Source organism: Triticum aestivum, chromosome 5D (assembly GCF_018294505.1).
Source record: "Triticum aestivum cultivar Chinese Spring chromosome 5D, IWGSC CS RefSeq v2.1, whole genome shotgun sequence".
In the NCBI taxonomy this organism is placed as follows: domain Eukaryota; kingdom Viridiplantae; phylum Streptophyta; class Magnoliopsida; order Poales; family Poaceae; genus Triticum; species Triticum aestivum.
Window position 1 is genome coordinate 247,191,361 of NC_057808.1, and position 72,089 is coordinate 247,263,449.

General features: G+C 46.5%; 2 protein-coding genes across 3 annotated transcripts; both read right to left on the minus strand.

The window, feature by feature from the left end:
* Nucleotides 1-9,605: 9,605 nt before the first annotated feature.
* Nucleotides 9,606-12,995, minus strand: LOC123120484 (uncharacterized). Of its 2 annotated transcripts, none has more exons than XR_006459469.1 (3): nt 11,925-12,882; nt 10,342-10,420; nt 9,606-9,934 (listed from the first exon to the last, which is right to left on the minus strand). XR_006459469.1 is itself a non-coding variant. In XM_044540486.1 (3 exons), the coding sequence occupies exons 1-2, from the start codon at nt 12,723-12,725 to the stop codon at nt 10,372-10,374; spliced, it is 855 nt and encodes a 284-aa protein (XP_044396421.1). In that variant the 5' UTR covers nt 12,726-12,995; the 3' UTR covers nt 9,606-9,934; nt 10,342-10,371. The 2 variants fall into 2 exon arrangements, 1 of the variants encoding a protein (XP_044396421.1); XM_044540486.1 differs by having other exon boundaries at nt 10,342-10,425; nt 11,925-12,995.
* A 142-nt stretch (nt 12,996-13,137) lies between these two features.
* LOC123120483 (kelch-like protein 2) lies at nt 13,138-20,020 on the minus strand. Its single transcript, XM_044540485.1, has 11 exons — nt 19,813-20,020; nt 18,540-18,705; nt 18,131-18,312; nt 17,039-18,043; nt 16,858-16,914; nt 16,230-16,587; nt 15,939-16,138; nt 14,781-14,857; nt 14,324-14,425; nt 13,896-14,091; nt 13,138-13,596 (listed from the first exon to the last, which is right to left on the minus strand). The coding sequence occupies exons 2-11, from the start codon at nt 18,694-18,696 to the stop codon at nt 13,507-13,509; spliced, it is 2,424 nt and encodes an 807-aa protein (XP_044396420.1). The 5' UTR covers nt 18,697-18,705; nt 19,813-20,020; the 3' UTR covers nt 13,138-13,506.
* Between the last annotated feature and the right edge of the window lie 52,069 nt (nt 20,021-72,089).

Sequence of the window (72,089 nt, forward strand, 5' to 3'; positions counted from 1 at the left end):
CCGGAAGGTTTTGTCGATCCAAAGGGAGCTAACAAAGTGTGCAAGCTCCAGCGATCCATTGATGGACTCGTGCAAGCCTCTCGGGGTTGGAATAAATGCTTTGATAGTGTGATCAAAGCATTTGGTTTTATACAGACTTTTGGAGAAGCCTGTATTTACAAGAAAGTGAGTGGGAGCTCTGTAGCATTTCTAATATTATATATGGATGACATATTGCTGATTGGAAATGATATAGAATTTCTGGATAGCATAAAGGGATACTTGAATAAGAGTTTTTCGATGAAAGACCTCGGTGAAGCTGCTTATATATTGGGCATCAAGATCTATAGAGATAGATCAAAACGCTTAATTGGACTTTCACAAAGCACATACCTTGACAAAGTTTTGAAGAAGTTCAAAATGGATCAAGAAAAGAAAGGGTTCTTGCCTGTGTTACAAGGTGTGAAGTTGAGTAAGACTCAATGCCCGACCACAGCAGAAGATAGAGAGAAGATGAAAGATGTTCCCTATGCTTCAGCCATAGGCTCTATCATGTATGCAATGCTGTGTACCAGATCTGATGTGTGCCTTGCTATAAGTTTAGCAGGGAGGTACCAAAGTAATCCAGGAGCGAATCACTGGACAGCAGTCAAGAACATCCTGAAATACCTGAAAAGGACTAAGGATATGTTTCTCGTTTATGGAGGTGACAAAGAGCTCATCGTAAATGGTTACGTTGATGCAAGCTTTGACACTGATCTGGACGATTCTAAATCGCAAACCGGATACGTGTTTACATTGAACGGTGGAGCTGTCAGTTGGTGCAGTTCTAAACAAAGCGTCGTGGCGGGATCTACGTGTGAAGCGGACTACATAGCTGCTTCGGAAGCAGCAAATGAAGGAGTCTGGATGAAGGAGTTCATATCCGATCTAGGTGCCATACCTAGTGCATCGGGTCCAATGAAAATCTTTTGTGACAATACTGGTGCAATTGCCTTGGCGAAGGAATCCAGATTTCACAAGAGAACCAAGCACATCAAGAGACGCTTCAATTCCATCCGGGATTTAGTCCAGGTGGGAGGCATAGAAATTTGCAAGATACATATGGATATGAATGTTGCAGACCCGTTAACTAAGCCTCTTCCACGAGCAAAACATGATCAGCACCAACCCTCCATGGGTGTTAGAATCATTACAGTGTAATCTAGATTATTGAATCTAGTGCAAGTGGGAGACTGAAGGAAATATGCCCTAGAGGCAATAATAAAGTTATTATTTATTTCCTTATATGATGATAAATGTTTATTATTCATGCTAGAATTGTATTAACCGGAAACATAATACTTGTGTGAATACATAGACAAACAGAGTGTCACTAGTATGCCTCTACTTGACTAGCTCGTTGATCAAAGATGGTTATGTTTCCTAGCCATTGACATGAGTTGTCATTTGATTAACGGGATTACATCATTAAGAGAATGATGTGATTCACTTGACCCATTCCGTTAGCTTAGCACACGATCGTTTAGTATTCTGCTATTGCTTTCTTCATGACTGACATGTTCCTATGACTATGAGATTATGCAACTCCCGTTTACCGGAGGAACACTTTTTGTGCTACCAAACGTCACAACGTAACTGGGTGATTATAAAGGTGCTCTACAGGTGTCTCCGAAGGTACTTGTTGGGTTGGCGTATTTCGAGATTAGGATTTGTCACTCCGATTGTCGGAGAGGTATCTCTGGGCCCACTCGGTAATGCACATCACTTAAGCCTTGCAAGCATTGCAACTAATGAGTTAGTTGCGGGATGATGTATTACAGAACGAGTAAAGAGACTTGCCGGTAACGAGATTGAACTAGGTATTGAGATACCGACGATCGAATCTCGGGCAAGTAACATACCGATGACAAAGGGAACAACGTATGTTGTTATGCGGTCTGACCGATAAAGATCTTCGTAGAATATGTGGAGCCAATATGAGCATCCAAGTTCCGCTATTGGTTATTGACCGGAGACGTGTCTCGGTCATGTCTACATAGTTCTCGAACCCGTAGGGTCCGCACGCTTAAAGTTTCGATGACAGTTATATTATGAGTTTATATGTTTTGATGTACCGAAGGTTTTTCGGAGTCCCGGATGTGATCACGGACATGATGAGGAGTCTCAAAATGGTCGAGACATGAAGATTGATATATTGGACGACTATATTCGGACACCGGAATGGTTCCGGGGGTTATCGGATATATACCGGAGTACTGGGGGGTTACGGAACCCCCCGGAGGTTATTGGGCCTCATGGGCCCAATTGGTGGAAGAGGAGAGGCGGCCAAGGGGCAGCCGCGCGCCCCTCCCCCCAAGTCCGAATTGGACAAGGAGGGGGGGCGGCGCCCCCCTTCCTTCCCCCCTCTCTCCTTCCCTCTTCTCTCCTAATCCAACAAGGAAAAGGGAGGGAGTCCTACTCCCGGTGGGAGTACGACTCCTCCTGACGCGCCTCTCCTGGCCGGCCGCCTCTCCCCCCCTTGCTCCTTTATATACGGGGGCAGGGGCACCCCAAAGACACAACAATTGATATGTTGATCTTTTAGCCGTGTGCGGTGCCCCCTCCACCATAGTCCACCTCGATAATACTGTAGCGGTGCTTAGGCGAAGCCCCGCGTCGGTAGAACATCATCATCGTCACCACGCCGTCGTGCTGACGAAACTCTCCCTCAACACTTGGCTGGATCGGAGTTCGAGGGACGTCATCGGGCTGAACGTGTGCTGAACTCGAAGGTGTCGTGCGTTCGGTACTTGATCGGTCGGATCGTGAAGACGTACGACTACATCAACCGCGTTGTGCTAACGCTTCCGCTTTCGGTCTACGAGGGTACGTGGACAACACTCTCCCCTCTCGTTGCTATGCATCACCATGATCTTGCGTGTGCGTAGGATTTTTTTTGAAATTACTACGTTCCCCAACATGTAGGTCCTTGCTTGCGAGTACTTTGGATGAGTACTCACGGTTGCTTTTCTCCCCCTTTTCCCCTTTTCCTTTTTTCCTGGTTGTCGCAACCAGATGCTGGAGCCCAGGAGCCAGATGCCACCGTCGACGACGACTCCTACTACACCAGAGGTGCCTACTTCTACGTGCAGGCTGCTGACGACGACCAGGAGTAGTTTAGGAGGATCCCAGGCAGGAGGCATGCGCCTCTTTCGATCTGTATCCCAGTTTGTGCTAGCCTTCTTAAGGCAAACTTGTTTAACTTATGTCTGTACTCAGATATTGTTGCTTCCGCTGACTCGTCTATGATCGACCACTTGTATTCGAGCCCCCGAGGCCCCTGGCTTGTATTATGATGCTTGTATGACTTATTTATGTTTTTAGAGTTGTGTTGTGATATCTTCCCGTGAGTCCCTGATCTTGATCGTACATGATTGCGTGCATGATTAGTGTACGATTGAATCGGGGGCGTCACAAGCCAAACCGTATAGTACTCGTTCACCATCCCCGCAATGCTTTCCTGCCCGGTGAACACCTCTCCATGATGATGCATGACCGTGATCATATTCTTGCGTTGTCGGCCGCGCATGCTGATGGAAGAATTCCGTGTTTGCGCCCCCTCCCTCAAGTGGAGGAGGTGAGACCGCTATCTAGCAATCGTCTGCTCCAGAGAGCTCAATCAGCAACTTCGTCTTTAGCAGTTTTTGTAGATCATACTCGTGGTAAGAGAGGGCCCTCGAGTCAGCAGCCTGTGAATAACCTCCATTGTCAGGGCTACTTCCAAGCGCACATTCCCGATCCACTTATCAATCCCAAAGATTAGAATGCAATAAAGATTCACATAGAGCCAGGGCTCCGCCTCCTTCTCCTCCTCCAAGAAAGAAAGTTAGGGCTCGTGCCTTTCGCCAGCGCCGGCGCAGGTCCGCCTCGTCTCCGGTGGCCCTAGGGCCATGGAGGCGCGGTGGATCCTGGCAAGGGCCGGCGGGAGGGCTCCGTTTTTAGTTATTTTTTCAATCTTGTTAGGGTTTGTGTCCTACTCAGGAAGGCGAGACGGCGGCGACTCCCTGAAGATGGAATAAAGGTCTCCCCGCCTAGCCCCCGTTCCGGCGGTGCGGCTAACATCGTTGGTGGGCGTGTGGAGGTGTGTCTCCGGCAGATCTATCTTTGGTGGATTTGCTCGGATCCCGTCGTTGTCCGTCTATGTTTATGTGTCTTCGGTTTGGATCCTTCCGATCTACGTTATTTTTCATCGGCGGCGGTTCCTGTTCTAGGGTGCTGGTCCTATGGGCCTTAGCACGACGACTTCCCGATTGTCTACTACAACAAGTTGTGTCCGGCTCTGACGATGGAGGGGCGATGACGGCGGCGCGCCTTCGGCTCGCTTCGGTGCTTGTAGTCGTCGCTAGGTGGTCTACGGATCTGGATGTAATTTTTATTTCTGGTGTTCGTTGTACTGCCATGATTGAAGATGAATAGATTGGAAGTTTTTCCGCAAAATAAAAAAAAATAAAGATTCACACGAAAGAAAAACCTCAGAACTTAAAAGAGCTCAATGCGTCCTATTTTTTTTATTTTTTATTTTTGCGGCAAACAATGCGTCCTATTTGGCCTATCTAGTCATACAACTCAAGGTTCAATTAGATCCCCTAAAAAAAGGTTCAATTAGATAGAATTCAAGTCCAAGTGGGATGTTCTGGGTGACAGCTTTTCGTTGACATTTGGGCGATGATCATGCCGTACGTACGTACGAACGTGCTATGCCGTAAGTTGACCTATCGACTCCGTACTTACATAGCCCTAACCCTATAGTCAGTTATATCAGTTATTATCTAATTCATCGCAAAAAAAAAATCAGTTATCTAATACTCCGTACTGCTTTGCCTAACCGACGATACAACAAGAGTACGTGCTCAACTTTGGCACTCCAATTATTTTTTGCTGATTGTTTTGTGAAATAGCTCACCGGAATGGCCACTTGGTTGGCCTTCTGATTAATTAATCAAAGATTGTACGGTATACACATAAGCAGGACGTCAGCTGGAACCAAGCGTACAATCTTGTTAGTAAGTGGTCATCACAATTTCTTTTTCATCTTAATTTTCTATAACAATGATGACACCGCAAACTGTCAAGATACACTCTGTATCTAGTCACCATTATTATTATTTTTCTAGAGGAAGGATCAATATTATTCCATATCACTTTTCAAGGTTATACAAAGATGATCCGGCACAGAGAGTACGCCTCCGTTGTAGCTGGCATATGGGCTTCCCCGTTACATTCTAGCCGTCCGAAGTTGAAGATGCACTTTTAAAACATCGATGCGTCTTTAAACTCCTTCAGAATCATACAATATTCATCTTGAAAAATGAAAAGAATCATATAGTATTCTCTCCGTTCCATAATTCTTATTGTGGTTTTAGTCCTTGCAAACCCTGCACCCCCCTCCCGTGACCTGCACACGTCAACTTGCTTTCTCGCCTTCGTTCAGGATGTCGGAGCTCGATGCCGCTAACGGCGTCGTCCTTGTCTCCGGCCAGGCCGAGGCCCTGCCTCGATCTCGCCGAAGTAAATTATTGTCACTATCCCCCTAACGTTCCCCCTGCCTTCCACCTCAAGTGCAGATTCGACCTAACACAAAAACCTTTTAGGCATATGAGATTTAGCAAACGCGGAAAGACAAACCATATGTTTCTATACTGTGTACTACCTTCCCACACATTGTATTTTTTTTTACAGGACGTGGTAAAAATTGCGTTCTATTTCGTTTGGTGGCAAGATGATTTGGTTTTTGAGATGATAAATTGATAATAATAAGCTAGCGCCTCCTCGCCTGCATTGACTTTTGCATGATCCATACCGTACGAGCGATCAAGTTGACTTATCAACCCCTTGTTGTGCGATAATACTGCTACCCAATGCTCAGGCATAAACAATACTAGTACTGTAGTGGTATGTGAAGAGTACCGTACTTATGCAGGACGGTCGCTAGATCCCAGAGAGGACCAGACGATAATATATCCTACTCCAAGATTCGGTTATTGTTAATCTAAATCATCGATCGATGTGGTCAAATCAGAGCTCCGGGAGGAGAAGAAGTCTTCTCGTCCTTGCATCATTCTCCTCTTCTTTCTTGGGGAGGTCGCATTTGGCCAGGGTGGCCATTACCATGAGTTCTTCTAGAAAAATAAAGCAGAGGGAGAAAGTGACGAGCAAGCCCGGCATGCTGGACTGCCTTTTGCTGGTGCCAACCAACCAACTTGCCTGAATTAACTACCATTTCTTCTGAATGGCCCGTTTTGAAACTTAAACAACTCTGGTTCTTTGGAGAACTTTTTTTCACGTCTGGCACCCGTGGTATACATGCCAATTTGTTTTGCATTTTACTATACGAACCAATCTGTGATTGGATGGTTAAAAGAGCAGTGGTATTAATCCCTTGACCATCAAAGTTCAAGTCTTAGAGTTGACATTGATGCTCGTATTTTGCTGGATTTATTATAGCCCTTCTAGCGAGGTGTGTTCAGTGGGAGAAGACATTCCTTCAATCTCAAGATGATGTGCTGACTCAGTCTCTCAAAAATGCTTTGGTAGGATACACGTGCGTGCGTTCATATAAGTGTATGAGCGTCTGCGTCTATACTGTATTTTCAGAAGAAAAAAATGCATTTTTGGCTATGTGTCACACCATAGGAATTGACATTTTTATGCAAAGCCACGCCTTGAATTGACTGACTTTGCGGTGGGTGACTTAGGGCATCTTTAACGGCGATTCTCAAACCATCCGAACCGTTTGGACCACGTGGTCCGAACGTGTGTTGTCATTCTAACATGGTTCTGCATCGATCCGTAGACCGGTTTGGACGTGCTTTTTCCTACACACTAGAGACAAAGTGGGAGTGTCTTGCAACTGTGGCCCACCCAAAATCCACCTCCCATGCACGCGTGCATTCCCACCCGTAGCCAGCCGCTCGCATTCGTGCCGCAGTAGAACGGCCGCTCCGGATTGACGCCGGCCCAAAGCGGACGCGACATCTCACTTCTGGCATTGAAGCGGCGCATCGGCCAAGAGAGCGTCGCCCGCTACACGCCCGGCTGAACACGCCTCCTCGCCGCGTTCAAAAAGGTGTAGAATGCCTGCCTTCCTTCATTAAACCCGCGCGTGAGCCAAGAAACCTACTCTGGCCACATGTCCGTACGCTAGCCAACCGGCATTAAACACAAGGTCGGTTGGCTCCGGGTGTCCGCCAGCTATTTAACGATGCCAGGCGCCGGGCAAAAAATCGCACCACACCTCCACTCCCTATCCCCTCCTTGCACCGTTTTCTCTACACTCTCCATGGCATCCGGCGAGCAGGAAGATGAGTTTTCCGGTATAAAAGTCGGGTAGGTGACCCGCCGAGTCCACCGGATACGAGTCGGGAAACTCTCTGCTCTACCTCCCTCACCTCTCCAGGCCGTTGCAGGCTAGCTCGTGGAGGCGGCCACTCTAAGCCGGCGCATGGTTCAGCAACTCGCCGCTCCAAGCCAGCTCGCGGAAGAGCACGGCGGCACGGGCATCGTGGCTGCCATGGATGAGGCCATGTCATACCGCTCCTTGCATGCCTGCGACCGTGCCCTACCAGCGGAGAAAGAAGTCGGCTTCGCAGAGATCGACGAGGCGATGGCTAGCACGTCCGCGCTTGCCACCATCATCGACGAAAAGTAGAACATAGGAGGCCGTCGCCATCGGGTCCCACGAAGGCCACCGTCACAACGTGCGGCGTGCATAGTCGGTGTCTTGCCTGCTCACAAGCCACTGTCGTTCCCCCGCCCAAAAATCAACCCTCATCCGTGCTTCACGGAAGCGGAGGGCACCCTTCCCCTCTGGTTTAAGCATATCCCTCCAGTGCCACTCCGATGAACGGCGCTGCTGGACATGGGGAAAACAGAGGCTACTCTTGCCCTTTCCGCTGAAGCATATACCTCGAGGCTCACGGCAGTCCGATGAATGGGCTGTCGGACATGGGAAAGCCAAGGGAGATCCGTCGCAGCCGGCATCTGGTTTGTATAAAGTTCATCCGATTTGTTTAAACAGTGTTTGAAATGTATGCAAATAGCGTTAGATAGCCAGCTCCCACATCCGTGTCCACTATCCACGTATCCATATACGCGAAAGATGCAGGAGCAAACTTGCGGGTCAGCGTTGGGATGCCCTTAGGGCCACTGACATGTTGGGCGCCCACATGTCAGTGACCCAAAGTTATCTTTACCTAATATTAAAGGAAGGATTGTTTCTCCAGTTTTTTTGGTTTACCGCAGGACCAAGATAATTTTCGTACGTCGAGGTGTTTCCACGGTAGAGTTTTCTGGTTCTCCCGATTCGTTTCAGTCAAAAAGACAAATCACAGGACGCAATGGGCCGGCCCATTAGCACCAACAGCGCAAGCCAGTAGAAACCATTGCAAGGAAAAATACTGCACAACCAGGAATCGATCCCAGCAGCTCACGCTAGAGCGTTCAAAAAGTTACCGCTGGACTAAACAAGACGGCTTGGTGTTCAATTACCCGCGTGAAAGTATAAATTAAGCTCACAGTCGCGCCTGATACTAAGAGGAGAAGATTTGTTTTCCAAAAAAATGAATATATTTTAGAACGTGAAAATTTTGCGAAGTTGTTAACAAAAAATTTGAACTCGAACATTTAAAAAAAACAATACTTCTCTTTTTATTTATTTTGAAACCTGAGTTTTTTTAACAAAAAAAAAACTAAGAGGCACTGTTGTGATTATTTTCCGAATTTGCAAACATTTTAAAAACAAAAATATTTTTTGAACTTTAAATTTGAAAAGGCAATCATTTTTAAAACATTATTTTTTAATCTATACCTATTAATAAAACTTGGGGAATTTTTGACATATGTCCACTCTAATGCATTGTTTTAGTTCAGTTTATTCAGTTTATTAAACTACGATATGGAAGGAATCTTTTTCTTTGTCGCGTCTTCACGTACGACCAGTCTCACTCGGCCCAATGACTCCCGTCAAAATGCATGAGGAGTACAACTAAGTTTTCATGGTCTATCTGACACAAACTACTCAATTTACATTATGTGCGGTGCTTTTCCCTATTATATTAGCCAAATGATAAAAGAAACTTTGTTCAACACTCTTGATGTTCGTCGGGCACGAAGGCGGCTCAACAATCCAGTTGTTGGACCTGGCCAACCTTGGTTAGTGACAACTAGTACTGCGACCACCGGCGACAAGGACCGCAAAGATGACAAGCAGGAACATGTGTCTGGTGTTATATTGAAATGGAGGATGTGGACATGAGGATGAGGTATTAGTCATGTTTATTATGTTATAGACGTGAGGGTGAGGTCTTTAGCCTTAGCTCAGTGGGCAAGGGCGTGTGAGGGTTGTTTTCTCCCGTTGCAACGCATGGGCATCTTTGCTAGTGTTACGTTAAAGTCAGCCAATCTGAGCCCCTTCGTGTCAAATGTGTGCTTAAAAAGCTGAGCGAGATTGCCCGTGAAGGAGGCCACCACGTCATTACATTATCACCATCAATTGCCTGATTTTACGAGGGCCACCCCTGAAGAAGGAAACGGTGGAGAGAAAAACCACAAGTCAACAAATCATCAGTGCAGAAAGAAAAGAAAAATCAACAAATCATAATCGCCATAACAAATCATTATCTCCATAACATAATGTTGTTATGTAGTGTCTGAGGAAATACATTACGACTCAGTCCGCTCAATCGCATGATAAACGAATAGGAGGAGCATCACAACGACGACCATGACTCAACGCTGCACTTTGCCAGCACCACCAGTTTCTGAACGGCAAGCCGCCCGTCCCAACTCCATCCATGGAGCACACCATCTTTCACCCTAGAGAGCCATTACTCCAATGGCTGAACTACTGCCGTGCAATGCACGATCAATCCCTGACTGGAGACGCCCTGCTCCAGTATTCCGGAGCATATACACACTGCACAGAGAGTTAAGTGAAACACAAGTCAACATAGGCTGGTTGATATGTTATACATAATCGAGAATACACAAGCGCCAACACAGCAACATTTCAGGTTTAAGTACATCGGGCCCAAAGTTGCTCCTTGCGGCGGCAAAGTACCAAATAGTTGCAGAACTAGCACGCTACGAAATGTGCTGGAATCTCGAGACTGCAATTTTACCAGTTCCTATATGAACTAAATGAACTAGTGCAATCAAGATCATCAATTAGTCACCCTAGAATCTGGATGTCTCAGAGCAGAATGAGTCAACTACTGTAACAGAAGTATGTCGTAACAAAACTACAAAAGAGTAAGCGATAACCCTCAGGAGCACAGACATTGATTGAAGCAAGTTTTACAAGAGTCCCAATTCAGGCTATACCTTGCTGAGACCGAAAGAAGCTTCGGTCTTTTATTGCAGTTGCAGTCCCGCTGTCTTACACCTCAGCACCAGGTTCCGCCTTTCCTACAGAATCACATGGACAAATGACAAGACGATCAATAACAGAGCGCACACATTCAGTGGCAACTACTCGAGTGCCAAATCCTCTCATGCCCCTTCCGACGCTTCGCTTCGTCGCTCAATCTTGGACTAAAGCCCGGTGTAGTAGATAGTAGGTTCCCATGTTGACTCGAGCAATCAATTAGTACAACACATGGTTCAGCTATTTAATTTTCTAACGGTTTATAATTGGCTTTCTGTGTGTATGAGCACCACATGGCACGTGAAGGCAAAACCATGATAATACACATCCTCTCTTTTGGGGGTGAGTTTGCCAGCTACATACGAAAACTGCGCATGGCACACTGATAGTATTTTAGCTTTCTTCATTTTACTTTTCGGTTTCGTGTAAAGGCCTTTCCAGATTTGTATTCTCATCATTATTTTCCACCACAAGTAAAAATATCTTTTCTGAAAGCCATATCTGATTTGCATTTTCACAGAAAATTTATCTTTTTTCTCGGTATATTTAGTGAGATTCGCTCTCTTCTTTCTGAAGATATAAAACAATTATACCGTGATGGGTGATCAATACATTTAAAATGTGGCAGCAAGCTTCTCTTCCTCCTTTAGGCCAACTAAATCTCAAATATACATACGGCTCACCGACATGGTGTGTTCAGATTTTTTTTTCCACAAGAAACTGATTTGTTTTTCTTTTGCATATCAAGGGCCCCAGTTTCTAGTTTTGCCCTGGGCCCTCCAAATCTCAGGACGGGCCCTGGCTTTATAAACCCTTTCTCCAACTCAGTATGTTCCGCCTTTTCTTGCCTTGAATAAGAGCAGCTCTAGGCCCAAATTTCAATTGGCACTGCAAGCCATTTTACTGGGACTTTATAGTTCATATTTTAGCTCATGGAATCAAGCATCTTGGTGGAGCAAGATTGAAATAGGAGATAGACTGAGGGAGTGATGGCGAGACTTTTTTGGATTTGGGACTGAACATGTAGCTATTTGGTTAGCTTATCTATATACTTCCATGAGTGCAGCTGTGGCATACGATTACATGAAAAATACTCTTGAAAGCTATTTCATGAATGCTGACAACCAATTGAGCATAAACAATGCACTCTTGAAAGGAAAGGAAACTTTCATATCCCATGCATAATCTACACGAGTGAACCTGTTGTGATGAAGGAGAATCAAATCTTGACCAGAATGACTAATTCTCTACACACTACTCTGCGTAGGCATGAATAACTACCACCCTTGCATAAGGAAATGTTTCTTGCCAAACTATGCAACTATTTGCATGAATAATAGTCACCGTTGCTCCGAGCTGATCATTTTCGGTTAAAACTTTGCAAGATGTAGCTCCAAACCAACATACTGAATTACTGACTAAATTGCAAGAACCCCTCAAAGCACAATTCAACCACTAGATGGTTTGCGCAATAACTCGTAAATGCATTCCGCATGGAATCACTGTAAGAACAACATCATAGGCAGGATGAAAAGACAACCTGGTCGAGCACGCGGTGATTGCTCTTCTCCACCTCCCTGGCGAGCTTCTCCATCCTCCGGAGCATCCCGGCATACATGCTATCCATCTCCGCCGCCTGCCCGGCTGCAGCGCAGACGAGCCCTTGCAGCTTCCCCAGCCCAAACCCGTCCACCATCGCATCGACCGCCTTCTGCTCTCCAATGCTGTAAGCATCCTCTGCTTGGGGCGCCGCCGCCGGCGGCTTAGTCTGCAGCAACGGGAAGGGCGACTCCGGGGCGAAGGAGTGGTACTGGTCCCGGAAGCCGGGGCCGACGTTGACGACGGTGAGCGAGGTCGGGACGAGGCGGGATCCGACGAGGAGGAAAGCGCGGTAGTCGAAGGAGTGGGTGGAGAGATCGTCGGAAGCGGAGGGGGAGGCGAGGATGAAGAGGAGCGGGTGGGTGAGGGGCGATAGGGTTTTGGACAAGGAGCACGCTAGGGCGAGCTCGCGCATGGAGGGGCGGAGAGGGGCGCGGCGGCGGGACGAGAAGAAGCCGAGGGGGGAAGGGGAGGAGGGCGGTGGCGGGTTGGGGCGGCCGAGGGGATCTGAGAGGGAGCATGGGTTGGAGAGGGAGGAGTGGCCGGAGATGGAGATGAAAAGGCACGGGGAGGCGGGGGCTTGGTCATCGTAGTCGGAGAGGGTGGGGGCCGGCGGAGGGGGGCGGTGGGCGCGGCCGAAGAGGAGGCCGTCGCAGTCACCCGCGGCGGCCCCGCAGCGGTGGAGGAGCGCCGCGAGGGCGGCGCCGGAGATGGAGAGCTTGACCTCCTCGCCGACGGCCATCGGTGGGTTGGGATGTGATGCGATCGATGGGGACGTGTAAAGGTCAGTATTCTGCACGTCCTCTTTACTATCTCAACAACCACTTTCTGCACGCCAGCCCTACTTCTACAGTTCTAGTACAATTTCACGTTTTTTAAATATAAAAAGTACATAAAATATGGCAAATAAAAGATCTTTTGAAACCATCTTCAAGAATTTTTTGAAAATCAAGGATCATGTCAAGGCTTCAAGCCGGGCCTGAATCTAAACTCTGGTGTTCTCTTGCTGTGTCTGGTGCCCTGAAGTTGCTTCAGCAAACAACAGGAAGGCAAACGACAGCGAAAAATGATCATGAGCATACGGTAACAAATCAAATGTTCGTCCATATAGTTCGTGTCCTTTTTCGCAATTCAGTTCAGTTTCAAATTAGATGTTTGCTGCGCTGTCAATTAAGATCCAAAAAACAAGAAACGAGAAATTGGACAGTCGATGACGGTTTTCTCGGCTCAGGAGGCAAGGGCTTCTGAATTCAGACAAGGACAAAGAGAGGACCCTCCAGGGTCTTAACAGTTTGCTTTGCAGTTCACTCATCAGCAGCAGCAGCAGCAGCTTAGAGAGATACTCCCTCCGTCCGGAAATACTTGTCATCAAAATGGATAAAAGGAGATGTATCTAGACATATTGTAGTTCTAGATACATCCTTTTTTGTCCATTTTGATGACAAGTATTTCGGGACGGAGGGAGTACTTAGATAGTAGGTATAGGTTCGGAGTGTCAACGTAGATCGGAGAAAGCCGGTCGGTCAGAGAACAATGGCAGAGCAGTAGCATCTGCTGCCGGTTGACTTCATCCCTGTATTCACCCAACCACAGCCTTCCTTGTAGCGCTCCACCTGACAATCCATCCAACACAAAAGGTTTCAACAATTGATCAACGCAATTTTTCTGAGAACTACTCCCCTTGCAAAGAAATATAAGAGCGTTTAGATCAGCAAGTAGTGATCTAAACGATCTTATATTTCTTTACAGAGGGAGTACACATCAAACAGCGAGAGAATCAAGTGATAAAACGGCTGAAACTGAAGGATAATCTAGGCAGTAATGTAGGTTGGATGTTATGTTAGCCGTATGGTGCTCGGCAGAAAATTGCTTGGACATTGTAAGAAAATTGCATCTGGGTGTAGCTACCTACCACATCCAAGATTGTATCTGCTTCACCTTTGACCCCACCCAGTGTGAATATCGAGCCACCAAGCACAGCTGAAGAGTGGTACCCTCTGGTGTAGTTCATTGGTTCCACCATCACCCATGACGGCATTCTTGGCTCGTACACCTCAACGGTGGACACCATTGCTCCAGCATCAGCATCATAACCACCCATTACATATCTGAAAGAAAACACGACATTGTAAAGCACCATGACGGGCATCTATGCTTGTTTTCAGTTGTAACGAGAGTCAGTAAAACAAAAGTTCAGATTAGATGGCCGACATCGTACAAAATTCATGCTGATCCCTGTGATATGACATGAAGAGCTATACCAGAGACTTAGTTAGATGCCCACATTCTACAATTTTTAGTGGACCGTCCTGATCTGTAAAAAGAGATGCACATACTTACATCTTCTCATCAAGCACTGCCACCGTATGACAACCTCTTACTGTACTCATTGCTGGGAGCATTTTCCAGTTAGGCTCCCTAGGATCAAGCCTCTCAGCAGAGCTGGTAACAAACATCGTAGCATTAGCAAAATGGAAATCATACATTCTCACTTTGAAGAAATAATAAGTTCATTGTCATGTAAGCCATAAAGAAAATAGGCTAACGAATACCGTGCAATTACTCAGTTGATTACAGATTTACATACTGCTTCGATATAAGGAGAGTATTTCTCTGTTGCTCGAAAAGGAGGTCGATAGAGTAATATGCACTAAACCATGAGTTATGATATGTGCTCTAAGACTTTTGCAGGTTGTATTGCTGCACTAAACTACTTACTTTTGCTGGGTTGATAGTATCTAAATCAGTTTGTAACTGAAACTTGCCAAAATAAGTACAAGTGGTGAAAGGATATCACCTCAGATATCGAACGCCATTGAAACCGCCAACTGCATAAATCACACCATTAAGTTCCGTACCAGCTAGAGAAAAGCGCTGAAAACCAAGCAGCACAGATTGTTCAGGCAAAAGCAATCATCACATCATAGAGGTTTATAGGCTGGAATATATCATTATATGGACATGAGTAAGAAACCATAAATAGCAAATAGAGAAACAAGAACAATTATACAGAGTACTACAGAAGTACGCACTTTTGCATCAGGACAATCATTATCTTTCCATAAAATGGTCCTCCTTGATGCCAGCTTTAGATGCATTTTACAAAATAAAAGATACTAACGAGTTTCGCTAGTCAACAGAAAGTAAAATTTACAAATTTAAAGCAAATAAGCAGTGGAGACCAACACCTAGAAGTTATTTATGTTCATATCCATGAACACATTTTGTTCATTTGTTCACTTGAATAAGAGACTGTCTCCCTGCTTAAGCAGGGAAAACTTCTAAATTCCATACATCTATAATGAATTAGCGGAGCCCCCGTTTCTTTCCTTACAGAAGACTTAACCCTGACCCCATCCAGTTAAAGGCAAAACCAGCATGGTATTTCTGGTGATCCTCGTGGGAGAAGGAACCATCGAGTATGTCAAAGACATTGTTGTGGATATTAGGCAGTGGTGTGGAGGTTATGGTGGAGAAATCTACAACTTTGGGATAAGATGGAACAATGTTAGGCCAACTTATGGTAATTCAAGAAAGAGCAACCCGCTGAAAACCAACTTATGCTAATCCTCCTTTTTAACATGCGCACTGAAACAAGGTGTGGTTTCCCCAGGAGATGACCGACTAAGGATGAAGTTGGTACATGGAGGCTCTATCTGTAACTGCTTAGGATTTCGTAGTTCTCATGCTTGCATCGAGAATGAAGAGATAAAAGTTGGTACTATCTCGTCTTTGTATTGAAAATGGAGCAACTAATTTATCAGTAGGCTACTCATACTCGTTCATAACTAAGTTTTCCTGTAAACCCACAGTTTTTTCTCTTTACGGTGTAGTACTCGTTCATAACTAGTAACTTTCCTGGTCTGCAGCGTATACAACAATTACTAGACTCGATTAAATCATTCTGCAATGGAGGTAAGTTGAATCAAGGATGACATGTTGAAAACGTATGTACCTTTTCTAGCATAGGGTGACTCTTTGTCCACTTTCCCTGAGCAGGATCAAACACCTCCATGTCAGAGAAACAGCAAATGCCATCTCCACCGCCAAATGCATAAATTTTCCCATGCAAACCAACTCCAGCGAGGCTCCCCTTTCCATGAGTCAGTGCTGGGCATGGGGTCCAATCATCACGTCTTCGGTCATAACAGTCAACTTCAGGAGAAAGGATGCATGCATATATTAGGACCTAAAAATTTGCAATCAGGGAGGCCATCAAAGACTAAACACAGAAACCAATGAGTACCTGTATCAAACCAGCAAGCGCCATCACCACCACCAAGAACAAATATTTTGCCATCTAACGCGACAGCAGAGGTATAGGACTTCCCAGCAGTCATTGGTTTCAGAGGTGTTAGTATGTCCAAGGAGGGTGAGAAGGAGTCTAATGATGACAAAAATGAGATGCCATCGAAACCACCAATGAGATAAATGACATCTTCTGAACCCAAACATTCTTCAACAAACTGATTTAGTGAATCATCTAGAGATAAAGGATCTATTTTCGAATTCAAATTCTTCACTGTGTTCTTTAGCTCAACAACTCTTTTGAGCAACCTGTCATTCACTCCTTGTAGGCATTTGACTTCTTTGTTGGAAATAATCTGCATTTGAACATATCAAAATATTAGGAACAGAACACTAAAGAAGCTGAATTTTGCAGGAGTTCCCAACATTTTACATACAAAATGTATAATCCTATACACTAGAGAATACATAAAAGTAAACTTAGTTTGAAAATACAACCATCCTGTAGGTCACCAACCATGAATTAACGCTATGATCAACTTATTGATCCATAAACTTTAAGATCCAAAAAAAAAACAGTATAACAGATATAAGGCATTTGAAGATATTGCAGCATTTAGAGATACCTGCTTCTTCTCCATAGTCTCTATACGTTCGGACAGTCCTTTAACCACATCTATCAACTGAAAAACAAAATAACTGTGAGAAAGTTGGAATACATAGACATGAAGCTGTTTGCAGGAGTATTCATATTAGACAGACAAGAAATAAGGACGGTAGTAACCCTGTAGCTATGTTATAACTAACCTTAGCTTCTGAATAGGATTCATAGTCCAATCCTTGGAGTAGCAAACTGGAATGCTCCCAGGCAAGCTGATCGACTTCGGTATCTAAGTTCTCCGGCAAACCACAGTGCCCCTCAAGAAATGTACCTTTAACTTCTTGCATGTCCTTACAACCATATGCATCAATGCCTTCAGTCCCAGCTCCATTGGCATAAAATTCAGAACTAAGTTGCTGGACTGATAGAGCCTTAAGCTTCTCTAATACCAACGTGAAGCTAAGCTCATTTTCCTGCTGGGCAGATTGTTGCTGCTGTTGCACTTCAACTCCCTTACTGAACAGTGCATGATCCTCCCACTCTGGTGGTGTCTCTTTGCAGTCGAGATCATCGAAACCATTGGAAGATTCTTTGCTTGAGCTGGCATGCCCATTGTCCACATCTGCCATTCCAACTCCCTCAACCTCAAACTTGTTCTGCTTTACCATGTCTGCATATGACACTAAACCCTTTTCTGGTAAAACCTTTTCTGGTTTGAGCTCGTTGTTCCGCTCATTATTCCACTCATTGTTCCACTCATTGTTCCGCTCATTGTTCCACTCATTGTTCCACTCATTGTTCCGCTCATTGTTCCACTCATTGTTCCGCCCATCATCCACATCTCTTAGTCCAACTCCCTCAACCTCAAACTTGCTTTGCTTTACCGCATCTGCATATGACACTAAAACCTTTTCTGCTTTGAGCTCATTGTTACCCTCAAATTTTTGTACCCACACAGGAGGTGGTGTTGGTTCACTCACATGCTGAGCTCCTGGTTGTGAAACAGGAGGCGTCCAGAACTTGATGGGGGAAGGCGAAGGAGTAAACATAGCCATCAAAGCACGTGTTTGTGCATGATCCAATTCAAATCTGAAGAAGTGAGGCTTCTGGCCATAGACAGTGGGCGTCTTCTGGTAATAATTGCCTATAATAGCATTCCTGAATTTACTCTCTTCTAGTGGAACACACCACATTCTCATCCGCATTGCAACCTAGATAATTGGAAGAGTACAGTGTTCCCTTTGAGTCATTTTATAGAGGTTGAGCAAGGTGGCATATACAAGAATAAAGGATGATACCTGAGCAGGATAGCTTGTCTTTTCGTAGCCATTATTTGTCCATGCATTTGATTCAGGACAGAATTTGCCATTGCTTGCAGCTTCATAAACGCCATGCAATCTGCGATCATCATAATTGAACAGGAATAGAGGTAGCCCTTCCTTGATGTTGTGTACATATGAGAGATGTGCTTTTGGCAAGCCTGACATGTAAGTTACATAAGTTAGTGCATGATTCAGCAAACTGATTTCAAAAATCTGAATTCTATTCTTTAAAAAGCATGAAAGAAGAATTTTTAGCACAAGGTATCGTAGATGCATCAATTGGAGAAGGCATACGCTCTAAAAAACACAGACATGTCACTTCTTTGTATGAAAGAAAAAGAAAGGGCTTATAACAGCAAGACTATGATTAAGAAATATAGCGTACCAAAAAGTTGGCGCGAGTGGCACTCAGCAATAGTATTGTTTGTGCAGCCGAAAATTACAGCTCCAAGATCCTGCACTGGAAGATTTCTTGCAGGAACAAAGAGGTTTGTTGGCCTGCCACTCACAACCTGGCTCCATGAAGATTTCTTCTTGACCATTGCATTAAGCTGAGAACAAGCGGAAATTATTAAACAAAGTGCAGCGCGAATTGAAGTTGTTCAGTCATAAACATTTTGTAAAGACGAAAGCACGATGCGCAAATCAACTAACACCGTGTCATCAGTTTACTATACTTAATTAGTTGTGTGAAGGTTCACTTAACATTGTCTATGCATTGATATGAAGCAAGTTGTTTAGGCATGTTAGTGAATCATATGAAATCAAAGTGAATCCCCTATCTGCATGCAAACATTTCATCCGGAACGCCACAAAAAGAGCCTATTTGGCACCATTTTTAGTAAGAAGAGAAGTATTGGCACATGAGAAACTAGTACAGGTACATTGTACGTTGAGGACACGCAATGATTCGAAGAAAATGCATGCACTTTCAATAATACCTTCCCCTTTGAAGCCCCAAACTTACAAAAAGGATGTGTGTATAGAGCAATAAAGGGAACTGAACGACCAAACATGTACGCAATTCAACATATCAGTACACTAAACATAATACCCCTAAAAAAAAGTACACTAAACATAATTACTGCAAGGCCCAGTCAGTCGTATATCACCTCATAGTAAAACTCAGTTACACCTGAGACTGCATGGCAGTCACAATTAATGATGGAACCAAACAAGCTACAAGTACTACGCAATTGCAGCAGAAGCAGCCAGCAACAGGGCAAGCACAGTGATAACACAAGGGAGGACTTTTGCAGTTGGCACCCTACAGTACTTGGTAATCGGATACAACAGAGCATTCACAATAGGGAAAAAAAAAGCGAAGATCGGGGCATCACTCGCGTGATGGAAATGGGAGCACGCGCCCTAATTTCCCCGCTTGCATCCTACATTGCGCTATCCCGTTGATTTGCATGGGAAATCCGAAGAACCGCCCCACCCCGTGCCCCCCACCGCCACCAAGCAGAAGCAGCCGCAAGAGAAGGCAAGGCCGGCGCGTTGGGTGCGGAGAAGAAGCACGATCGGGCGCGGTTGGGTGGAGAGAGGCGTCTCATCGGCACGGCGCGACGTTGCTTTGAGGCGAGAGCGAGCGCTAGGCCGTTAAATTACAGCGTGGGGACGGAGTAAAGAGAGGAACGAAGAGGCGGTGATTTTACCGAGGAATCGCCGGGAGACGGTTGGGGAAGCTCCCGTCCGGCGGTGATCGGCGACGGCGAGGGTTGGTTGCTTGGGGAGGGGAGGAGGAGGGGATTGTGTGAACGGAGGGGAAGGGAAGGGGAGGAGGGTTTATTGAGGGGACGGGAGGCGAAATGAAGAGGGTGTGCTGTGCTGTGCTGTGGCAGTGCAAAAGAAAGAAATGGTGGTGGGTAGGAAAAGTGGATTCCTTTTTACTCCTCCCTCCCTTCGTCCTCGCCGGGTCTCTCCCTTTCTCTCTCTCTCTGCTATATTTCTTTTTTCCTCTCGTGTAGTCTGATTTATTTACGCGGCGAAGGAAATGCCGAAAGGAGGAAAGAGGCAAGGGGCTGTGGGCAGGCAGCAACTCCACACGCAGACGCAGCTCCCGTTCCGGGCAAAAGCCACGTCCAACGGACGGAAAGAGTGGGAGATGGTCAAGGGTGTCCATGGACCAGGTCCGTGTACGCCGCAGACTGACGAACGCACGCTCTGACACGCATACGCATAGCCGCACAGAGGGAAGAGGAGATGCCATTACCGTCAGTCCTCTCCTCCGTATAGGAGCTACTGCCTGCCTGCCTTTTTTTTTTTTGCGAACTTACTGCCTGCCTGCCTGCCTGGTAGGCAAAGCATCTATCCATCTACCTCCGGAAGCTGCGCACACATTTCTCGTCTCTACTTTCACGCGTTTCCCTCGGCACACGCAGAGGCAGGCATGGTGATCCTCCTACACTAGCACGCACGACGGGCCTGATCCATGCACGTTTTCTTCGTTCTCGTGTCGATCGGGGGATGCAGCAAAGAGGTTTTCTTTCGGCTCCAATATCTTCAACTTTGATGAGAAGACTCATCGTACAAGTGCCCGGCTCGTCTACTGGGCTAGACGAGTTTGCGATGGGCAGGCGCTGCCGTCGGCTCCACGTGGACCTCTTATCCTGCTTGCCTAACTCAGACTATCTACTTTTTCCGACTAATCCCATTTTATTCACCAATTGAACAGGATCTACAATGATGACAGGTACTAGTACTAGATAATCTACATTCACGAAAACCCGTGATAAGTAAATGAATATGGTGAAGCGAGAAAACAATGGCCCTGTTTGGATACTCTAACACAGTTAGAGTTAGAGTTATTTTCTAACCCACTCTAACCCAAATAAGCACCTCTTCATCGGAATAGTTGGGTTAGATGGAACTAACCCACTCTAACCCTCCCCTGTTTGGATACTTTTGGGTTATTTGAGCCCGCAACTAACCCAAACTAGCTCTAACCCCATGATTCAAACAGGGCCAATGTTTCAATATTTATTTGATGGGCTAACCAATATCAAAAGACCCAACTATTGGTTGAATTGTTAATGAGGTAGTATGTCAGGCATTAGCTAGAACCTAAAGCTCTAGATTTCACCCAAGAAACAAGACAAATTTAATGTTGTCCGAGCGCTGACGACCGTGTTCACGTCCATCTACGATTGAACAACTTGAGATCCAACATACACATTCGTGTTGACAACTATAGCTCGGGGTAATTGATTGAAGATCGGACAATCCACAGCTACCGGGATGCCGCCTTGTTGCTCGCCTCACAACAACCCGAAAACCTCTTCTTTTCTTATTGTTTATACCATTGTCTATTTTTCGTCATATAACGGAAATTGGCAATGGCTCCTAGGTGCATATGCACCCATTGTATAAATACACATTTTCAAAAGTTGAAAAATTCCGAACAAAAATCCCGCGTGTATATCCGGACATTCTATGTGCGTGCACAAAGTTTTCGGCGAAAAACGAGGTTTTTTGTGGTTTGTGTAAAAAAGACAATTTCTGATGCTTCATTACAACTATTTATTTTGCATTTCTTTATCTTTTTTACACAAGCCACAAAAAACGTTGTTTTTCACCAAAACTTTATGCACGTACATAGAATATCCGGATATACCCGCATGATTTTCGTTCCGAATTTTTCAACTTTTCAAAATGTGTATTTAGACAATGGGTGCATATGCACCTAGGAGCCAAAACACCGCGTACGTCATATAATGGTTATAAAGCCAGCCTTTTTTCCTTCATTACGGACATTATTGGTGTGATTGGGATAAACCCTATCCGTACTAGTGTGGTCACATTTAAGTGTTCGTCTCCGAGTAGAGATCCCTCAACCTTCGGCATGTTTGAGTTTACTTACTTTGAATTTAGTGTTAACTCTAGTCTGAAGTTTGGTTGGGCCTATTGATTGGTACAAATGCCTCTCGGATCTCCAGGGCATGACGGATCTCACGATGCGTTGTGGTTCAGACCTGATGTAGGGTAGAGACCCTATGTGGCTCAATCTTCACGAATTGGAGGTGCATTTGAGGAAGAACACCAAGAACGCGAGGGGAATCACACAAATCAACACACATATATGCAAATAGAGATACACATAGAAAAATCCTTGATCTCAAATCATCCAAAGAGAGAGATGAAACAAGATGGGGTTCTTCCCCAAGTCCTAGAACAAGGAGGGCTTGATGCTTCTAGGAAGCCTTTCTTCTCCACAAGGGGAGGCCTAACCATAAATGGTTCTCCTCATATAGAGGTCTTGCAATCCCTTAGGATTCTCCACTCATGGTGGTCTTAATCTCCATAGGAGAGGATAGATCCCACAATGGAAGGTACATGAGCTAAGTTCTATGGTGTTTGTTCTAATCTTAATTAACCCTAGAAATCAAGGGGGGTCTATTTATAGTACAAGCCACGGGTGTGTAGGTGGGAGAGAGATACATGGGCTTTGGGCCCAAGCTTCCACACAGACATGCATCAAATGTACGGTGGGTATTGTTGGAGATATGCCCTAGAGGCAATCATGTATGATGATATTTCCTATGTGTTTATGAATAAAGATAGTCCTTGGACATTATCAATGATGTGTATCAGCAAGTACGTGACTTGTTTGTGGGACTATGCATTGTATGATGATTGTCCTAAAAGGTCCCTAGTCGAAAGGGCTGTGTGGACGTGCAGCCGACTAGACTAGCATATGACACGGTCGATGGCTTGGTCTCACTAGCCATGGAGCATGTGATGCTAACCGGATAATATGGACTTGAAAGGATCTGGTCGGATTCGACGTAGTTGGATCCGAGTCGAGATAAAGTTTGAGTCAAACAGACCCAACTATGAGACGCAACAATATGTCATCTGTGAGTCTCTAGTACAACATACGTTCTATGTCCTAAGACCTGAGCTGGCACATGTACTCGGGATGGCGACAAACCTGCTTTGGGCCGACCAAACGCTACTCCGTGACTGGGTAGTTACAAAGGTAGGTTTCGGGCTTGTCTAGACCCATGCTGCGAGACATGGTCGAGCAAGATGGGATTTGCCCCTCCGACCAGGAGAGATATACTCTGGGCCCCTCGTGTGATCCGACCAGAATAAGCATGGCCATGCGATAAGGATTATGAGATAATCTGGTTTGTGGTCGGCATCACTGGAACGAGAAAGAGGTCGGGCTAGCATAAGGATGACAATCTCGCCTTGAGCCGGACAACATATATCGTGTGGCAAAGGGAATAGAAGTGTGACATGTTGTACAGGTTCGCCTAACCAGCTTCGTAGTCTGCTTGGTGTTCGGCATGCCTTGCTAGAGGCCGCTACCACCCGTGCAGTTCAGAGGTGATCTGAACTGCGACCAAGCCGGCTTGAACCTAAGGGGTTGCACGCTTAAGGGAAGGAGCCTACGAGGTCGGATCCGAGGACACTGGTCGGATGTGATCCGAGCTGTATTTGGATTGTGGCCGAGTAGACTTGTGGGCTTTAGGATCTGTGCGAGACCCAAGAGTTGAGCCCGCAACAGATGCCTATATATAGTGGAGGTGCGGCACACTTATTGATTGATCGCCTCGGCGCTATCACTAGGGTTTGCATGTGTTACGAATAGACACCTCTACTCGCCGCCGGTTGTGTGATCGGACCTAGCAGTCCGCCGCACGACGTTCCTACCGCACGCGCAGATACCGTTAGAGGCGGTGCACCTGCGCCGCTCCGGCGAACCTGTACGAGGGATCCGACGACCGGCTGTTCGAGGGAGATCGGGCGAGGAGGAGACGATCCACACGGACGCGCTGCCCAACTCTTCTTCCGCTGCACGACACTGCGCGTCTAGTGGTAACGATCTATGATCCATGTCCCGTACCATGTTCTTGGTTGTTCTGCGCGTAGGAAAATTTTAATTTGCACTCGACGCACCCTACCGTAGAACCCAACAGGTATCGGATGTCCGGTGGATCACGAGGCACCGGATGTCTGGTACGCACCGCAAATACTTTGTGTTTCCTCTCGGATGCCCTGGCACCGGATTTCTGGTGGGTACCGGATCTCCAGTCGCGGGAGCACATCCTGGCCTTCTTCAGCTCCTTGCTGCTCCTCTTCATCAGGCACCGCGCATCCGGTTGTTTGACGGGATGTCCAATGGCTGTAGCTTGCTGCAACTCTGTCTTCTTTCATCTTTGCTTTGAAGCTTCCCTCGCGGATGGTGTAGTCATTCCTTGCTGCTTGCACTCCTCCTCGTCATCCATGAAGCTTCGAGCAAACCTATACATGAACGTGGGGGTCAAGTAGTATACCATACTCGAACGGATCAAATGGACACATGTAAAGGAGATGATTCACCTTTATATGTACGAAGTAGATGTCACACGTGTCACTTGACCAAGGGACTCTTGACATGGTGATGTCCGTAGGATGCTCTACATCAGTACCTCCAATAATATCCCCCTCCTTGTCCTGGATCTCTATGGTGGCATGGTCTCATCAGTAGCGACTTGGCGGTGATAGGCTTTGCTTGGGGTGAAGTTTGGTGCTTGAATCAATAAGTGCGAAAAAAACATAGTGGTACTTTTTCGGGGTTTAGGTGCCAAATCATGTAGCAGGTAGCAGTGGGAGGCACATGCGTAGATGATCGGCAGTGGTATAACTTGTAGGATAAGTCATGGTTGCCAGTTCACTAGTGTAAATCCTTTCATTTTTCCCAGGCAGGTTTCAGTATTCCACACAAAGGTGAGCTTCTTTCGTAGCTTCTAAAGCCCTCCTTGTATCAAGATGAAGGGGAATCTAAGTCCTTGGACATTGGTTGTTTGGAGCTTGAGTTTGTAGAGTTGGACATCAAAACATTTCAACAGTCTAGAAAAGTTGACATGAAAGAATTTGTGGACTTTACTGCTTCAGCGCTTCGGCACAGAAGAACTTCGTGAGCATCTAGAACAACTTTGACAAAATTCACAACAATTTTCAAAGATGATTGCATGAAACTAATGAAGAGGATGTAAATGAGAACCTCTAGTCACCCAAAGGAAATTCCCCTTTAAAAAATCTCCATTAAGTGATACACTAAAAGATAATCCACCTACTAAAGTCACTCGAAACAACTACCTTGAAAATCTATCTATATGTGCAGTGGGCACTTCTTGACATGCAGTGTAGAGAGTTGCATTTGTGTGACACTCCAAAGCAGCCACACATCCACCCCCGCCTGCTCAACAAACCACTACTGATGTTGCCCCAAATCTTGGAACTATTCCTCACAGCATGCCACAACAACATCTCAATGTTACTGAACAACATGACACATAAAATAGCAGTTTGAATGTCCCAACAGGAAATGTGCACCAAAATATAGAGCACCAACTCCACATGAATTCCACAAACAACAACATGTAGTCAAGCTGCAAAACTAAATATTTCTAAATTTGAGGGAGATGACGTTAATACCTGGACTCATACAATGGAGTTATAATTTGATTCTACTAGAACCCCTCTTAACCAAACGTCAAATCTTGCAGTAGAAAATCTGAAGGGCAAGTCAGTTCAGTTGTGGAGGGCAATGTATTCAGTGCTTCCACTCTTTCATGACACGTGTTTTTTTGTAGATTTATGATGCTACACATGTAAATAGATGGGGTGTGACGCCCGGGTAATTAAGCTACAGTAACCCTTTGGAAATGATGCCACGTCACCTTGGTTACTGTTGTTAATCTCGTGTTAGTTCAAAATCGATTCGAAATTCAAACTTAAAATAAAGTCAAACGGTAAAGATTTTCTAATATTAAAACTAAAATGTTGGGGTGTTGCCAAATAATACATAGGTAATTATTGTGGAGAAACCACACTTTTATAAAATGTTTAAAGGCTCTAAAGTAATTAAAACAGCATCTATGACAATTAATTAAATGCCTTTTAAAAATAATAATAATGCAAACTATTTTAATTAGGTGTCAAACTATTTGGGGCAGTAGAATAAATTATAACATTAATTTAGGAGTTGTATTTATATTTTATAAAACAGGAATTAAAAAAATAAAATAGAAAAGAAAATATATAAAGAAAAGAAAACATAAAAGAAAACTGAAAAGAAGAAATTAAGATGTGAGAAGAGAAAGAGAGAGAGCCCCCCCCCCAATTGGGCCTCGGCCCAGCAGGCTGCCCGGCCGCCAGCCCAGCCCAACCGCAGCCTCTACTAGCCCCCCCGGTCAAACCCTAACCCGTAACCGCACACTCCCCCCCCCCACCACTCGCTCTCTCCCCCGATCCAGATCGGGATCGGGGCGACCACGCCCCCGCGCGCCCGACGCCGCCCCGCCGCCCGTCGCCGGAGCTCCCTCGCCGGACTGCCTCCTCCACCCGCCGAACCGCCTCATCCTCTTCTCCTCTTCATCGTCCCCTCGTCACCGGGCCACACCCGCTCGTCGTCGCCGTGCACCACCACCGCCGCCGTCCTCTCCGTCACCGAACCGCCCCCGAGCTCGTCGCCTCGTCTCCGTCGTCCTCCTCGACCCCCCACTGCCCCGTGCCCTGCAAAACCCCTCGTGAGGCCCTCCCCCTCCTCCTCTGTCGCGCTCCCGCCGCGCCCACCGATGCTCTGCTCCGGCCGCAACCGCGCCTCACGCGCTCCGGCCCCGCGCTCACCGCGGTCGGGCCGCGCCCTGGCCACGCGCTGCACCGTCCGGCCATGCCCGTCACTCCGCGCCGACGCACCGCGCCACCGCCTTGTTTCCCCCACTGCATCGCACGCGCCCGCGTCGCGGCTCGCACAACAATTGTCCCGCCGCGTGAAGTGCGCGCCCGCACGCGCCTGCGACCAGCGCCCACTGCGTGTCGTCCCACGGCGCTCTCCGCCACTGCTACTCCTTCCCCGTGCGCCGCGCTGTCGCCCCTCCCCCTCCTCGCCCTGTCCGCTGCGGCCACCGCCCGGTTGGCCCGCGCCCGTCGCTGCCCGCCGACGAGCCGCCCGCGGTGCCCCAACGGCCTCCGCTCGGGTCCGCCCCGTCGGACGCCCACGCTCGCCCACGCCCGCTAACGCTGGCACCCGCTATGGCCCCTCTGGGCCACAGACATGTGGGGCCCAGCCCAAGAACATCAATAAAAAAAGGAGAATAAAAAAAGAATAAAAAAATAAAAAAAGAATAAATAAAAATAAAAATGTATTAGTAAAATTAATTATTAATTAATTAATTAAGTTAATTAATCATGTTTAATTAACTAGTTAGTTTAATTAAACAGTGATTAGTTTAGCTAATTCCTAATTAATCTAAACAGAGAATGACAGGTGGGTCCCACTGGACCCACATGTCAGTTTGACTTAGTCAACCCCTGTTGACTGCTGATGTCAGCATGACATCATGCTGATGTCATAAATCCAATTTCGAATTAAATTAAATGATTAATTAAATTCCAGAAATTAGTAAAATCTTTAGAAAATCATATCTTTTAAACCGTAGCTCAGATGAAAATACTTTCTACATGAAAGTTGCTCAGAACGACGAGCCGAATCCGAATACGCAGTCCGTTCGTCCGCTAGACGTCCCTAGCATAGCAGACTTGCAACTTTCCCCCTCCGTTTCATTTGTCCGAAAAATGCAAACTTCGGGAAAACTTTCCCGGATGTTTCCCCCCTTTGCCGATATCACCTACTACCGCGTTAGGGCACACCTAGCACCGCGTATTGTCATGTTACGCTTTGTGTTGCTTTGATTGCTCTATTATTTATTGTGTTCCCCCTTCATTACTTCTTTCCGGTAGACCCCGAGACTACCGGCGACCCCAGTTCGACTACGGATGCATAGCCTGTCATTGTTGCTACAATTGTTACCCTTACCTGCTATCCTACTGCTTAGTATAGGATGCTAGTGTTCCATCAATGGCCCTACACTCTTGTCCGTCTGCCATGCTATACTACTGGGCCGTGATCACTTCGGGAGGTGATCACGGGTATATACTATATACATTATATACATGACACATGTGGTGACTAAAGTCGGGTCGGCTCGTTGAGTACCCGCAAGTGATTCTGATGAGGGGGCTGAAAGGACAGGCGGCTCCACCCCGGTAGAGGTGGGCCTGGGTTCCTGACGGCCCCCGACTGTTACTTTGTGGCGGAGCGACAGGGCAGGTTGAGACCACCTAGGAGAGAGGTGGGCCTGGCCCTGGTCGGCGTTCGCAGATACTTAACACGCTTAACGAGATCTTGGTATTTGATCTGAGTCTGGCCATTTGGTCTATACGCACTAACCATCTACGCGGGAGTAGTTATGGGTATCCCGGCGGCGTGGTATCAGCCGAAGCTCTTTTGACGTCAGCGACTGAGTGGCGCGCGCCGCATTGGACCGTAAGCTCGCGCTTGTATTAAGGGGGCTAGGTCTGCTTCCAGCCGCGTACGCAACGTGCAGGTGTGCATAGGGCGATGGGCCCAGACCCCTGCGCGCATAGGATTTAGACCGGCGTGTTGACCTCTCTGTTGAGCCTAGGTGGGGCTGCGACGTGTTGATCTTCCGCGGCCGGGCATGACCCAGAAAAGTGTGTCCGGCCAAATGGGATCGAGCATGTTGGGTTATGTGGTGCACCCCTGCAGGGAAGTTTATCTATTCGAATAGTCGTGTCCCTCGGTAAAAGGACGACCCGGAGTTGTACCTTGACCTTATGACAACTAGAACTGGATACTTAATAAAACACACCCTTCCAAGTGCCAGATACAACCCGGTGATCGCTCTCTAACAGGGTGACGAGGAGGGGATCGCCGGGTAGGATTATGCTATGCGATGCTACTTGGTGAACTTACCATCTACTCTCTTCTACATGCTGCAAGATGGAGGTGGCCAGAAGCGTAGTCTTCGACAGGACTAGTTATCCCCCCTTATTCTGGCATTCTGCAGTTCAGTCCACCAATATGGCCCTTTACACATATACCCATGCATATGTAATGTGGCTCCTTGCTTGCGAGTACTTTGGATGAGTACTCACGGTTGCTTTTCTCCCTCTTTTCCCCTTTCTATACCTGATTGTCGCAACCAGATGCTGGAGTCCAGGAGCTAGAGATCCCGAGGATGATTCTACATGGAGTTCGGCTTCGAGGAGTAGTTAGGAGGTCCCAGGCAGGAGGCCTTGCCTTTTCGATCGTTGCTACTTTTGTGCTAGCCTTCTTAAGGCAAACTTGTTTAACTTATGTCTGTACTCAGATATTGTTGCTTCCGCTGACTCGTCTATGATCGAGCAATTGTATTCGAGCCCTCGAGGCCCCTGGCTTGTATTATGATGCTTGTATGACTTATTTATGTTGTAGAGTTGTGTTGTGATATCTTCCCGTGAGTCCCTGATCTTGATCGTACACATTTACGTGCATGATTAGTGTACGGTCAAATCGGGGGCGTCACATGGGGGCACCCCCTAGAGACAAACCAAGCCCGAAGGCGCCCCTCCTCACTGAGTTGCCTTGCACACTTTTTCTCCCGCAAGTTCTCTCAGTGGTCTTTTGTGCTGGTCCACAGAGTGCTGATGTACCTCTAGTATGGTACATGTGGATACCTCGGAGGTATCGTATGTTTTGTCCTAGATCGGCAGATCATCCAGGGGAAATTGTCACGTCTGGGAGGTTAACCCTAGCTGCGAAATCATTGCGCTGCACCAACTCTTCTTTCTTTTCCGTTGCGTTGATCGTTAGTGAGAATAATTGTTAGTTGTACCTCCATAGTGTTCCTGGGCATGTTCATGTGTAGTAAAAAATGTTGCATACCAGATTCCCCTACAGTAATTGTTTAATGAGGAAAGAAGGCACCATGAAGGAGGTTTGAGTCGTTCGAGAGGTCTGCGTAGATTGAGATCCATTCCACTGATTCACAACCACCACCATAGTCTTCTCTACCGTAGCACTCCAACATTAGATCGACCTTGTGCTTTGAGATTTCTATCACGATCTGCTAGATTGTGAGACTCTTTTAAATCATTCATCTTAAAGAGCATTAACCATGTCTCTCGTGTGCAAACCGATCGTGATGCATGAGTAGTTCCCTTGGGCTAAGGGCAGATACATATCCTCGTAGCCCTCGCACGTGTTCTTAAGATAATCCATGGTATGTCCCTTTTTATATTATATTTGTAATGTGATATGGCACATTATCTCTAATGATCTAGGGCTCAATGGCACCAGCCGCGTCGATGCTCGGTACAAGGAGGAGGCAACCGACAAGGAGGTGCAAAGGAATACTCTTGAAGTCGGTGATAGTAAGGTGATGTGGGGTGACCAATAATCCTTGGGGAGGAAGACACAGTCATGAAATGCTAAGGCGTTGGTCTGATTTGACCTTAATAATCGCGGTAACCCTGTGAATCCAAGGGATCTTGGTTGGAAAATGAGTACATGATGCATTGGTAGTTGGTCATGGTGTCCTTTGGACGCATCACACACTTATATTTTACAAAGACTTTATTTTATTATGACGCTAATATTTATTATTTGTCAATGAAAGCACTTTATTTTACCTATCAATTGTTTATCATTCGAAAGCACTTTATTTTTATTACCACGAATGCTAATTGCTTAGCTTCTCCTTAGCTTGTTTCCATCATGTTGCGTACAACAATTGTCATTTCCCATATTTTTTGTTTCTAAACAAATTGCAGCACCTCAAATTCGGTGAACAAAGAACAAACGGAACATTGTGCATTTACACAACGCCACCTTGCAAGCACCAACAATTCCCATGGATTCTATAAACCTAAGTCTCTAGGGAAGAAGTATGATAATGCATGATCTAAGCGAGATCAAAGGGATCACACTACAACTTCCCTTACTGATAGTGGCAATACTCCCGGAAGTTTATTTCTCCAGAACTAGTCGCAAAACTCCCTTCTACCCAACTCCAAGTCCGTGAAATGAAATTAGAGTCCTGGTGGCTAGTGGCGGTTCATGTGTCACGATTGCAATTGCACATTCATAGGGACCAATTCTTAGGTTCTTATGACATCATTTTTGGTGCAGATTTGTTGAGGCGGTACAATTTAGTGGATGTTAATTATATCACAATGGTGACGAACATTACCGACAGTTTTTGTCAAACAAGCACAGTACCGTTGGAACACTTGCCCTCACTTCCCTTATGTAGGCAACTACTATCGCAGATAAACTCATGGGAAAAGTTGTTTATGAACTATTTCTCTACATAGCCACCGCAACCGAAGACGCACTAGTTGCACCTGCCCCCTCCCCCCCTTCAACATTACAATGAGTTTATAGTAATATGATGACCTTTGCAAATAGACAATTGGGCTACCTCTAACTACGTTATGTGACACTCTATCCTTGTCATTCATGATGCTAAAATTATAAATCATAGATCATACATAATGCCTCATCAGCAGAATGATTCCTTTTTGCTCCCACTATGATGCGGCATTGGTCCCTAGTCCGCTCCATAGAACAAACATGCACTTGTGATCCCACTATTAAATCTAGACCTAGATGCATTTGAATAAAGATGAGAAAAAACAAAAATAAAAAACTCTAAGAGTGGATCTCGTAGCTTTGAGCCTTCTCTCACCTAACCTCATCTTCCAGCCGTCGTTTCGGGGACATATGCACACCAGTCTATGTGGAGAGCCTTGCGGGCAGGAGGGACGAGGTTGGAGTGCCCCTAACACAACTAAGGGAAAGGTGGATAAGATGATGGGGGAGAAGTGGGAAGCAGGGAAAAGGGATGGGCTCGACTAGGTTGGATTGAGTTTGTATGGCGGCCACTTCGATAGACTACAAAGGCTCAAGGTTGTATTTTTGAAAGTTTTACACCCACCATTGTATCTATAATAGACGGACCAGATAACTAGTTGACATCATATGGTTTTGGGAAATTCGTTTTGAATTTGACACCCTACATCTATCAAGGTAGTCATTATATCAAGTTTTACTCGTTAGTAAGAATAGAAGGTGAGACTGCTTCAACTCATAACGAGACTATTCCAAGACATAAGTCTGGGATTATATGAGGTCGCTATGGAAGCCGTCCTGGAACCATCGGCGGATTAAGAGTAAATAATCACAAGGTTTGCACATCTCATTGGATGTGAAGAAACACTGGAACCCCATTATCTTTATTGGGAGCAATTCCTTTTCTCGTCTTCTCGCCCTGACATAGTGCTTTTGTTTGGTTATTAAATGATGGGATAATTGCATTTGAGCCCTTAGTTGTGTCACCCTCGACAGGAATACCCCTAGTTCTGTAAAACACGCGGTCTTTCCCAACTCAGTTAGCTTGCTTTGTGTTTTTGCTGTTCCGGCACGGCTCCGTCCAGTCAGCGCCGTTTGACCGTAAGCGGCGCTAGATTTTGGACAAGTCTTGCCCCCCGGTCGACCTAACCAGCTCACACTCTCTCGTTCCCCACTGTCTCTCTTTCTCTCTCACCAACCCTAGCTCGCCCGGCAGCGGCGAAACCCGCACCGCCAGATCCATTGGCAGGCGATGGGGGAGACCGGAGAAAGCATCGGCGGACGCGGCCGCCGCCGTAGGGGCACCAGATCCTCACTTCAGCGTGGAGGCGACGGTGCTGCTGGAGCCAATGGCGACAAGGGCAGCGGATCTGCACGGGAGAGCGTAGAAGGCGACGCTGGCGGCACCCACGACGACAAGGGCAGCAGATCTGCACGGGAGCGCGAACAAGGCGACGCCGGCGGCGCCCACGGCGACAAGGGCAGTGGATCTGCACGGGAGCGCGTACAAGGCGACGTTGGCGGCGCCCACGGCAACAAGGGCAGCGGATCTGCACGGGAGCGCAGACAAGGCGACGCCGGCGGTGCCAGCGGCGACAAGGGCAACAGATCTGCACGGGAAATTCCTGCGGGGTAAGTATTAGACCTAGATTTGCTCGTGTTTACTGCTGTAGGGTTGATTCAACGATGCTTTAGGCTAGGTTTTGTTCGTTTTTTCACGGGAGATGGCATGTTTTTTATCGTAGGATGAATCCAGCGACCGTGTTCTATCTATTTATTAGAACGGAAACCACTGTTCTTGTTTCTGCGGGTACTAAAGGAAAAGATTGTGGCTTCACTTTTCCATTGTTTGTGAACAACACTACTTCATACCAGGATTTTAGGGATGCCATTTGTGCAAGTATCCATGGGGATTGTTTGATGCTATTGAGATGAGATATTGGGATAGTAGTAACCTTTGTTGGGTCCCTGTACAGTGTGATTCAGAGTTAGGTGTGATGTTTGCAAGTAATGCACAAACTATGTCATGCAACTTGGAAATCATAGTGATACAGAGAACTAGAGCACAAAGGTTTGAAAACCCATCAACTTCTAGGCCCTCTGCATCTAGGCCATCTTGTTTTAATCCCACTGCTGGAGGGACAAGGGCTAGAACTAGGGCTAGCAGTAGAAGTAGGGCAGCAAGTGACACCTCTACTGCTCCTGGAACTCCAAGTGTTAATGAAAGTCAGGAACAAGCAAACAAAATAGGTGATCCAGTTGTGGAGGAGGCATTGCCTGATGCACCAAGTCTGGAGGATGAGATACTTTATCCTGGATATGTTCAACACAACAATGAAGAAGAATAGGCAGACAAAGACTATATCCCTGTAGAATTTTTAGATACAGATGCTGATGAGATGCAAGAGGATCATGAAATGGGAGATTTTGAAGATGCAGATGAGGACAGACCTGTCATGATGTATGACAGGGAAAATCCATCTATTGAGGAAGGTGTGGTCTTCCCTTCTGCAGTTGATTGCAGAAATGCAGTTGCAACCTACTCAATCAAAGCTGAAACTGAGTTCTCTATTCTGAAAAGTGACCCAACTAGGTTTACTGTCAAATGTTCTTATGACAGGTGTAAATGGAGGCTACATGCCTCTTTAATGAGGAGGAGCACAATGTTTCAGGTATTAAATGTTGTGATCTCTGTAATGTGTTATATTTTCTGCACTCACTACTGTTATATGTACTTACTATTTGTTGTGCTGTTTTGTTTCAGATTAAAGTGAACCAACACCAGCATACTTGTCCTAGTGTCAACAGATCTCAGAGATTGAGAGCTGCAAAAAGGAGGTGGATTGCATATGCATCTATGCCCTGGATCAGAAAAAATCCATCTATTGGTCCTAAGGAAATTCAGATGAAGTTGCTAGAGAAGTATGGTGTGGAGGTGCCATATGACAGGTGCTACAATGGCAAAGAGATGGCACTGGACAAAATATATGGCAAGTATAGTGATAGTTTCCAACTTCTTTATTCCTTCAAAGCTGAAGTGGAGAGGGCATCACCAGGCAGTCTAGTAGAAATTGACAGGCACACAGTTGAGTATCAGATTAAAGGCAAGAAGTATTACAAGGAGTGTTTTAGAAGAGTGTTTGTTTGCTTCAAAGCTTGTCAGAAGGGTTTTCTGGAGGGGTGCAGGCCATACCTGGCTGTAGATGCTACAACATTGAATGGTAGGTTTAGAGGGCAGCTTGTAGCAGCTTGTGCACTGGATGGCCACAACTGGTTGTTTCCAGTTGCTTATGGTGTTCTAGAAGTGGAGTCTACTGAGAGTTGGACATGGTTTTTCACAAACCTGAAGAAAATGGTAGGTCATCCAGAAGGTTTAGTGATACATACTGATGCTTGCAAGGGATTGGAAACAGCAGTTGATGATATGTACCCTGGAGTGGAACATAGAGAGTGTATGAGACACTTGGCTCAGAATTTCAGTAAGAAATTTAAGGGAAAGTTCTTTGATGATAACTTATGGCCTTGTTCACTAACCTACAGTATCAAGAAGCATAATTATCATCTGAACCAGCTCAAAAGCAAACCCAAAGTTAAGGAATATCTGGAGGAGCACCACACAAAAATCTGGGCAAGAGCAGAGTTCAATGAGATGTGCAAGGTTGACTATGTGAACAACAACCTTGCTGAATCATTCAACTCAAGAATCAGGAAATACAAGAGTCTTCACATAGTTGACCTGTTAGATAAGATTAGGCAATACATCATGGAGAAATTTGACTTAAGAAACAGAATTGCCACTGGCCATTTCATTGGGCACAACATCATACCAGCAATAATGAAGGTTTTGATGGAGAAGACAAAAGGTTTGGAGATGAGTATAGTTAGGAGAAGCCCAACAGAGGCTGAGGTGACTGCTACTGACAGAGAGAAAAGAGAATGGAGGTACCCTGTTGACATAGAGAAGTGGTCTTGCAGTTGTAGGTAGTGGTAGATCACTGGTAAACCCTGCATCCATGCCCTTTTTTCCATCACTGCTCTAAGAGGTGAAGCTAGTGGAATAGATCAGTATGTCCACAAATATTACTCAGTTGAGATGTTTAGAGCAACTTATGCTGACAATCTACCAGCTCTAGAAGGCAAACAACAGTGGGACTGTGTAGATCCAGGATTCAAGCTGTGTGCTCCTGTTCAGAACAGACCACCAGGAAGACCAAGAAAGCAGAGGATAAGATCTACCAGTGAAGGAAAGGGTCTTGGTCCTAGGAAGTATAAGTGCAAGAGATGTGGAAGATGTGGACACAAAACCAAAGGCTGCAAAGAATCTGTTGATCCAACCTTTAGAGAAGAAGAACATTGGGGAGCAGATAATGCAGATGATCATCCAACAGCTAATGAGCCAGCAGAAGCAGAAGTACAAGATGAGGAGGAGGCTGAAGAGCCAGAAGTTGATGTTCTTCAGCAGCAGATGCCACCAGCAAAGGAAACCTCACATGAGGCATCTACACAAGCTAGTGTAGTGAGGTGTGTGCCAACAACTTGTTTCAGTTTTATATTGCCATTGTTTCAGTTTTCATTAGTTCATATCTTAAAAATTGTGTTATGTTTGAACTTGTTTTAGTCCTAGAAAGAATTATAAAAGAGGAGCAGAGAGGGGAGCTTCTCCAAGGTGTTGCAAGCAGAAAGCAAATGGACCAACAACTACATTTTGCTCAGTTACTGGAAGCAGTGTTGACAGCAAGGGTGTCTCTCCAGCCAAAAAAGCAGCAACAGCAGTTGAAGCCCCACCCACTGCCCCCAATCCAGCTAAGAACACTAGAAGCAAGGCAAAGCTGGCTCCAAACCCAACCAAGAACACCAGGAGCAAGAAACTTCAGTTTTTAGTCTTGTTACTTCAGTTTTATGTTTGAAACTGTTATGCACTTGATGTTGTTACTATGTGCGTTGTGATACCAGTACTTTTATGTTCTTAGTGCTTTATGCACTTGATGTTGTTGTCTATGCACTGTGATGATCAACTTCTTAATGCTTTATGCACTAGTTATGCCCAGTGTTTGGTACATGTGTGATGATCAACTTCTTATTCTTAATTCTTTGCGCTCACTGTGGTGTTTAATAAGTTGGGATTGTTGTTGATCTACTTTGGCATAGTTTTGTCATCGACGTCGTCGACGACAAAACCTACATCTACCTTTGGCATAGTTTTGTCATCGACGTCGTCGATGACAAAACCTACATCTACCTTTGGCATAGTTTTGTCATCGACGACAAAACCTACATCTACCTTTGCATACATCTGAAGCAACATCTGCTTTGCATCCATCCACACCATCATCTAGTTTGCATAGACAAAATAGCATGTTCATCTTGACCACACCAATGCATCATCGTCTTCAGATACATCAAACTAGGTTGTTGTTGGAAATATGCCCTAGAGGCAATAATAAATGGTTATTATTATATTTCTTTGTTCATGATAATTGTCTATTGTTCATGCTATAATTGTGTTATCCGGAAATCGTAATACATGTGTGAATACATAGACCACAACGTGTCCCTAGTAAGCCTCTAGTTGACTAGCTCGTTGATCAACAGATAGTCATGGTTTCCTGACTATGGACATTGGATGTCATTGATAACGGGATCACATCATTAGGAGAATGATGTGATGGACAAGACCCAATCCTAAGCATAGCATAAAAGATCGTGTAGTTCGTTTGCTAGAGCTTTTCCAATGTCAAGTATCTTTTCCTTAGACCATGAGATCGTGTAACTCCCGGATGCCGTAGGAGTGCTTTGGGTGTACCCAACGTCACAACGTAACTGGGTGACTATAAAGGTACACTACGGGTATCTCTGAAAGTGTCTGTTGGGTTGACACGGATCGAGACTGGGATTTGTCACTCCGTATGACGGAGAGGTATCTCTGGGCCCACTCGGTAATGCATCATCATAATGAGCTCAATGTGACTAAGGAGTTAGCCACGGGATCATGCATTACGATACGAGTAAAGTGACTTGCCGGTAACGAGATTGAACAAGGTATTGGGATACCGACGATCGAATCTCGGGCAAGTAACGTACCGATTGACAAAGGGAATTGTATACGGGATTGATTGAATCCTCGACATCGTGGTTCATCCGATGAGATCATCGTGGAACATGTGGGAGCCAACATGGGTATCGAGATCCCGCTGTTGGTTATTGACCGGAGAGGCGTCTCGGTCATGTCTGCATGTCTCCCAAACCCGTAGGGTCTACACACTTAAGGTTCGTTGACGCTAGGGTTGTAGAGATATTAGTATGCGGAAACCCGAAAGTTGTTCGGAGTCCCGGATGAGATCCCAGACGTCACGAGGAGTTCCGGAATGGTACGGAGGTGAAGAATTATATATAGGAAGTCCAGTTTCGGCCACCGGGAAAGTTTCGGGGGTTATCGGTATTGTACCGGGACCACCGGAAGGGTCCCGGGGTCCACCGGGTGGGGCCACCTGTCCCGGAGGGCCCCATGGGCTGAAGTGGGAAGGGAACCAGCCCTTATTGGGCTGGGGCGCCCCCCTTGGGCCTCCCCCTGCGCCTAGGGTTGGAAACCCTAGGGGTGGGGGGCACCCCACTTGGCTTGGGGGGGAAGCCACCCCCTTCCCCCTTGGCCGCCCCCCCCCCCCGGGGTCCCTATATATAGTGGGGGGAGGGAGGGCAGCAGCACCACAGCCCCTGGCGCCTCCCTCTTCCCCTGCAACACCTCTCCGTCCCGCTTGTGCTTGGCGAAGCCCTGCCGAGATCCCGCTACTTCCACCACCACGCCGTCGTGCTGCTGGATCTCCATCAACCTCTCCTTCCCCCTTGCTGGATCAAGAAGGAGGAGACGTCGCTGCTCCGTACGTGTGTTGAACGCGGAGGTGCCGTCCGTTCGGCACTCGGTCATCGGTGATTTGGATCACGGCGAGTACGACTCCATCAACCCTGTTCATTAGAACGCTTCCGCTCGCGATCTACAAGGGTATGTAGATGCACTCCTTTCCCCTCGTTGCTAGTATACTCCATAGATGGATCTTGGTGATGCGTAGGAAATTTTAAAATTCTGCTACGATCCCCAACAGTGGCATCATGAGCCAGGCCTATGCGTACTTACTATGCACGAGTAGAACACAAAGCAGTTGTGGGCGTATATGTTGCCAATTCTTCTTGCCGCTACTAGTCTTATCTTGTTTCGGCGGTATTGTGGGATGAAGCGGCCCGGACCGACCTTACACGTACGCTTACGTGAGACAGGTTCCACCGACTGACATGCACTAGTTGCATAAGGTGGCTAGCGGGTGTCTGTCTCTCCCACTTTAGTCGGAACGGATTCGATGAAAAGGGTCCTTATGAAGGGTAAATAGAAATTGGCATATCACGTTGTGGTTGTACGTAGGTAAGAAACGTTCTTGCTAGAAACCTATACAAGCCACGTAAAAACTTGCAACAACAATTAGAGGACGTCTAACTTGTTTTTGCAGCATGTGCTATGTGATGTGATATGGCCAGAAGATGTGATGAATGATATATGTGATGTATGAGATTGATCATATTCTTGTAATAGGAATCACGACTTGCATGTCGATGAGTATGACAACCGGCAGGAGCCATAGGAGTTGTCTTTATTTTTTGTATGACCTGCGTGTCATTGAATAACGCCATGTAAATTACTTTACTTTATTGCTAAACGCGTTAGCCATAGAAGTAGAAGTAATCGTTGGCGTGACAACTTCATGAAGACACAATGATGGAGATCATGATGATGGAGATCATGGTGTCATGCCGGTGACGAAGATGATCATGGTGCCCCGAAGATGGAGATCAAAGGAGCAGAATGATATTGGCCATATCATGTCACTATTTGATTGCATGTGATGTTTATCATGTTTTGCATCTTATTTGCTTAGAACGACGGTAGTAAGTAATATGATCCCTTATAATAATTTCAAGAAAGTGTTCCCCCTAACTGTGCACCGTTGCGACAGTTCGTTGTTTCGAAGCACCACGTGATGATCGGGTGTGATAGATTCTAACGTTCGCATACAACGGGTATTGACGAGCCTAGCATGTACAGACATGGCCTCGGAACACACGCAATACACTTAGGTTGACTTGACGAGCCTAGCATGTACAGACATGGCCTCGGAACACACGCAATACACTTAGGTTGACTTGACGAGCCTAGCATGTACAGACATGGCCTCGGAACACGGAAGACCGAAAGGTCAAGCACGAGTCGTATAGAAGATACGATCAACATGGAGATGTTCACCGATCTTGACTAGTCCGTCTCACGTGATGATCGGACACGGCCTAGTTAACTCGGATCATGTTTCACTTAGATGACTAGAGGGATGTCTATCTGAGTGGGAGTTCATTGAATGATTTGATTAGATGAACTTAATTATCATGAACTTAGTCTAAAATCTTTACAATATGTCTTGTAGATCAAATGGCCCATGTTGTCCTCAACTTCAACGCATTCCTAGAGAAAACCAAGCTGAAAGATGATGGCAACAACTATACGGACTGGGTCCGGAACCTGAGGATCATCCTCATAGCTGCCAAGAAAGATTATGTCCTAGAAGCACCGCTAGGTGAAGCACCAATCCCAGAAGAACCAAGACGTGAACGCTCGGCAATCACGTGCTGATGATTACTCCCTCGTTCAGTGCGGCATGCTTTACAGCTTAGAACCGGGTCTCCAAAAGCGTTTTGAGAAGCATGGAGCATATGATATGTTCGAAGAGCTGAAAATGGTTTTCCAAGCTCATGCCCGGGTCGAGAGATATGAAATCTCCGACAAGTTCTTCAGCTGTAAAATGGAGGAAAATAGTTCTGTTAGTGAGCACATACTCAGAATGAATGGGTTACACAACCGCTTGTCTCAGCTGGGAGTTAATCTCCCGGATGACGCGGTCATTGATAGAATCCTTCAGTCGCTTCCACCGAGCTACAAGAGCTTTGTGATGAAATTCAATATGCAGGGGATGGAAAAGACCATTCCTGAGGTATATTCAATGCTGAAATCAACGGAGGTGGAGATCAAAAAGGAACATCAAGTGTTGATGGTGAATAAAACCACTAAGTTCAAGAAAGGCAAGGGTAAGAAGAACTTCAAGAAGGACGGCAAGGGAGTTGCCGCGCCCGGTAAGCCAGTTGCCGGGAAGAAGTCAAAGAATGGACCCAAGCCTGAGACTGAGTGCTTTTATTGCAAGGGAAGTGGTCACTGGAAGCGAAACTGCCCCCAAATACTTAGCGGACAAGAAGGCCAGCAACACCAAAGGTATATGTGATATACATGTAATTGATGTGTACCTTACCAGTACTCGTAGTAGCTTCTGGGTATTTGATACCGGTGCGGTTGCTCATATTTGTAACTCAAAACAGGAACTGCGGAATAAACGGAGACTGGCGAAGGACGAGGTGATGATGCGCGTCGGGAATGGTTCCAAGGTCGATGTGATCGCCGTCGGCACGCTACCTCTACATTTACCTACGGGATTAGTTTTAAACCTCAACAATTGTTATTTAGTGCCAGCTTTGAGCATGAACATTGTATCTGGATCTCGTTTAATTCGAGATGGCTACTCATTTAAATCCGAGAATAATGGTTGTTCTATTTATATGAGAGATATGTTTTATGGTCATGCCCCGCTGGTCAATGGTTTATTCTTGATGAATCTCGAACGTGATGTTACACATATTCATAGTGTGAATACCAAAAGATGTAAAGTTGATAACGATAGTCCTACATACTTGTGGCACTGCCGCCTTGGTCACATTGGTGTCAAGCGCATGAAGAAGCTCCATGCAGATGGACTTTTGGAGTCTCTTGATTACGAATCATTTGACACGTGCGAACCATGCCTCATGGGTAAGATGACCAAGACTCCGTTCTCCGGAACAATGGAGCGAGCAACCAATTTATTGGAAATCATACATACCGATGTGTGTGGTCCAATGAGTGTTGAGGCTCGCGGAGGATATCGTTATGTTCTCACTCTCACTGATGACTTAAGTAGATATGGGTATGTCTACCTAATGAAACACAAGTCTGAAACCTTTGAAAAGTTCAAGGAATTTCAGAGTGAGGTTGAGAATCAACGTGACAGGAAAATAAAGTTCTTACTATCAGATCGTGGTGGAGAATATTTAAGTCACGAATTTGGTACGCACTTAAGGAAATGTGGAATCGTTTCACAACTCACGCCGCCTGGAACACCTCAGCGAAACGGTGTGTCCGAACGTCGTAATCGCACTCTATTGGATATGGTGCGATCTATGATGTCTCTTACCGATCTATCGCTCTCACTTTGGGGCTATGCTTTAGAGACTGCCGCATTCACTTTAAATAGGGCTCCGTCGAAATCCGTTGAGACGACACCGTATGAATTATGGTTTGGGAAGAAACCTAAGCTGTCGTTTCTAAAAGTTTGGGGATGCGATGCTTATGTCAAGAAACTTCAACCTGAAAAGCTCGAACCCAAGTCGGAAAAATGCGTCTTCATAGGATACCCTAAGGAAACTATTGGGTATACCTTCTACCTCAGATCCGAAGGCAAGATCTTTGTTGCCAAGAATGGGTCCTTTCTGGAGAAAGAGTTTCTCTCGAAAGAATTGAGTGGGAGGAAAGTGGAACTTGATGAGGTGATAGTCACCCCTTCCGAACCGGAAAGTAGCGCAGTGCGGGAAGATGTTCCTGTGGTGCCTACACCGACTGGGGAGGAAGTTAATGATGATGATCATGAAGCTTCAGATCAAGTTACTGCTGAACTTCGTAGGTCCACAAGGACATGTTCCGCACCAGAGTGGTACGGCAACCCTGTCCTGGAAATCATGTTGTTAGACAACGGTGAATCTTCAAACTATGAAGAAGCGATGGCGGGCCCGAATTCCGACAAATGGCTAGAAGCCATGAAATCCGAGATAGGATCCATGTATGAAAACGAAGTATGGACTTTGACTGACTTGCCCGATGATCGGCGAGCCATAGAAAATAAATGGATCTTTAAGAAGAAGACAGACGCGGATGGTAATGTGACCATTTATAAGGCTCGACTTGTCTCTAAGGGTTATCGGCAAGTTCAAGGGGTTGACTACGATGAGACTTTCTCACCTGTAGTGAAGCTGAAGTCCGTCCGAATCATGTTAGCAATTGCCGCATTCTATGATTATGAGATATGGCAAATGGACGTCAAAACGGCATTCCTTAACGGCTTTCTTAAGGAAGAATTGTATATGATGCAGCCGGAAGGTTTTGTCGATCCTAAGAATGCTAACAAGGTATGCAAGCTCCAGCGCTCCATCTATGGACTGGTGCAAGCATCTCAGAGTTGGAACATTCGTTTTGATGAGATGATCAAAGCGTTTGGGTTTACACAGACTTATGGAGAAGCCTGTGTTTACAAGAAAGTGAGTGGGAGCTCTGTAGCATTTCTCTTATTATATGTGGATGACATACTATTGATGGGAAATGATATAGAATTCTTGGAAAGTATAAAGGCCTATTTGAATAAGTGTTTTTCAATGAAGGACCTTGGAGAAGCTGCTTATATATTAGGCATCAAGATCTATAGAGATAGATCAAGACGCCTCATTGGTCTTTCACAGAGTACATACCTTGACAAGATATTGAAGAAGTTCAATATGGATCAGTCCAAGAAGGGGTTCTTGCCTGTATTGCAAGGTGTGCAATTGAGCACGGCTCAATGCCCGACCACGGCAGAAGATAGAGAAAAGATGAGTGTCATCCCCTATGCCTCGGCCATAGGGTCTATTATGTATGCCATGCTGTGTACCAGACCTGATGTAAACCTTGCCGTAAGTTTGGTAGGAAGGTACCAAAGTAATCCCGGCATGGAACACTGGACAGCGGTCAAGAATATCCTGAAGTACCTGAAGAGGACTAAGGATATGTTTCTCGTTTATGGAGGTGACGAAGAGCTCGTCGTAAAGGGTTACGTCGACGCTAGCTTCGACACAGATCTGGATGACTCGAAGTCACAAACCGGATACGTGTATATTTTGAATGGAGGAGCAGTAAGCTGGTGCAGTTGCAAGCAAAGCGTCGTGGCGGGATCTACATGTGAAGCGGAGTACATGGCAGCCTCAGAGGCAGCGCAAGAAGCAATCTGGATGAAGGAGTTCATTACCGACCTAGGGGTGATTCCCAATGCGTCGGGCCCGATGACTCTCTTCTGTGACAACACTGGAGCTATTGCCCTTGCCAAGGAGCCCAGGTTTCACAGGAAGACCAGGCATATCAAGCGTCGCTTCAACTCCATTCGTGAAAGTGTTCAAAATGGAGACATAGATATTTGTAAAGTACATACGGACCTGAATGTAGCAGATCCGTTGACTAAACCTCTCCCTAGAGCAAAACATGATCAACACCAGAACGCTATGGGTGTTCGATTCATCACAATGTAACTAGATTATTGACTCTAGTGCAAGTGGGAGACTGTTGGAAATATGCCCTAGAGGCAATAATAAATGGTTATTATTATATTTCTTTGTTCATGATAATTGTCTATTGTTCATGCTATAATTGTGTTATCCGGAAATCGTAATACATGTGTGAATACATAGACCACAACGTGTCCCTAGTAAGCCTCTAGTTGACTAGCTCGTTGATCAACAGATAGTCATGGTTTCCTGACTATGGACATTGGATGTCATTGATAACGGGATCACATCATTAGGAGAATGATGTGATGGACAAGACCCAATCCTAAGCATAGCATAAAAGATCGTGTAGTTCGTTTGCTAGAGCTTTTCCAATGTCAAGTATCTTTTCCTTAGACCATGAGATCGTGTAACTCCCGGATGCCGTAGGAGTGCTTTGGGTGTACCAACGTCACAACGTAACTGGGTGACTATAAAGGTACACTACGGGTATCTCTGAAAGTGTCTGTTGGGTTGACACGGATCGAGACTGGGATTTGTCACTCCGTATGACGGAGAGGTATCTCTGGGCCCACTCGGTAATGCATCATCATAATGAGCTCAATGTGACTAAGGAGTTAGCCACGGGATCATGCATTACGGTACGAGTAAAGTGACTTGCCGGTAACGAGATTGAACAAGGTATTGGGATACCGACGATCGAATCTCGGGCAAGTAACGTACCGATTGACAAAGGGAATTGTATACGGGATTGATTGAATCCTCGACATCGTGGTTCATCCGATGAGATCATCGTGGAACATGTGGGAGCCAACATGGGTATCCAGATCCCGCTGTTGGTTATTGACCGGAGAGGCGTCTCGGTCATGTCTGCATGTCTCCCGAACCCGTAGGGTCTACACACTTAAGGTTCGGTGACGCTAGGGTTGTAGAGATATTAGTATGCGGAAACCCGAAAGTTGTTCGGAGTCCCGGATGAGATCCCGGACGTCACGAGGAGTTCCGGAATGGTCCGGAGGTGAAGAATTATATATAGGAAGTCCAGTTTCGGCCACCGGGAAAGTTTCGGGGGTTATCGGTATTGTACCGGGACCACCGGAAGGGTCCCGGGGGTCCACCGGGTGGGGCCAACTATCCCGGAGGGCCCCATGGGCTGAAGTGAGAAGGGAACCAGCCCTTAGTGGGCTGGGGCGCCCCCCTTGGGCCTCCCCCTGCGCCTAGGGTTGGAAACCCTAGGGGTGGGGGCGCCCCACTTGGCTTGGGGGGGAGGCCACCCCCCTTCCCCCTTGGCCGCCGCCCCCCCTTGGAGATCTGATCTCCCAGGGCCGGCGCCCCCCAGGGGTCCCTATATATAGTGGGGGGGAGGGAGGGCAGCAGCACCACAGCCCCTGGCGCCTCCCTCTTCCCCTGCAACACCTCTCCGTCCCGCTTGTGCTTGGCGAAGCCCTGCCGGGATCCCGCTACTTCCACCACCACGCCGTCGTGCTGCTGGATCTCCATCAACCTCTCCTTCCCCCTTGCTGGATCAAGAAGGAGGAGACGTCGCTGCTCCGTACGTGTGTTGAACGCGGAGGTGCCGTCCGTTCGGCACTAGGTCATCGGTGATTTGGATCACGGCGAGTACGACTCCATCAACCCCGTTCATTAGAACGCTTCCGCTCGCGATCTACAAGGGTATGTAGATGCACTCCTTTCCCCTCATTGCTAGTATACTCCATAGATGGATCTTGGTGATGCGTAGGAAATTTTAAAATTCTGCTACGATCCCCAACAGTTGTACCATTCGGTCAACAAGCACAAACTGATACAACTACAGCACGAACAACATTACAACACAAATTCCTACAAACAACAATGCTAAAAGAAGCATCATCTCATCTCTTCCTCTCAGCTTCTTCTTCAAAACATGATTCTTTCTTGACAGCTCCATGTTTTCCTTCTTCAACTTGTGACTTTTGATCCAGCTCTGTTCTACCTCTGCATGCAGGTCTTCAAAAGCCAGGGCAACACGCAATGGAGGAGGAGGATCAACCCACACCACCCACTCACACTCCTGTGGTAACTGATTGCACAACACATTTACCAAAAATTAGATTTTTCATAAACAAGAACTAAAACATGCTCAAATTCACAATCTCTTACGTCTAAAGGACACCCTAAAAACCGGCGGCCAGTGCTTGCCCCTCCCCAGGAAACACGGCGGGCTGGAACAAGGCCGTGACCAGGGCAACGCTGCTTTGAACGATACTCCAATCCACAGTAGGTGTCATCAGGAAGATAGAACTCGGAGACGAGCTGCACAATCCCGACCCCATCAACCTAAACCAAATGGAAGGGAAGGAAGGTCAAAATTTCCCCCAAATCTCACAAACCCTAGAACAAATTGGGGGTGGAGCCGCACAAGCTCATGTTCACTTACCTCACCGGCCGCCTGCGAGTAGTTGGACGAGCCAGAGCTCGCCGTGCTGCGCCGCTCCATCTTCTTCCTCGTCGGGCCTCGCGTCGCCGGCTCCGCTCCTCTATTTTCTTCAGCGCGAGCTCACTATGGACGAAAGGGTACTAAGTGTAGCACCGACAGGGGCAAAAATGTCCAAAATCTAGCGCCGCTTGCGGTCAAACAACGCTGACTGGACGGAGCCGTGCCGGAAGGGCAAAAGCACAAGACAAGCAAACTGAGTTGGGCAAGACCGCGTGTTTTCCAAAAGTAGTGGCAATCCTGACGAGTGGTACCCAACTAAGGGTATAAAACCGATTATCCCAATAATAATTGAACATGTGGAGTCCATTTACTCATATTTAATGTAGTACTACTAGTTTTTTTGTTGTGAGTGTACTTATGATACCTAATTCGACATTGACAACACGAGTTTAATAGATTATTAATTTAATAGGTTCTTTTTAATTAGCATAAAGACATATATTTCTAGTTTATTATCCGACGATCACTTATCCTCATCAAAGGGTAAGCCATTTTGTGGGTTTTGTGTAAAATTTGATACTTATGGGCAACTGTATGTTTCTTTTAAGAAAATTGCTTATTTCAAAATGCGATGAATGAAACAACTTGTACGCGAGCACACATACTGGATGCCTATATCATGGTCATAATAATATAGGAAATTCAGTTCGCAAAAAATATATATAGGAAATTCACAGGCAAAAAAGACAATAATAGCAGAGGAATAAAGTAACACGGAGAGGAGGAGGCGCGCAAAGAGAGAAGAGCACGGCGCGCTGAAGAGCGAACAAACGCAACACAGTTAATTTTTTTTTCAGTAATACACTTTTTAAAATAATTTAGAGAAATATTACGCCGTTTTTATTATTTTTAAAAATAATACAGTTCAGTCGGCTACGCGTAAGCCGATAGGCCTCAAGGCGTCCAGTCGGCCGTGGGTAAGCCGATAGGGCCGGCCACAGGAGGCTGCTAATTAGATTAGCCAGTGGGGCTTTGCGTTTGTAGACGAGGTTGACCGGCCGCGGCTTCGATAGCTAGCTAGCCTCGTGCATGCAAATTACTACTACCGATGGCCACACCGGCGTTGTAGGCTATGTCGATGGCGAACTTCTTAAACACGTTGGAGCTCTTCCTGGCCTTGATGTACACTATGTGTACGAGTGCCCCATGATGTAGGCCACGCCGGCGTGCTTCGCCTCCAGGATGGCGGCCAGCTCCTCCATCACCTCCGGGTCCACGTGCTCGCCTGCCAGGTCCGAGATCTCGAACCGCACGCGCTGCCGCCGGCTGCCGTACGCTGCCGCCGCCGGGGACTCGGCCTCGTATATATGGCCTGCAGCGACTCCAGTGTGTCTGACTTGTCGCCGTCTGTGGCCGCCGTGGCCGCGCGCACCACGATGCAGCCGGCTCCTGCACCAGCAGCCGCCCCGTCCGCACCAGGTCGTTGGGCCGCCTCACCACGGACATCCGGCCCTCGACGGCCGACGCGTACGTGGATCATATATACGGTCAGTGTGTCAGTCTCTGCTAGTTGCCGGAGTTGCTACAAGTCACTAATTGCTATGGTGGCCGTCCAATCACTCGATGCATGCATGTCCAAGTTAATTGTCTAGGCGAGCGATCAATCATCACGGCATGCATGCATGTAGTAATACGCAGCAGTAGTAATTTGCATGCACTCCGCGAAGTCGACTGGGCCATATCGGCTTACCCACGGCCGATTGGACGCCCAGCAGGCCGAGAGGAGCAGCAGTGACGTGGGATGGCCACTTGTCGGCCTACCCATGGCCGATTGAGGCCTATCGGCTTACCCATGGCCGACTGAAGCCAGTCGGCTTGGCCGATGCTGTATTATTTTAAAAATAATAAGAACGGCGTAATATTTCTCTACATTATTAAAAAGAGTGTATTATTTTAAAAAAAATTAGCCGCAACACACACATGCGCCGAGCGCCGCGGCTGACAGCCATGCCTTCTGTCACCCGGTTCTTTGCTGTCAGGATAGTACAGACGATGGGAAGACCGTCTGGGTGGAAAGCTCTAGAGAGCGTGTGAGACACCCGCCAGCCATTGACATGTGGGCCATGGCCCACGCTTCAGTCTGATATTAGGCGTATGCGTACAGTGATTAGCCTCTTGTACGAGCACCACAAAAGAGTTAACCCGCTCCTCAGAGTTTCACCACTTTCCACACCCCTCCGCCATTTCTCTTCCCCCTCCCTCAATCTCTCCTCCGCTCTCATCCGTTTCATGGCCGCGGGAGAAATCGGCGACGAGAAACCCCGACCGCGGCTTGCCGGCGCAGGCGAGCAGGTTCAGATTCGAGGTATGATCTCGCTCTCTCTCTCTCTCTCTTCCTCAGTTCCTCTCCCTCTCTCCCTCTCTCTCTCTCTCTCTCTCTCTCTCTCTCTCTCTCTCTCTCTCTCTCTCTCTCTCTCTCTCTCTCTCTCTCTCTCTCTCTCTCTCTCTCTCTCTCTCTCTCTCTCTCTCGGCGAAGGGACCTTTTCAAAGTTTAAACCCTTCTAAACCCCCATCCCAAGGCAACGATGGTGAACCCTCCCTGTCCTCCCCAACCACCAAACCCTACCGCGGCCGTCCTCTCCGACGGCAGCACTCCCTCCCATCTCTTGCTAGCCTCCTCCGCCGTTCCCCTCATGGCCACCCCTCACCCCGGCTCCGCATCTTCGACAGCCCTCTCCCTTTGCTAGGACGGTTCGCCTCGCCGCTCCTTCGCGGACGCGGTGCGCTCGGCCGGCGGCCACCCCTCCGCATCCCGCTCGCTGGGCTCCGCCAGTGGCCCGCACGCTCCCTTCGCGCCGTCGCCGGTACGGTACCCGACGCCTTACCCTCGACAAGGGGCCTTCTCTGCGTCCCGCTCGTCGGGCTCCGCGGGTGGCCCGACGCCTTCCCCTCGACATGGGGCCTTCGCGACCTCCCTGCGCCGTGCGCCCGTCGCGTCGTGCCGAGCCCACTCGCAGGCGTCTGGTCCTCGCTCCGGAGTCGTCTCGCCGCGCGGCCGCCCCGCCTGCGCATCTTGTCGACGCCGACGGTTCGGAGCTGCCCCGCAACCAGCGCCACCGCCTCTGTCCACGTCGCGCGGCCGCGCCGCAGCCCCATGTAAAGCCCAATGCCGCCGCTGGTTGCCGAGCAACAGGCACGCTGGATCCAAGTATTAAATGCTTGAATTTTTTCGCTGATTGATTTCTGTACGCACGCACGCGACGAAACACTTGAAACAATCAGATTCCTACATGCTCGTATCGCGCATACGTGCCTGACAGCCTGGGATTGCTGCTTTGTTTTGAGATTTTTGTTTGCTTTGTACTAGTAAGCATGATTTGTAGTCCTTTAAATGGCACTGTTAAATTCTAAGTGACACTTCGCATTCTTGTAATACCAGCACTGTATGGTATGATGACATTGATACAACTGATGTTCTAAATAATGTCAGATCATGCATGTATTTATACTGTCGTCTAGCTAATGTCTGGCATTAAATTTGTCAGGTGAGGCAGGATGCTCCCCCATGCACCATATCAAGGGAGTTTGGCGGATGTACCAGTCCTTGAGATTGATGTTGCTAATGCGGTTGCTGACTACAACCTAGCAATGATACGGAAAAAACTACGGGAGCTCAGAAATGCACCAGCAACCTATGAGGGTCGTCCAGTCACTCCGCCGAATCACCCAATAGGCGGTCCAAGCTTCCATATCATAAGACTAAACAATTTAGCGGTTCCCGGAACATGTGACACAAACGAGTAAATAGCATAAAACTACCACTTTTCGTGCTAGGGTTTCAAAAAACCACCATTTTTTTGTTCGTGACTGATACCTACCACTTTTTTCGTCGGCTGTCTCAAAAAACCCAAATCGCCCGTTGCTAGCGTTTTAAACCGTTTTCTGACGGTCCGGGCCCGCCTGTCAGGCCACGTCAGCGCCGCGCGTGACGGCGAGGCCGGTAACGGCCGTTACTCGGACCGACCGGTGCGGTCGGACCGCACCCGCTCGCTCGCTGCCTTGCTCTCTCTGTCGGCAGCATCTCTCTCTCGCTCCTCCTTTCCCCCGTGCTCTTTGTCTCCCCCGACGATGGCGGCGGCGAAGAAGAAGGACGACGGCGAGCTTGGGGCGACAGCCAGCGGCGAGGGCGGTGCTCACTCCGAGGTCAACAAATGGCTAGGCAGCGCAAGTTTCCCGACCCAGCGCTCGTCTGGGCCACCGACGCAGGAGGTCCAGATCTCGCCGGTGTTCCGCGCGGCCAGGGCAGTGGCCAAATGCATCCACGCGGATCCAGAAGGCGGGCACCAGTGGGCCTCCTCATTTGGTGGCGTGGAGTAAGTTATGAATTGTTTTAATTATTTTTCTTAGTTTATTTATGAACTAGTGTTAGGATTTGTTTCTTATATTGTTAATGAATTAGTTTCTTTGGTATATTATTATGTATACATTGTACTCAATATATGAATTAGGGTTTAGGTTTGGATGATATGTTGTGCAAGTGAAACTGTTGCATACTTTTTAACTTGAAAATCTGAAGAAATCTGAACGTGTTGTTTCTTTTTTTGCATAGTTTGGATGATGAAGTATGGGAATTGAGGCTACATTTTCAGGGTAGAGACAACATGGAAAGGAAGTTTTCCTTATCAGAAATGAATTACCTGTTTTTGTTAGCACTTATTGAACTTGAGGGCTATGGGTTGGATGCCTATCTGTCATATGTTAAGGATGAGGGTAAGGGGCTGGAGGGGATTGAGGTTTTGGACAGTGATGAGAAGGTGGAGGAGATGCTAGATTTGTTTGCTGAGAAGAAAGTATTGAACATAACAGTGAGAGAGGCTAGTGACCCAAATCCAGCAGATGCAAACATGGACCACACCTTGCTTGAAGAGCAGATTCCACTGAGTCAAGTTGGTGATCCCATTGTTTATAGTGTTTCCCAAGAAGGTGTCCTTTACCCTGTCTCAAATTCTTCACAGCCTCCAGTTGTGCCTGTTGATCCATATTTTAACACACAGCAGAGTTGTAATTTCAACAAGGGAAAAGAGGCAGTTGAAATTGAAGGCATTGAAGTAGAAGATGAAGATCAAGATGAAGATGAGTTGGACAAATCCTCTTCAGATTTTGAGTTTTTCAGGGGTGATTACAGAGGGAAGAAAATTTCATACAAGTCTTGGGCTAGGGGAGAAGATGAAGGTGGTGAAGGAACAAGTCAGCACTACAGGGAAGAGGAAGAGATGGCTGAGCATTATTTTGGGGGTGCTTCTGAACCCTCAGAGTTTTGGCAGGAGCCAAATGGTTCTGAAGAAGATGATGAAGAAGAAGCTTCAGATCATGTGAAAACTGTGGCACAGAAGATACCTGTGAGGAAACAAGGCCCAACAAGCAGATCACACAGTGAGCCAGATCACATAAAGTTTGAAGATTTCGTGCCAGAAGCTGATGAGTTCTGCTTTCCAGGTGATGAAGGCATTTCTGATGAAGAAGATGATGCACCTAGGTTGCCTTGTGGCAGGAAGAGACAATTGAAGAAGAAGAAGGAGAGAATATGGTATGATTCCTCTAGGCCTGATGCACATGAACAATTTAGGATTCATTTGTGCTTTCTGAATGTGGTAGAGTTCAGAGAAGCATTGAGAAACTACCATGTTAGGACACTTAGGAACTTTGAGTACCATAGGAATGATCCAAGTAGGATCATAGCCTGGTGCTCAGATAGAAAGCATGGTTGTGATTTTTATATTACTGCTTCTAAGATTGCCCATGAGTCAACCTTTAGCATCAAGAAGATGAATCTTGATCACACCCGTGGAGCAAGTGGAGAGAACACAAAGGTTACCATGAAGTGGGTTGCAAAGGCTGTTGAGGATACTGTAAGATCCAATCCTGGTGCAGGTGTTGAGACTATACTGAGTTATACAAAAAAGAAATTTGGAGTACATGTTCCAAAAAGTTTGGCCTACAGGGCAAGGAGGAAAGCAGTTGATGTTGTGCAAGGGGATCACAAGACACAATACTACAGGTTAAGAGACTATCTGCAGTGTGTTTTGGACACAAACCCTGGTAGTAGGTGTGTTGTGACAACAAAGGAATTTGAACTCCACCCAGCACCTACCCCAAGGTTTCATTACATGTTTTATTGTCTGTTTGCTTGTAAGGAGGGGTTCCTAAATGGTTGCAGGCCTTTCATAGGTAAATCTAGTCTGTATAGTGCTTAAATAGGGATTGCATTACATGTTGCTGCTTACTAATGGCTTAAAATGCAGGTCTTGATGGATGCTTCATCAAACTAAGCACTGGGCAGCAAATCCTGGCAGCAACAGGGAGGGATGGCAACAACAACATCTTTCCTATTGCATTTGGTGTTGTTGACAAGGAGGAGACAGATAGTTGGACTTGGTTTCTTACATAGTTAAGGACAGTAATTGGTAGTGGCAACAAGTTTGGGCCCTACACAATTATGTCAGACAGGCAAAAGGTACAACTACTCTTCATGATTTAACTGCTTTTCCTTTCACTATGTACTGCTTTTTCTTGCACTATGTACTGCTTTTCCTTTCTCTACTTACTTCACTAGTTATTAATACAAAATCAATGAACAGGGTCTGCTCAATGCAATAGAGGATGTATTTCCTGATTCCCCTCAAAGATTTTGTTTAAGACACATATATGCCAACTTCCAATCAGCTGGGTTTAGAGGGGATGAATTGAAAAAACATCTAGACCAGGCTGCATATTCTTTCACTAAGCATGGGCATGATCTGGGCATGGAAGCATTGAAGAAGGAGAGTGAGGAGGCATGGAAGTGGTTGTCCAACATACCAGTCCATACTTGGGCCAGGCATAGAATGGATACTATATGCAAGACAGACCTTGTTGTAAACAATCTTAGTGAAGTTTTCAATAGGATTATTCTGGATGTTAGGAACAAGCCCATAAGGACAATGCTTGAAGGAATTAGGACAAAACTCATGATCAAGTTTCAGAAGATTAGGGAGAAGACAGAGACATGTAGGTGGGATATCACACCCACTTACTCTGAGATATTGGAGGAGGCCAAGAAGTGGGCAAAATATTGTGATGCATATATGGCTGGACCAGGCATTTGGCAAGTTACAAGTAGTTCAGACAAGACCTACTGTGTAAACCTAAACAACTGGACTTGTGACTGCAGGAGGTGGGATATCACAGCTGTTCCATGTAGTCATGCTATAGCAGCAATGCAGAAGGTGAAGCTACACCTTGAGGATTTTGTCCATGAGTTCTTCAAGAAGCCCCTCTACTGTGAAACCTACAAGCAGATTATATACCCTATTCCAGGCCCTGATTGTTGGCCACACACCATGGGGGATGACATATCTCCTCCGGTATTCAAAGAAAAGAAGGGTAAAAAGCAGACAGCTAGGAGGAAAGGACATTTTGAGGTGCCTGCCAAGAAGGATACATCAAGAATTGGGACAGTGACCTGTAGCAATTGCAATATGCAAGGTCACATATATATATATATCACATGTGGTGTTCCACTGAAACCCAAACTGCAGATGAGAAAGAATAATCACCAGGTATACTTATTAATAAAGAAACTTCTGTTTCATAGGCTAGGTGGTTTAATTATAATTTGCTTTGTTAAATGTGCAGGAGAATAGGTCAGACTACTTTTCATCTACCAGAGCTTCTACAGGTGTGGTTGCACCCCCACCCCCACCACCACCATCAGCACCAGCCATAGCTAGGAAGAGGCCTGCAACAGCCACAACTACTCCAGGACCAGCAAAACAAGGGAGCTGCTTCTGCTACTCCAGCACATGCCACATCAGCACCAGCCATAGCTAGGAAGAGGCCCGCAACAGCCACAACTACTCCAGGACCAGCAAAGAGGAACAAGGGAGCTGCTTCTGCTACTCCAGCACCTGCCACATCAGGACCTGCCAAGAAGACCAAAGCAACCAAGAAGACAGGGGCTCCTAGCACATCTTCACCAGCCAAGAACACAAGGTCATCCATTGCTTCTCCAGCAAAGAACACCAGAGCATCAACAGTAGCAGAGGGTACACAGTTTTCAATGCTCCAAGGCAAGCTGCCAACTCTGAGATGGAGATTGGGTCCAAGAGGGTTAGGAAGCCAACTGGAAAGTGGAAGGCATATTTCACAGCTAGTGGTAACTACTGAAGATTCCAACATTTGAGAAAGTTGTCTTGTTGTATGAGTGCTGAAACCTAAGTGTTTGCATTCTTAAACCTATGTATTTGCTTGCTGAAACTTGAGTGTTAGCATTATGAAACCTATGTATTTGCTTCCTGAAACCTGAGTGCTTGCATTTATGAAACCTATGTATTTGCTTGCTGAAACCTAAGTGGTTGCATTATGAAACCTGAGTGTTTGTGACTTCTGGGTAGATTCAGACAACACTGATGCAAACATTGATTCATTTATTCAAACATTCATAGATTCCACCATCCAAACATTCTTTCATACAAAGAGTTGTACAGAAATGGAAGGGATACATAGCTCAGACTCTCATTCATACTTAAAAAAACTACTAGCAACAACTCTCAATCGTAACGATCGAAGAAACGACACCACTTTGCTCTGGTAGAAGGGTGAGGAGCGAGTACTGCCTGTCTCCTAGCCCACCTGATGATCTTCCCTGAGCTCTTGCGCCTGCCACCAGGGACAAGAACTGTGAACTCATCTGAGTTGCACTTCTCCAAGATCTTCTCTGCCAGCCTCCTCTTGAACTCCAGCTCTCACTCCACTGCCTGCACTGCAGGGCGAGCCCTTCGCCTCCTCACATCCATTGCCTGCACTGCCTCCTCTTCCTCATCTGTCACCTCCCCAAGCTCTGGATCCATCTAGGGTTTCTAGAGGTGGGGTGTGGCGGCTGTGTTCTGGAGGGAGGAGGGTGGGTGGAGTAGGCTATTTATGAGCAGTGGAGGGTGGGTGGAGTAGGCCTAGGTTTGTAAATATAACTGGGCCACAAAGCCCAGGTACAAAGCACTAATAAACATAACTACCTTTTAAACATAAAAAAACACATAGCATACTCCAGCAGTGCTTATCACTGACTCCATAACATAGCAGAAGAGGTTCAAATACAGGCAGAACAGTCATTACAACTTAGTTCATAACTTAGCATTAAAGGTTCTAGCAGCATAACTACAGTTCTTAACATTGGCATAGACATAGACTAGATTAGCTTCACATTTCCCAAAATGTACACCCCATATCTTCACATCAGATTGTTAGGCCACATACTTATAAAGGCCTTGGATGTACTTCACCATCTGCAGAACACACTTCATGAATCAAGGATGGCCTTGATTTTCTCAAGTTTCTCTTTGCTTGAATGCCCATCACTCAGTAGCTCATTCACCACATGCTCAAGCTTGGCCTTCTCTATCTTAAGAAAATCTCTCTCCTGTTCAACCTCCTTCTTTGCCTTCCTGGTATTCTTGATAATGTCAGCTTGACTCTGTAAAATGCACCTTTGTTCCTTGGCAAGTTTGAGCTTCTCCATCTGAACCTCCAACCTAGCTCTCTCTTCTACCTCTTTCTTCTTCTTCTCAAATTCTTCCTCCTCAACTGCCTTCTGGTTATCCATGTGGCCTACCCTACCATCCTGCCAATCAAACATCTTGGATACATCTTGGACAAGCTTTGTGTACTCAATGCACAGCTTGTCATTTTCAGTCTTAAGCTTGGCCAAATGCTTCTCATACTTCTGCTTATCAACTACCCTGCCACAATTCTGTTCATGGTACATGTCCCACAACCTGGACAAGCAATTCTGAAGAATTGGATGCCAGGGCTTGTTAACCCACTCAGTAACACCACAGTTAACACCTTCACTCTGCATTTGGAAATTGAAATATACATCACTAAGTGCACTCAAATTCATAACAACAAATCATATCAGACTAAGAAACTAAAGGTGAGGCTTAAGTAAACTGAATATGTTGTTTAATATAACTCAAACTATAACTGAAACCCAACCTGCTTGTACAAGTACATTCACAGATATATGCTTCCTATACATAAGCATTTTTGATAGTAACCATATCCCTCAATACCTTAATACAAGGCATATTGCAGTTCATCCTAAATAATACAGTGTAGGTTCAGAAGAGCAACTTGTCAACATAATACTGTGTGGGTTCAGAACAGCAACTTGTCATCCTTGTAAATACATGTGTGGGTTCAGAAGAAAATGATTCCAATTAAGGTACTATACCTGCTGCACTGGACAACCATAGAAACGCCTTCCAGTTAAGGTTCCTTCAAATGCCACACACTTAATTGGCCTCATGTGGTGCATCATGCAGGTGGGTTCGGAAAGCTCCAGCTGGCCACAGAAAAGAGGCTCCACGGTGGTGTCAGGGGTCTCCTGCATGAACATATCAACAAAATCACCTTAGCTCACAGAACCAGACATAGATCACAAATTAATTCCCCAATCCAGCAAGAACCCTAACCCAAACCCTAGTTTTCAAGCATACATAAACATAGCTCAAACAGCAACCATAACCCTGCGTACTAAATAACAGTAACCAAAGCTTACCCTAGCTCACCAAGATGAACACTAACCTAATCTAGCTCCTAGATGAACCCTAACCCTAGCTCAGCAGATCGAAAAACTTACCCAAAGAGCCATGTCTGTGATGTCGCACTCATCCTCTGAGCTTGTATCCCCGTCATTCCAGGAAGGCATGGCGGCGGTGGAGCTTCCACAGCGCAAGTAGCTGCCGGCGTCGAAGAGAAGAGAGGAGAGGAGCGAGAGAGTGAGAGTGAGAGCAGAGGAATGAGTGCGGGCAGGGGAGCACAGTGAGAGGGAGGGAGACCACTTAATGAGCGCACGAGCGGGTGCGGTCCGACCGCACCGGTCGGTCCGAGTAACGGCCGTTACCGGCCTCTCCGTCACGCGCGGCGATGACGTGGCCTGACAGGCGGGCCCGGACCGTCAGAAAACGGTTTAAAACGCTAGCAACGGGCGATTTGGGTTTTTTGAGACAGCCGACGAGAAAAGTGGTAGGTATCAGTCACGAACAAAAAAGTGATGGTTTTTTGAAACCCTAGCATGAAAAGTGGTAGTTTTATGCTATTTATCAAGGGAGTTTGGCGGATGTACCAGTCCTTGAGATTGATGTTGCTAATGCGGTTGCTGACTAAAACCTAGCAATGATACGGAAAAAGCTACGGGAGCTCAGAAATGCACCAGCAACCTATGAGGGTCGTCCAGTCACTCCGCCGAATCACCCAATAGGCGGTCCAAGCTTCCATATCATAAGACTAAACAATTCAGCGGTTCCCGGAACATGTGTTGAGTTCTTGATATGTGACACAAACGGATATTTGGTGGCAATTCGTCGCCTGATAGCTGGTGTATGGAGTCAGTGGTTTCATTTCAAAAAAGAGGGGAATTCCATGCCACAATACATGGCCGAGGAGGATTACACATCTCTGAACATAGAAACAAGGCACGACAAGACAACTACCATACCAGGAGGCTTAGACACAGTCCTAGAGGATATCTTCTTTGTGCTCTCATATCCGGTGGCGACTGATGCGGAGCTGATCAGAGTTCTCTTTAGATCAGTTATACTATTCTGCGAGGCAACTAGACTGAGGTCAGTGAAGATTATGGTGGACAAACGGGCGTTGGAGTATGGTTTGGAGGATGAAAAACTAGATGACACCCTGTGGTCGCGTATTGGGAAATATCAGAAGATGTCCAATTTCACTTTGAGCTGCCGAGCCAATGATGGAGTTGGTGATGATAGCCTGTTTGATCTTTTGGTGGATTGCGATTTTCATAACAGGGATGATGTTATTGGACCCCAAGGAGAACTGATGCTTATCCTCTACAATGAGATCCTTTTCAGTCAGTTGGTTAGTCCTCCTGTACAGAATCAACCTAATTTTATTGACAGATTTCCATTGCCTGGGGAGCCTGACTCCGAGGACTCCGAGGATGAAGATGCACAAGGGCGAGGCCGAGGCCGAGGGCGACGTGGGCGTGGGCGTGGGCGTGGTCGTGCCCGTGGCCGTGGCCGAGGACGATAATGGGCTCGTGCCATCACTATGTTGAAGCTTCTAGACTGAGGTCAGTGAGGATTGCCGTGTGTGCCCTGCGCTTGAGACTGCCGATCACCTCGTCTTCAAGTGCCCGTTTGCCCACCTGCAACTCCCCATCGCCGGCGCCTCCGTCCGCGAGCTTCATCTCCTCGATCGACGCTTCCGCGGCTGTTGGCGAGGCACCGCCGACGGCCTTTATCCTCCTCTGCTGCTGGTAATTTTGGAAGCGGAGGAACACCGTCGTCTTCAGACTTCATGGAATCGACGCCCTCTCTGAATCTCACACTCAAAGATGCTCTGCTCTGGCGCGGGAGGTCAAAAAACGGCCACCATGCGCACATCGATGTTTGGTTGCGCGCTGGCTCAAGAGCGGCCTCCCTGATTCTCTGGTCTCGTGTGGGCAGTTTGTAGCGATTTCTAGGTGTATATGCGTTGTTCCTGTAGCCTGACAAAACCCTCCTGCTGCTGTTCTATATGGGTTCTTGAAGCAGGCGGCCTTCTTTCATCCGTCAGTTTTGGGGGTTAGCAAATCTCGTTCATCTTTGTGAATGATCTATTTTGGCTGCTCTAATGGAACACCAACGTTTTGTCAGCGGTTTCTGTAAAAGTAGGCACTGCTGCTTGCATGGATGGAATTAAGTCTTAATTCGTCAAGCTGATTAATCAGATTTACCATTTGGAATTTGGTTACCGCAGCTCTAGTATAAATATATCTGAGTTGGGCATGGTATTATTATTCTACCCCCATTTCAGCTTCATCATTATGTGCAATTACAAGAGCTGGTGTCCTGTCTTATACTACTACAAGGCCACTATGAAAAATACATTTTGCATCTATATAAGGCCACTAATAGTAATCGAAACAAAAATTAATGATGTTTCCTCGTACTATCAATTTGTTTAATACTTGCATGCACGTAGTCATAATGACACTGTGCTACATTCTTCTCATTTCTTGCTTGCATGCATGCGAACGTAATAATGATCCCGGATAACGAAAAGAAAAATTAACTTGCAAATCAGTTATTAAATTTTACCTTGGTACCTGTAATTTGAGTTTGGGGCCTTATATAAAGGAATGGAGGGAGTATCTGAATTCCCGATTTTATCATGAAAATGCTGCAATCCCCGAAACAAATTAGCAAGCCACTGTAGTTAGACAACTCCTTTTGGAAATGAGCTTATTTTCCTCCAATTCATAATGTTCATGCTCACCAGAAATTCTGTTTTGTTGTTATGCACGTGTCATCTTGTAGTTAGTTTTTGAGAAAGCAGTCGGTTAATTATGGAACGACACAGTAGAAAACTCACTGAACCTTTCGGCCCCAACAGCTAATGAACAACTTGGAACATGTTAGTTGACACACTCAGTATTCAGCGAATTTCACTGTGCCACATGCAGAGGGGCAGGTTCGTTGTCCGGTAATCTCCGATGGCCATGTTGGGCTTGGTGGATGCAAGGTACTCCCTCTAAGCGACATATATTACAGTACAGAGGGAGTACTTTTCTTTCTTTTGGGAGACTCGCTCTCAAAGTCGGAGATGTCTAATCCTCGACGCATTTGGTCCATTGGCATATGCCAAGTGCGTCAAATTTTTTTTTTTGCGGGAAATATGCCAAGTGCCAAGTGCCTCTTCATGGTGAGGACCTCTTCATGGCGAGGACTCTTGCTTGGTGGTCCAAAGTGAAATAGAGGTTGTTTTCCCGGGTAGATGTGATGACCATGACAGTTTGTTGAACCCTCGATGACATTTCTCTCTTAGGAGGTGTATGTGGGGTCAGTGACGGAGGCAAGATTGCTTATTTACTCTCGTGCTTCACTTATATTCTATGAGTAAATTGTTGAATGAATTGAATATCCTAAAGTTGAAATTATATGTGCTCCATATGTTCATATCATGCCTAGTGGTACCTTCACATTGGGTTTAGAAAGTGAAATCTTTTGAAGTTCGACAATCACAATATTGGTCATACAAGAAATTCATGCATGATTACTATAAGAAAGAGAACTTTCACATTCAAATACACTATCTTGAAAATCTTTTGTGATTGTGAGCCCCCATCAAAATATTATATGCCAAAATTGTTGACGTTGGACAAGGAAGACAACGTAATGGTTTATGTTTGTTCATATTCACATAGAAGTTATATTGTGATAGATCCTTCAACATGTGGTGCTTGCCCCCCATCCTTACTAGCCAAAAATTCCGCACCAAGTAGAGATACTACTTGTGCATCCAAAAACCCTTAAACCCAAATTTTATTTTCAAGAGTCCACCATACCTACCTAAGGATTGAGCAAGATCCTTCAAGTAAGTTGTCATCGGTGCAATAAGGCAATAAAAATTGCTTCTAAAAGTGTTAGATAATTTAGTGTAAGAGAAAATTGAGCGTTGTACGAACTTGTGATGGCAAAGAATAAAAAGCGACATACTGCATAATAAAGGTTACTATCATAAGGGGCAATATAACGTGACGTTCTTTTGCACTAAGGGATTGAGCATACAAACAAAAAGTGCATGGCAACCTCTGCTTCCCTCTGCGAAGGGCCTACTTTTTACTTTTATGTATTTACTTTCATGCAAGAGTCAAAGTTTTTCTCTCTATTCCTTTTTATTTTTCTCTTTTGGCAAGCATCATGTGGTGAGGAAAGATCTAGGCACATATATCTAGTTGGATATGCGTAGCATGAGTTATTATTGTTGACATCACCCTTGAGGTGAATACGTTGGGAGGCGAAATTATAAGCCCCTATCTTTCTATGTGTTCGGTTGAAACTTTTTGCTCATGTGTATGCGGTGAGTGTTAGCAATCATAGAAGACTATATGATGTTGAGTATGTGGAGCTCTTACTTAAACTCTGTTGAATAAGTTGAATTGCAATTGCTTGGTGACTGAGAACATAGGTTGTTGAGTTTCAAGAGAATTCATTGTTTAAACCTTAACATGTGAATTGGTTGCTAATTTAATATGAGAAGTTTTATAAGAAAGAATTGTTATTATGATGCTAGGAAAAGTGATTGAAATTGTCATTGATCAAACTTGTGCACTTTGCTAGCATTCACACTTCATAAATTATTTCTTTTATCATTTAACTACTCGAGGATGAGTAGGAATTAAGCTTGGGGATGTCGAGTAGGTAAATGATAAAAACAAATGTTTTGATGTGGAATGCTGCCTAACATGTCATCTCATATCCTTTCTTTGTAGCATGGACATTTGGACTTTTATATGGTTCAAAGAAATAGTCTAGTTTCAACATGTGGACTTAAATACTCAAGCATACCAACAAGAAACCATGTCTTTCAAAATATCAACGCTAAAATAAGTTATCCCTAGCCCATCATGCTCAATCATTGATCCATTCATGAAACACACTCGCATATTAGCTACACCAATGCTCAAGTACGATCATAGTGCCCCCTAGTTGGTGCATTATAAGAGAAGCTGGAGACTCAAATTAAAAATAAAAATTGCATAAAGTAAAAGAAAGGCCCTTCGCGGAGGGAAGTAGGAATTTGTAGAGGTGCCAGAGCTCAAAGCGAAAAACATAGAGATAAAAACATTTTGGGAGGCATGCTTTTCCTGTCAACGGGAACGATCGAATAGTTCCCAATACTTTTCATGCTAGATATATCATAGGCGATTCCCAAACAGAAATTAAAGTTTATTCCTTTTTCACCCATACTTTCACTTTCCATGGCTAGCCGTATCCACGGGTGCCTTCCATACCAACACTTTTCAAGGAATTTATTATTTGATAATATAAAATAAATTCATTTTTCATTTTGGGACTGGGCATCCCTAATACCTTTGCCTTACTCTCGTGCAATGACAAGTGAATAAACACTCATCGTGAGAATAACATATCTAGCATGGAAATATATTAGCCACCCCCTACCGGTTCATGGGCGGTACGAGCACATAAAAGAGAAGCTTATTTTGAAAATTAGAGATGGCACATACAAATTTGCTTAGAACGGCAAAAGAATACCGCATATAGGTAGGTATGGTGGACTCATGTGGCAAAACTGGTATAAAGAATTTTGGATGCACAAGTAGTGATCATACTTAGTGCAAAATGAAGGCTAGCAAAATATTGAGAAGCGACCAACCAAGAAACGAAAATCTCATAAGCGAGCATTGAGCATAATTAACACCGAATAATGCACCACAAGTAGGATGTAATTTCATTGCACAACTATTGACTTCCGTGCTTGCATAGGGAATCACAAACCTTAACACCAATATTCTTACTAAAGCATAATTACTCATCAACATGACTCACATATCACATCATCATATCTCAAAACTATTACAAGGAATCAAGTTTATTTTGTCCAATGATCTTCATGATTTTTTATTATATCCTTCTTGGATATCTATCACTTTGGAACTAATTTTCATGTGTTGCTTCCGATAAGCTCAAACAAATATAAGTGAAGATCATGAGCATAATATTTCTTTCTCTCAAATTAATTTAAGTGAAGCAAGAGAGAATTTATTAAAAAAATCACTAACTCTCAAATAAATCTAAGTGAAGCAAGTGCATTTCTTATGAAATACTAAAGCACACCGTGCTAAAAAAGATATAAGTGAAGCACTAGAGCAATTCCATAGCTCATAAAAATTTAAGTGAAGCATAGAGAGCCATTCTAACAAGTCATGGCATAATTTTGGCTCTCTCAAATAGGTGTGTCCAGCAAGGATTCAAGACTTAAAACAAAAAGCAAAACAAGCAAAGACTCATATCATACAAGACGCTCCAAGCAAAACTCATAATATGTGATGAATAAAGATATAGTTTCAAGTAAAATACCGATGAAGAAAGAGGGGATGCCACTCGGGCATCCCCAAGCTTAGTTACTTGCTTCTCTTTGGATAATGGCTTGGGATGCCATGGGCATCCCGAAGCTTAGGCTCTTCTTACTCCTTATTCCTTCATCCATCGTAATATCACCCAAAACTTGAAAACTTCAATCACACAAAACTCAACAAAACCTTCGTGAGATCCGTTAGTATAAGAAAGCAAATCACTACTGTAAGTACTGTTGCAACCCATTCATATTTTATTCTTGCATTGTATCTACTATATTCCAACTTTTCTATGGCAAAAACTCTTGAAAGAAAACCATAGAATCATCAAAACAAGCACACAACGCAAAGAAAACAGAATCTGTCAAAAACTGAACAGTCTGTAGCAATCTGGATATTCCGAATACTTATGAAACTCCAAAAATTCTGAAAAATTAGGACAACCTGAGCAATTTGTACATTAATCTTCTGCAAAAAGAATTGGCATTTCATCACGCTTCTGTTAAAAATGAAAATTATTTTCGTGAGCGTGTAAGTTTCTGTTTTTCAGCAAGATCGAAACAACTATCACCCAAGAAGATCCTAAAGGCTTTGCTTGGCACAAACATTAATTAAAACACAAAAACACAATCTTGATGTCGGTGTCAAAACCGGCGGATCTCGGGTAGGGGGTCCCGAACTGTGCGTCTAGGATCGATGGTTACAGGAAACAGGGGACACAACGTTTACCCGGGTTCGGGCCCTTTCTATGGAGGTAATAGCCTACTTCCTGCTTGATTGATCTTGATGAATATGAATATTACAAGAGTTGGTCTACCACGAGATCGTAATGGCTAAACCCTAGAAGTCTAGCCTGTATGACTATGGTAATGAGTATATCCTTTCCGGACTACCCCCTCCGGTTTATATAGACACCGGGGGGATCTAGGGTTACATAGGAAGGAATCTTCATAGTTGATCGCCAACCTTGCCTTCCACACCAAGGAGAGTCCAATCCAGACATGGGTACAATCTTCGGCCTTCATGTCTTCACAGCCCATTCGTCTGGCCCATGGCTAACAGGCCGGATGCCCGAGGACCCCTTAGTCCAGGACTCCCTCAGTAGCCCCTGAACCTGGCTTCAATGACGAGGAGTCCGGCGCGCAGATTGTCTTCGGCATTGCAAGGCGGGTTCCCTTCTATCCGAACTCCAAGATAGTCTTCGGACGCGATGCTAGTATCCGGACCTGTCACACACACCATACACAACCACAGAGAGAATATAATCTTGCACGAGTCCAATCCGCTGACAAATTTTGGTAGCATGACATCACGTCCGACCGGTCGTGTCCGACGCTCCACGTCCCGAGACGCGGTTGCCATTGGCACGTCTTGTCGAAGCAGAGATTGTGCCCCCTTATAATGGGATTCTCATCAATGCGGGCATGGGTAATCCAACCGCGCCGTTTATACAGCCCTTGGAAATAGGCGAATTCTAAGGCGAGTGGGGAGGCGCTCGATATTTACTGCCTTTATAAGGGGATAAGGATTCCCTCTTCCTCTCCCACGCCTTCTCTCTATCTCCGCCCTTCCAATCTCGAGCTCCAGCGCCCAAGTTCTCATCTCCTTTCCACTCAAGCTAGCACTCAACCATGTCCGGATCCGGAGGTCAGGGCAAGTGGATGGTCTCCTCCGTCAAGGAGGAGGACATTACTGAGCTTCGGACGACCGGATACTTGGCGAAGGAAATCGCCCACCGTCTGCCGGCCGAGGGACAAGTCGTCCCACGCCGGAGCCCAACGAGAGGGTGGTATTTATCCCTCATTTCTTCCGCGGACTGGGGTTCCCACTCCACCCTTTCATCCGCGGGCTGATGTATTATTACGGGATAGATTTCCACGATCTGTCGCCGAACTCCTTCCTCAACATCTCGGCATTTATCGTCATGTGTGAGGCCTTCCTCCGCATCCAACCCCACTTCGGGCTATGGCTCAAAGTCTTCAATGTGAAGCCGAAGGTGGTGGATGGCCAGCACGCGGAGTGCGGGGGAGCCATGGTGAGTAAGTTGTCCAATGTCTCCTGGCCGAAAGGCACTTTCGTGGAGACAGTAAAGGAGTAGTAGAAACAATGGTTCTACATTATAGAACCCCGCGGTACCACCTGGGCCGCAGCTGCCGAATTCAGCTCCAGTGCTCCCATGCGACTCACCCCCTGGGTCGATAAGAGTCCGAATTGGTGTTCGCCCGATGAGCTGATAGCGCTGTAGACGCGCGTTCAAAGTATGATAGTCAAGAACGTCAAGCTTGTCGATGTAATCCAGGTGATGCTGGTTCGCCGGATCCTCCCGTGCCAGCGCAGAAGTCGCCCTCTGTGGGAATTTAATCCGAAGAAGCACCAGACCCTGGAGAGGCTCTTTGAAACCACTCACGAAGGCGCCTGGAAATTGCTCTTTAAGGAGAACGAGAAACCGCCGGCCATAGATTCAGACCGTGGGCACGATTTTAAACACCTCGCCAGCGAGGTATGTTATTTTTGGTGTATCCCCTACTTGTTTGTTTCGAGGATGATGTCTGAGTTTTTATCATTGCTTTTTCAGGATTGGATGGAGAGGGCGAAGCGGATCCGGTGTCCGGCTCCGTTGCCTGAAGAACCGGTCATCCCGCATCTGGCGAAGATGCTGGTGCCGGCGCCATATAAGGCGCCAGAGAAGAAGGCCAAGAAGAAGGCCAAGGGGACCAAAAGTGGCCCCCGTTGCACGGGCGCTTCAGACGAAGAAACCCATTCCTCCGTCCCTGAGGATGACGACGAGGAAGAGGAGGAGGAGGAGGAGAAGAACCCTCCCCCTAAGGAGGGAAAGAAGAAGAGGGGGGCCTGCACGAATCTGGAGGCGGGAACGCCCAAGAAGGGGAAGGGCGCCCCTGCAGTCAACACCACGTGGGACGTTGACAGCAGTCCGGAGCGACGCCTCCGCACTAAGCCTCGGGCCGCATCGTAAGTACTATGACTCACGTACACAAGTGTACCCGGCCTCTCCTCTTTATTGTTTTGACATGGTTAATTGTGCCATTGCAGTCCGGCCCGCGGCAGCATCCAGCGATCCTCATCTGGAGGTTCGTTGGATCCGACGGAAATGGCCAGTATGTCGCCGCCGCCCGCTTATTCCCCTGAGGCCAAGGACGACATCAAAGTGTTGTCCCGGAGGACCGCTCCAAGCCGGGGAGGGGCCCAGGACGCTGTCCAGGAGGCACCACAAGGTGAGACCTCCGCTGCAGGGCACATGGGGGAGCAAATCCCCATGGAGACTGGCGAGGAGGGACGTGTTCAGTTCGGTCCTCAGCCAAATACGATTCTGGGGACCGATACGGCCCCGGAATCCGCCGGGCACCTTCCTTCAAAGGAGGGGGGGTGCGCCAATTCCACCGGTGGCCCCTGTCCAACCAGGGGCACCGGATAACCTGATGGAAGCGCTACAAGGCGCCTCCATTGTGGACGAGCACCGTGTCCTCATGGGTACGGTGATCGAGAAGGTTCAGTCCGTCAAGAGTGAACTAAACGAGGCCTGCAACAATCTGTTGATGGGTTTTGAGGTAAGTCACGTAGAAAGAGAACAATCCCATGCAGACAGTAGCCCTTGAGACACTGTTCGGCATTTGGAAAGAAAGGCCGGACAGAGGATCAACCTTTTGCAGGAGACTAATTTGATATTTATGAATGAGCAGGCGTCGCTGTTGGCCGAGACCTCACATGCTGCCGAAATCTCTGAACTGAAGCAGAGGTTGGAGCGGACCGAGAACGAGCTCGGCGAGGTGAAGATTCAGCTCCACGAGAAGCAAGGTGAGTAACGACTTGCTGTGTATTCGGAAAGAGTAAGTGGTGAGTATTGACCGGAGTGTCATAATATATGTAGGGGCGGCGACCGAGGTCGAGGCCCTAAAAAATGCCTTGAACGAAGCCGAGGGGAAGGCTGTCCAGTAGCAAGCCGCCCGTAAGAAGCTGAAGGTCCGGGTCGACGAGATCCAGCAGGAGCTCCAGGACGCGGTGAAGAAGTGTGAGGCTTTGGAGCGCGAAGCGTCGGCTCGAGAAACCAAACTTACCAAGGCTTGCCAGAGCACGGAGGCCGCACAGAATGAGGCCCGGGGCGCTCTCTAGGAGATCCAGGAGGCCAAGAAGATCGCAGCGGGTAAGGCTTTTAACATGCAAAGCAAGTGTGCGGAGAAGAAGTACCTTTTACTAACCCGGATTCGGAGTTGCCCAGGGGCTTTTGCGGATCTACCACACAGCGTGTCCGATGCTGTGGAGTTCTTCTGAGACGGAGAAGGGAATTCCACGGAGAAGCTATTCTGGTCGCAGTATACTGTGCCAGAACATCCGGTGCCCTTTGCCGATCAACTGAAACAGTTGGTCGAGCTGCACAGGGTGGCCGAACTGGCCATGAAGGATTTAATAATCTGGGTGTGGCCAGCCGAAGCTATACCTAGCAGTTATTTTGGCCTCGTGAAGCGGGTGATGGAGGCTTGTCCGCGGCTAGACATCGTCAAGCGATCAGTCTGTATCGAAGGTGCCCGCATGGCCTTCGCTCATTGCAAGATGTGGTGGGCGAAGATGGACGCCGTCGAGGTGGCCAAGGGGCCGCCGGAGGGCAAGGAGCACCGCACACCTGAGCGATATTTTGCGGATGTCCTGGAGGGATCTCGACTTGCAGCAGCGCAGTGCGGGCAGGACATTATTTTCGAATGAATACATTCGTTTTTGTCTTTGCCTTGTATGATGAAAACAAATCCGGTTTGTAATATAATGTTTGTTATGTTTTGATTGTTTCTTCCTGTGCGGCCGTGTTGTATGGAATCTGAGGGTTGGCCAGTCGTCGGCTTCTGCCCTAAAGTAGGTAGTACGGAGGTGTTCGGGATGGAATCTAAACAATCTTGATCCAATTTTATGGTCCTTGAAGGAGTTGTTTAGCGCAACGAACCAGGCAATCAGACTATGCGGCTTAAACGCCCTCACTTAGCCATAGGAGTTTTATAATAAAACATAGGCGCAGCCCCTGGTATACGAACCAGAGTGCTGTTAGCGTCTGATCGGGAAGTACGGATCCTTCGCGAAATGCGGTCCAACGATTTGTAACCTCCAAACAGCTGACCGGCTCTCGCCGCATCATGACAGTTAGTTTTCGGCTTTCTTTACTGAGGTGCTCATCCAGTTTAGACCAGGGCACAATCGCAGTAGTTCTCCCTTTACTACCCTAGCCGATGTAGCGGAACGTAGGGTAGCAAGCACAGGAGCCGGGCAACCCAACTATTGACCAAAGACATGATTCGGAGCCAATGCATATAATGCTAAATTCGGGGTTGCCGAACTTATCTATAAGAAGTGTTCGGACTTTGTTGCCGTGTTATGGGGCGACAGGGAGCCCCTGGCGAATATGGAACGTGCCAAAGTGCACGGGTGCGAGAATATAAGTAATTAATAGCAAAGGGAAACAGAAAAAGAGCAGAGGTAGTATCTGGGGCCCCTTGACTTGGCCGTAAACTGTTTCCATTATAGTTGGGTTAATGCGTCAAAGCGCATTTATACAAATAATGTGATAAGCAACCGGCTATTTAACATGCCAGAACCAAAGGAGAGCTGCATTTGGGTACAGAAAAACAGGTAGAGTGGTCGTTGGATTGTCCTCTAGGGCTTCCCCTCTATGCCTGTGCTCTGTGCCAATCTAGTGTACTTGTCCTTTGACAGGACCGGTAATCAGGCCATCGAACGAGGCCTATATAAAGATACCTGAAAGAAAAAGTAAGAAAGAAAAAAGGAAATAGTAAAGATACCTGTGGGTCCGGGATCGGTGTAGTCGAACTACAAGCTAGCTGTGCCTCCATCGATGCCCATGGGATTTTGAGTGCGTAATTATGCACGCGTGGTGCGGATGCCGCTGCCTCATCAGGACTGGGACGGAGGCCGAATTGCTAATCGAGCTCTTGACGAGCCGAACCGTCCTATTGCAGTGTGGTCCGGACCCTCTTAGTGATGTCCAGGGGCTCAGCAGCCAGATTACGGCTCTGCTTGAGAAGGCCGCTCTGTACCTCTGCTGCTAAAGCAGCTGTGTGCTCCTCTATTCGGAGGGAGTGTTCAGTGTTTCCATTGACTGTTATGATGCCGCGTGGACCGAGCATCTTGAGCTTGAGATAAGCATAGTGTGGCACTGCATTGAATCTAGCAAACGCAGTTCGTCCGAGCAGTGCGTGGTAGCCACTGCAGAAGGGGACGATATCGAAGATTAACTCTTTGCTTCGGAAGTTGTGCGGAGAGCCGAAGACCACTTCCAGCATGATTGAGCCCGTACAACGGGCCTCTACGCCTGGTATGACTCCTTTAAAGGTAGTCTTTGTGGGCTTGATTCGTGAGGGATTAATGCCCATTTTGCGCGCCGTATTCTGATAGAGCAGGTTGAGGCTGCCACCCCCGTCCATTAGGACTCGTGTTAGGTGAAATCCGTCGATGATTGGGTCGAGGACCAGTGCGGCCGAACAGCCATGGCGGATACTAGTTGGATGATCTCGATGATCGAAGGTGATCGGGAATGACGACCACAGATTGAATTTTGGGGCAAATGGCTCTACCGCGTAGACGTCCCTGAGTGCTCGCTTGCGCTCCCTTTTTGGGATGTGTGTGGTGTATATCATGTTCACCATTTTGAATTGAGGGGGAAATTTCTTCTGCCCCCCAGTGTTCGGTTGCCGGGGCTCTTCGTCCTCGTCTTCGCTTTGTGATCCCTTTTCCTTGTTCTTGGCATTTAACTTGCCAGCCTGTTTAAAAACCCAACAATCTCTGTTGGTAGATTGGCTTGTTTGTCTGGGGTTCCATGTATCTGGCATGGACGATCGAGTATGCGGTCCAAGCTGGATGGTCCCTCACTGTTCCTTTTGTAGGCCTTCTTCCGTTGGCAGACTTGGAGCCGCTGAATCCGGCGTTAACTGTGGTGTCATCGGTGTTGTCGCCATTGCTTCAGTGTTTGTGTCTATTGCGCTGGAGCTTGCCGGTGCTGTTCTTGGCCTCGGAGGGGCTTGCCTTGCTGGCTGTGTTTTTGCTACGAGCCAGCCAACTGTCCTCACCCGCGCAAAAGTGGGTCATGAGTGCTGTGAGGGCTGCCATGGATTTTGGCTTTTCTTGGCCGAGGTGGCGGGCAAGCCATTCGTCACGGATGCTGTGTTTGAAGGCTGCCAGGGCTTCGGCATCTGGACAGTCAACGATCTGGTTCTTTTTGGTTAGGAACCTAGTCCAGATTTTCTGGCTCATTCTCCAGGTTGTTGGACTATATGACTTAAGTCATCGGCATCTGGTGGCCGGACATAAGTACCTTAGAAGTTGTCAAGAAAAGCTTCTTCCAAGTCCTCCCAGCTGCCGATGGAATTTTCAGGCAGGCTATTTAGCCAGTGTCTAGCTGGCCCTTTTAATTTTAGTGGGAGGTACTTGATGGCGTGGAGGTCGTCTCCTCGGGCCATATGGATGTGGAGAATAAAATCTTCGATCCATACTGCGGGATCGGTTGTTCCGTCGTATGATTCAATATTGACGGGCTTGAACCCCTCGGGGAATTCATGATCCAGTACTTCATCTGTGAAGCAGAGAGGGTGTGCGGCGCCTCTATATCGGGCCGCGTCGCGGCGCACCTCCGGTTAAGTCCGTCTGCGGCTATCGGCCCGGGCATGACTAGGTTTGTCACGTCCGAATAGGTAGCCGTCATCCCGAGTCGGGAAGCGTCCTCGCGATCCGTAGATTGATCTGGTGTGTCCTACTCTACTGTCCAGGTCCTGCCGAAGGTTGCTACCTCTTGAGCACTGCGTTGGTTTTCCCTTGAAGAGGAAAGGGTGATGCAGTAAAGTAGCGTAAGTATTTCCCTCAGTTTTTGAGAACCAAGGTATCAATCCAGTAGGAGGTCACGCTCAAGTCCCTTGCACCTACACAAACAAATAAGAACCTCACAACCAACACGATAAAGGGGTTGTCAATCCCTTCACGGTCACTTACGAGAGTGATATCTTATAGAGATGATAAGATAATATTTTTGGTATTTTATGATAAAAAGTAAAAGTAAAGAAAGCAAGTAAACAATAATGGAAATAACGGGAGATTAATATGATGAAAAATAGACCCGGGGGCCATAGGTTTCACTAGTGGCTTCTCTCAAGATAGCATAGGTATTACGGTGGGTGAACAAATTACTGTCGAGCAATTGATAGAATTGAGCATAGTTATGAGAATATCTAGGTATGATCATGGATATAGCCATCACGTCTGTGACAAGTAGACCGAAACGATTCTGCATCTACTACTATTACTCCACACATCGACCGCTATCCAGCATGCATCTAGAGTATTAAGTTCATAAGAACAGAGTAACTCTTTAAGCAAGATGACATGATGTAGAGGGATAAACTCATACAATTTGATATAAACCCCATCTTTTTATCCTCGATGGCAACAATACAATATGTGCCTTGCTGCCCCTGCTGTCACTGGGAAAGGACACCGGAAGATTGAACCCAAAGCTAAGCACTTCTCCCATTGCAAGAAAGATCAATATAGTAGGCCAAACCAAACTGATAATTTGAAGAGACTTGCAAAGATAACCAATCATACATAAAAGAATTCAGAGAAGATTCAAATATTGTTCATAGACAATCTTGATCATAAACCCACAATTCGTTGGATCTCGACAAACTCACCGCAAAAGAAGATTACATCGAATAGATCTCCAAGAGAATCGAGGAGAACTTTGTATTGAGATCCAAAGAGAGAGAAGAAGCCATCTAGCTAATAACTATGGACCTGAAGGTCTGAGGTAAACTACTCACACATCATCGGAGAGGCTATGGTGTTGATGTAGAAGCCCTCCGTGATCAATGCCCCCTCCGGCAGGACGCCGGGAAAGGCCCCAAGATGGGATCTCACGGGTACAGAAGGTTGCGGCAGTGGAATTAGGTTTTCGTGGTCTCTTCTGATGGTTTGG

What these genes read in the sequence shown, in the direction of transcription:
- LOC123120484 (XM_044540486.1), bottom strand. Translation starts at nt 12,725, where the DNA reads ATGGCCGTCGGCGAGGAGGTCAAGCTCTCCATCTCCGGCGCCGCCCTC. An exon ending in ATCACCGCGTGCTCGACCAG is followed by an intron (nt 10,426 to 11,924) that starts GTTGTCTTTTCA and finishes GTGATTCTGTAG; the next exon opens with GAAAGGCGGAACCTGGTGCT.
- LOC123120483 (XM_044540485.1), bottom strand. Translation starts at nt 18,696, where the DNA reads ATGGTCAAGAAGAAATCTTCATGGAGCCAGGTTGTGAGTGGCAGGCCA. An exon ending in AATCCTATTCAGAAGCTAAG is followed by an intron (nt 16,915 to 17,038) that starts GTTAGTTATAAC and finishes TTTGTTTTTCAG; the next exon opens with TTGATAGATGTGGTTAAAGG. An exon ending in AATGGCGTTCGATATCTGAG is followed by an intron (nt 14,426 to 14,780) that starts GTGATATCCTTT and finishes GTTTGTTACCAG; the next exon opens with CTCTGCTGAGAGGCTTGATC.